The sequence below is a fragment of the Meriones unguiculatus genome, chromosome 14, assembly GCF_030254825.1.
Source record: "Meriones unguiculatus strain TT.TT164.6M chromosome 14, Bangor_MerUng_6.1, whole genome shotgun sequence".
In the NCBI taxonomy this organism is placed as follows: Eukaryota; Metazoa; Chordata; class Mammalia; order Rodentia; family Muridae; genus Meriones; species Meriones unguiculatus.
The window spans coordinates 9,943,055-10,013,458 of NC_083361.1; the positions used below are offsets into that span (position 1 = coordinate 9,943,055).

The 70,404-nt window shown below is 47.3% G+C and overlaps 2 protein-coding genes and 1 long non-coding RNA gene across 8 annotated transcripts; 1 reads left to right on the forward strand and 2 right to left on the reverse strand.

Annotated features, from left to right (window-relative positions):
- The first annotated feature begins 4,147 nt into the window (after positions 1-4,147).
- On the forward strand, positions 4,148-15,240 carry C14H19orf12 (chromosome 14 C19orf12 homolog). Of its 3 annotated transcripts, none has more exons than XM_021632013.2 (3): positions 4,148-4,300; positions 7,916-8,085; positions 13,453-15,240. In XM_021632013.2, the coding sequence occupies exons 2-3, from the start codon at positions 7,926-7,928 to the stop codon at positions 13,716-13,718; spliced, it is 426 nt and encodes a 141-aa protein (XP_021487688.1). In that variant the 5' UTR covers positions 4,148-4,300; positions 7,916-7,925; the 3' UTR covers positions 13,719-15,240. The 3 variants fall into 3 exon arrangements, with proteins under 3 accessions (XP_021487688.1, XP_060222717.1, XP_021487687.1); XM_021632012.2 differs by lacking the exon at positions 4,148-4,300 and adding an exon at positions 6,582-7,434; XM_060366734.1 differs by lacking the exon at positions 7,916-8,085 and having other exon boundaries at positions 4,195-4,300.
- An 854-nt stretch (positions 15,241-16,094) lies between these two features.
- LOC132647139 (uncharacterized) lies at positions 16,095-24,871 on the reverse strand. Its single transcript, XR_009585425.1, has 2 exons — positions 23,170-24,871; positions 16,095-19,031 (listed from the first exon to the last, which is right to left on the reverse strand). It is a non-coding gene; the product is annotated as an uncharacterized LOC132647139 (long non-coding RNA).
- Positions 24,872-26,272: 1,401 nt separating this feature from the next.
- Plekhf1 (pleckstrin homology and FYVE domain containing 1) lies at positions 26,273-34,379 on the reverse strand. 4 transcript variants are annotated; one of them, XM_021632007.2, is made up of 2 exons: positions 34,244-34,379; positions 26,273-28,336 (listed from the first exon to the last, which is right to left on the reverse strand). In XM_021632007.2, the coding sequence occupies exon 2, from the start codon at positions 28,318-28,320 to the stop codon at positions 27,481-27,483; it is 840 nt and encodes a 279-aa protein (XP_021487682.1). In that variant the 5' UTR covers positions 28,321-28,336; positions 34,244-34,379; the 3' UTR covers positions 26,273-27,480. The 4 variants fall into 4 exon arrangements, with proteins under 4 accessions (XP_021487682.1, XP_060222720.1, XP_060222721.1 ...); XM_060366737.1 differs by lacking the exon at positions 34,244-34,379 and adding an exon at positions 34,067-34,169; XM_060366738.1 differs by lacking the exon at positions 34,244-34,379 and adding an exon at positions 33,669-33,689.
- Between the last annotated feature and the right edge of the window lie 36,025 nt (positions 34,380-70,404).

A 70,404-nucleotide genomic window follows, 5' to 3' on the forward strand; every position in this document is an offset into this window, starting at 1 on the left:
GTTTCTGTGCCTGATAACCACAGAGGCTAGAAGAGGGCATCAGATTCCCCCAGAAACAGAATTACAGCGAGCTGCCATGTGGGTGCTGGAGATCTAACCCAGGTCCTCTGGAAGAGCAGGCAGTGCTCTTAACTGCCTGCGTGTTCCATCTTTGTGAGATAGCATCTTGGTGTGTAGCTCAGGCTGACCACTGAGCTCTAATGATCCTCCTGCCTCAGCCCCTTAAACACTGAGACAACAGGTGAATGTGTCTACTGCCTGTCACTGTATATTCAACACTTCATCAGGTGGATTTAGGGGGCAACAGAGCTCTGTCCAGTTCATTTGTTAACTTCTCCCTTAGAACGCTCAGAATGCCTTGTAGACACCAGTCACTGCCAGAATGCTGGTTCAGCCAGCATCCTGTTCTTAATGGACACAGCACTTTTTGTCTTTTTCTTTTTTACTCTTCATAATAAGCCTGGGTTGTTCAGAGCTTGGGTTCTTGCCTTCATTTTGAACCCGAGGACAGTAAAAATGGGTTGGAAGCCATCCGAGGGCTTTGTCTGGAAGCTGTACTTGCACTTGTGTTTCCACTGAGCTTTGCCGTTCCTTTTTAAATGCGACTTTTGGGGAAAGTGATATGAACTAGAGAGGAATAAGGGTTTAGAGAGCCTGCACGACATCTCCTGTCTCCACTAATGATTTTTAACGTCCCACCTGGATACGCTGACACTTGAAAGGCTGGGGCCTGGAGGGGATTCAGATATGATGAGGGCTGAGGGAGTCATGGCTGTGCAGGGAGGGAATGACAGTAACCCTGGCAGTGATGACAGTGCACGAAATGCCACAGCAAACCCACAGACTGATGCAAAGTGGTGACAAAAGGGATGTGATAACTGTCGACGGAAACCTGAAGGATGAATTAACCTTTAGGAGAAGAGTGATGGAGTCCAGGATGGGACTGCCGTCAGTCTCCAAACATCTCCGCTGTGGCAGCACTTTTGGAGTTGAGATCTCCCCAGACTAAAGTGATGGTGGTCCTCCTGCACACATTGAGCTTGACTTAGGCCTGGCCTGAGAATTCTGTTTGTGTCGAGTGGACACACACCTGTCAGGAATGTGCTCAGAGCTAATACTCACAGCAGGCATTTGTGGAGTGCGTGGTGCTGTGGGCTTGTCTTTAAATAAAAAAAGACAACCTGCTTAGTTACTCTTCTGTGGCTTTGATAAAACATCGTGGCCAAGGCAACTTACAAAAGAAAGGGTGTAATTGGGATTACAGACCCAGAGGGCTAGAGTTTATGATGGTAGAGTAAAGGCAAAATGGCAGATGACTAGAGCAGCGGCTGAAAGCTCACACTTAAACAAAATTTTGTTATTTATTTTTATTAATTTTTATGTGTGTGTGTGAATGCAGTTGTCAGTGGAGGCCAGAGGCATCAGATCCTCCTAGAGCTGGAGTTAAAGACGGTGGTGAAGTAAACATGGATGTGGGAACTGAACTCAGGTCCTCTGGAAAAGAAGGAAGTGCTCTTAACCACTGAGCCGTTTCTCCAGCCTCAGAGAGCTCGTGTTTTGATCCACAAATAGGAAGCAGAGAGCACGCTGTGTGGGTGACCAGTCTATTGAAATCTCAGAACCCACACCCAGTGACACACCTTCATCAACAAGAACACTTCTCAAAGCAGTTCTATCAACTGGAGACGGGGTATTCAAACATATGCGCCTGCGTGGGCTATTCTCATTCAACTACCGGGTTCAATAGTTATGTTCCTGCAAAGACATGGAGTCCCAGATACATACACAGATCTGTCACTGTGTATGTAACCTTATTTAAAAGTAGGGTCTTTATAGATGTAATCAATCATGTAAAAATGAGGTCATGAAGGTGGGCTCTTAGCTACTATGACCTGTGTCCTTATAAGAGCAAGGGAATGGAAAACTCAGATGGCCTCATAGCTAGGTGTTTTCTGTGCAAGCATCGGGACCCGAGTTTGAGTCCTTAACAGCCACGTCTTTAACACATGGCTTGGGCTTCAACAGTGCGTGCCTACCTAGCTGAAACAGCAAGATTCTGATTCAGTAAGCGGCCTCAACTCAAGGCAATCAGGTAGCGAGCAACAGAGGAAGAAACCCCCATGTCTTACATGCATGCACCAGACACATATAGACCAGACACACACACACACACACACACACACACACACACACACACACACACGGGTGTATTAACCTACCCACTCACACCAGTGCACCAGACACACACGTAACACACACACACACACACACATGAAAATGCCATGCAGCAACAGAGAAGATTGACACTGCCAGCCAAAGGTCATTAAAGAAAGACTGTGACTTTACCAGAAGCAAAAGACAGGAAGCAATCTTTCCTACAGGCTCAGGCAAGTATCTTAGTCCCTTCCCCTGCTGTAACAAAACAGCCAGGGTAGGGATTTATGAACAACTGAACTGATTTCTTTGGAGACCGGGAAGTCCAAGATTAAGGTACCAGCTGGTTCCATGTCTAGTGAGGCCAAGCACCTCATAGATGGAGGAGTAACAAGCTCCCTTAGGCCTCTTATATGAGGTCATTAGTCACCTTCCAATGTCCCACTACCAGTAGCTTTCAGTGTGTGAATTTGGGGTTAGGAGGGGAGAAGGTTGAGGCAAGGTCTCCATATACAGCCTAGGCTGGCTTCAAACTCTTGCTGGTTTTGTTTGTTTGAGACAGGGTCTCACTATGAAGCCCTGGCCATCTAGAATTCTCCATGTAGATTAGGCTGGCCCCAAACTCAAGAGTTCTGCTTACCTCTGCCTCCCAAGGGCTAGGATTAAAAGTGTGTACCATTAATTCTTCTGCCTCAGACCTCCAAGTGATGGACCTCTTTCCTAGACGACCTTAGCCGCCAGTGGGCTGTCTATGACGCGTCGAGCCCTCAGCGTGATCATTTTGTGATTTCATTCATCGTCTGTGTGAATATCTATAGCCTTGCCTCTCGTTCTCCACTGAACTTTGCCGCTTGCTTCCAGCATCTCTCCTCCCTGCTTCTCGTACTTGATATTCTTAGGCAAAGGAGACAACAGGAGAGTCCCGTTTTCTAAAGTGCCGCCAGGGGGTGCTGCCCGCGGGGAACACTCGGCGTAGGCAGGCTATGAGGAGCGAGCTCATCTATTCTTAGCCTCAGTTAACTTTGGCTCTTGAAAGTCACCCAAACTCAGGCAAAAACTCCTCTTCGAAAACGGACAGGATTTTCCACTCCAGCCAGGAGGATCTTGGTATTAAGAGGATTTCAAAGCTTTCTCACAAGAGGACAGGAAAGACCACAAATAATAAAACATTGCGTGGGAAGTCATCTGTGGGCCCGCAGCAGCCACCCAACCCTCCCAACCCCATCGCCTTCCTGGCAGAGCGCGCCAGGGGCCACAGGGACCCAGACTAGAGTCCACTCGCCACACTTTCTAATTGGGTGGCGTTGGCTAGCCCAGCCCCTCTCAATCTAGTTTATCTAGACAACCATGCCTGCTCAGCAAGACTTTGCTCAGGGTTAAAGTTTCCAGTATTGGGAAAGCTACAAGAAGCCTCTTTTCGGATTTGGGATGGTTCCAGGCCAGCCCGAGAGTCCCTGGGGTCAGAAGTGGGGGACTGCTCCTCGGGAGCCTCTCGGGTTTTTCTGCTGTTCTTTGCTCTCCTTCGGAGCAGCTCCAAGTGGCGCGGCCTCCTTTCTGACCCTAGGAGGTCCGACAGCCTGGCTAGCCCCTGCGCGTCCTACACAGGCCCCAGCGTTAATTAACCACTAGCTCTTTACAGCTCAGCCCCCTTCGGCACCTCTCACGCCCGGGACCCTGGGGGAAAGGGCCCTGCAGGTCACAGACCCAGGGCAAAGGGTGCTCGGGGCTAACCTTCCAGGGGCGATTCCGGATTCTAGACCCGAGGTTGGGTATAGATCTGGCTGGGCGGGCGGGGTGAGGGGGGACCGATGGAGGCAGCGGGCCCTCGGGACACAAAGTCCCTTCCAGATGCTCCCCATTCCCACAGGGTCATCGCTTCCTAGACACGGTCTTGGTGTGAGTCAACCAGATGTTGGGGCGCGGGAGGGAGCAAGGGAAGTCTCGCCACGCCCTCAGGATCCTTCCCCAGGCCTGGCCAAGCTAGAGGACCCAGACCCGCTAGGATCCGGAGCACCACGACCCGGAAGGCCCGCAGAGCCGGAAGGTGGGAGGGCGGGGCCAGGGCGGCGGTGGCCGGTGAAAGCCTCTCCGGAACGAGCAGAGAGGAGCAGGCCTCAGTGTCCCTGTTGTCCCAGACTCCAGCACGGTAAAGGCGCGCGCGGGGAAGCCGGGGTCTGCGGAGCCGATCGGGGACTCCACGGTGTCAGGCACTGAAACACTGATAAACCTAGGCTGCAGCGCCGAGGTTGGAGTTGGGGCTAGCTCAGCGCGTAACCTGCCGCAACCCAGCTGCACGGGAGTGCGCGTGCGCGGTGCGTTTGCTCCCACAGCGGACGCCTAGCGCCTAGCGGGCTGCGGTGCCTGACCCCTACCCGGAGGGAACCCGAGCACTGGCTTAGAGATGGTCAGGAAGGGATGCCAGGGGCGTAGGAGGCCAGATTAGTTGGAGCTGTGGTTGAGAAGCGTTGTAAGTAGATAAGGTGCATGGAGGGCCTGCAGAGAGCGTTGGCGCTACTGAGTACACGAATGCGGGGTGTCAGCCCCTGGCCAGCCCAGTCTGCGAACTGTGTAGTGAACCTACCCCTGAGGCCTTCTGATCTTTCAAGAGGAATCAGGAAAATCTGAGATATATGTAAAATTTTTATCATCGCCATTATTTTGAGACAGGGTCTCACTGTGTAACCCAGTGCTATTCTTGACCTGACAGGCCTCCTCCCGTAGCCTTCCCAGTGCTGGGGTTACAGGGTGTGCCAGCACGCTCTCGATATGTCCTTATTTTTAAATACCAACAGTCGATTAATTTGAAAAACTACTTTGTGGGGTGGAAGAACGGCATGATGAACTTCAGAGAGGACAGAGTGCAGCTTGGGGGTCTATAATTTCTGGAATAGGGGAGCAGGATAGTGACTTCTGGCCAAAGATCTGTTCTCTTTCTGCTTCGATCCCCGCTACACACACACACACACACACACACACACCCCTTCCTCCCTCCCTCCACACTGGGGACTGGAATCCTGGCCTTGTCGAAGATTGCTATAAAGAATATAGAGGTGCCTGTTAGCTCTGAGGCCTTGACCCTCATCATTTGACTGAACTCAGGCTTTCCTGGGCTAGGTGGAGATTGGGAATGGCATGGCTGGTACCGTTTCCCGCTCCGTGGGTTTTGACTTGAAGTAATTCGGAGCAGCTTTGGAGGTGCCTCTGAGTAGATAATCGGAGGTGATGTGGGTGGGTTCAGTAGCCCGGTCCCCCTAGTCCACGGTTCCACCTTCTGCAGTTTCAGCTACCCACAGCCAAATATTAAGTGAAAGATTTCAGAAATAAACAGTTCATGAGTTTTCAGTTTCATTCTAAGTAGTGAGGTGAGCTCACGTAACCTCCTTTTACTCAATAATGGCTCCATAAGCTCAAACCAGGGCTGGAAGGGCAGTTGTGTTTTCAGGCATCTGCTGGAGTCTCAGAATGTATTCCTTAGGGGTGAGGGGAGTTACCGTATGCATCTCTGTCCTACCTCTTTCACATGTGTTGTCTTGTTATGGAAAAAATAAAAAAGCTTTGAGAGTGCAGGTCTGGCAGAGAATTTCCCTGTGGAGTGGTACTGTGTGCTTCAGAACCAGAATGGCACAAGCCTTGGGCTTCTGAGCATGGCTGCACCTGACTTTTTCTAGTGTAAATGACAAAAGGCTGGATCTGCACCAAAGCTCAACTGAGAAGCCGTGAGCTACCTTACAGGATTGGGGGTGGGTGGCTAGTCTCTTGAAAGGAAGGCATTCATCTGAAGCTTCTCACAGTGGAGAAGTAAGTCAGAGATGACGGTGCAGACTTACAAAACCAGGACTCAGGAGGCTGATACGGAAGGGCCGGGAGTTCCAGGCTAGCCTATGTTATGGAGCAAGTGAAGAAGCCTCAAAAAGGGGTGGGGCCGAGAAAAAGGGACCTTTCAAGGAGCGAAAGCACAGCATACTTCTTCTTTCTCCTGGGAGTGTTCTTAAACACAGCCTTTGTGACAATATGGTGGCTTCATGGGCTCCTTGTAAGAGCTCAGACCTCCCTCAGAGCTATGAGGACAATTTTGCCCTAAGAGATTCTGATTCTGCATGATTCTTGGGCATAAAGAGAAACCAACCAACAAAAGCCCAGTTAACCTAAGGCTGTTGATAGTAGCCGGGGATTCCCTCAGCCAGTTCCTTTAGCTGACCAATGTTGGCCTTATGAGAACAGGAAGTGTGAGAGAGATCCGAGTCTTCTAGCCTGTCGACAAGTGGGCTCTTGTTGCCCACCAGTCTCTCTTTGGGACATAGTGAACTTTACCCATGGCTATACCGCTGCCTGCCACTTCCCAGCCAGCAAGACAACTCATCCTGATCCTAGCAAATTGCTCTTTAGATCATTGTTCTTAAGAGCTGTCTGTCGTTTCAGGTATCTTGCAAGCCTCTGGAAGTCTGTTGTTTAGAGACAGCTCTGTAGTGCAGGCAAGCCCAGATTTCACTATGTAGCCTCAGGCTGGCCTCAGACTCATCTGACTTTCCTTCTACTTTTCTAGTGCCAACATTTTGTCCATGAGCCACCATACCAAGCTTGTGCCACGCCTCTGGAGAGCTTCAGTTTATTTGTTTTGTGATTATTTTATCTTGCTAATTCATATTGTTCCCGGTTTTCTTTATTATTACTTAACTAAGTAATCGTTAGTATCTTCATTTTGACAGAAAGTCTAGCTATCTAATCCAGGCTGGCCATGGGTTCATAGTCCTCTTGCTTTAGCTTCCCACACACCAAGAGTGCAGCCCTGTGCTACCATACCTAGCTTTGCCTCTGCTTGTAATGTCCCAGCAGAGTCTGCGGTGCTGCAGGCTCTTAGTTGGCCACTCTGCAGTCTCCTACTTACCCCTAGCTTTGCGTTACCCAGAAGGCAAATGCCAGTGTGGCCTCAGAGTCTTGTCCTTTCCCCCCTTTCTGGCTGTTCTCAGATACCTGTCACATGCAAGAGGTTACGCGGTTTTGAGTTTCCTGTTCTTGCCACACTTTATAAGTTGAAGGTTTCGTGAGCCACTTGGAGGGATGTTGGTGTGAGAGAGGTCAGGCTTAGTTTTCGAGGGGCCTGGCAAAGCCTGTGGCTGAGGCTGCTTCCTCATGTGTCAGAAGTCTGAAGCTAACCAGAGGGCAAGAAAGACCTTTCATCCACTCGGCTGCTTCCATTTGCTTGTCAGCTCATGCCCAGCCTCTTGGTATCAGCGGGGTTGCGTGCCTCTCTGGCATGCATACAGCCAAGCAACCCAGAAGGTAGGAACTTTTCCTAAAATACTAGAAAGTGTTACATTTGGGTCAAAAAACTCATAAGCTCACGGAAACTCTCCCTTTCAGCCACAAGGTACGATGATGCTCTTCTTTTATCCCAGCACTCAAAAGCCTGAGGCAAAAGGATTATGAGTCTAGACTGGTCTGGAGTATGTAGCAAGACTTTATCTCAACAAACAAACAAACAATCCAAAACGAACAAATATAAACAAAAACAGGGGCTGGAGCTATGACTCATAGGTGAAGAGCACTGGCTGGCCTCCCAGTGGACAGCCTTCCAGATGTATGATTCCCAGCAGCCACGTGGTATCTCAAAACTGTAACTCCATTTCCATAGCCTCTGAGGGCACTGCACACATCCAGTGCATAGACGTACAGTCAGCAGAACATCTGTATACACAATTTCAAAAGTACACAAAATGAGTAAACACAAAAACCCACCTATCTCTTGGGATCATCTTTTTAGGTCTTCCAAGATGCCCATCGTGGTAGATGACATCATGAAGCTTCTATGCTCCATTTCCCAGGAGAGGAAAATGAAGGCGGCCTTCAAGCACTCTGGAAGGGGTGCCATGGTTGTGGGGGCAATGGCCTTCGTCGGTGGTTTGGTTGGTGGCCCTCCAGGATTAGCTGTTGGTGAGTGAGGGTGTGTTCACGGGTACAGCCAGCCTGGGGGTTATCATAAAAGGTCACCATTCAGGCATGTTCCTTGGGAGGCAGGAACATGGAGAGTTCAAGGACAGACTGGCCTACATAGTACATTTTAGGCCTCCAGCATGCCTGCAGTGTTGGGGACCACATGGAAGAATGACCTGGTAAGTAAGAATGGTATCTACCACATGCCCTATGGAGGGAGTTTAGAATGCCCAGTTGCTTCTGTATGGTATGAACCTGTGAGAACCACAGCATCTGTGTGATGCAGGATTCTCTTTGCCTTGGTGTTTTTGTCTCTCAGACCCAGAAGGCACCTATCCTCCAATGCCAGGAACCCACCGGCCCTGCCCTTTCCCTAGAGATATATCCTTGAGTCTAAAGGCACTGGATATCCTCTCCGTTACCTGAGAAGGGAGCCAGACAAGAAACTACGTTTGCCAAGTTCCTTCCATGAGCTCACAACATGGCTGCGTCTTAGTTTGCTTTCTCCTGCCGTGAGAAAACACCATGACCAAAGCTGCTTGGAGAAGGGTTTATTTCAGCTTTCAGCTTACAGCTTACAATCAGTCACAAAGGAAAGTCAGGGCAGGAGCTCGAGGCAGGAACCTGGAGGCAGGACCTGAAACAGAAGCCATGGAGGGTTGCTTACTGCCCTGATCCTCTTGGCTCACTCTGCTTGCCTTCTCCTGAGATGGACCATTCAATACAGTTTAGCTGGCATCCCCACCACAGGCTTGGCACCTGCCATGTGAAGCTGGGTGCTTCTTTACTGACTACTGTTGTTTGGCTGACAGCCTAGCCTAGGGGCGTGGGCCTTTCTTGACCCCAAGTCTTCTAGAACCTCTTGCTATGTGGTTTCCAGTCCCCATATCCTGGAAGGCTGGGCAGGAAGCTCTTATGTGCCGAGGCTGGTTTCTGTTTTCCAGCTTGCTGACTACCCCTCCCCTCCCCGACCTCACCCCTGTTCTTCCCTTCAGTGACGGAACTGACATTCAAGAACACTGCATTAAATGAAAGCTTCATTTCATAGAAACAGAAGTACACGGGTGGCCCAACCCTTCGCCTTTTGTGTTTTTAAATTCTGTGAATTCAGGACTCCTGACATCAGCTTCTTCCCAGGACAGGAGAAGGCAAGCCCATTTCTTGTTTCACTAGTGATTCTCTCACCTTCTGCTCCTATCTCAGTGCCCCGGGGAAGGTCATGGGAGCCCATATTGAGTAAAACTGGCAGAGACTAGAGTCTATAGGGATGCGCTGCTTCTGGCCCCTGCTCATGGTGGATGCTTCATTTTCCCTGGAAACCACAGGAATTCTCCTTTCTCCAAAGACCTACTAATAATCTGTGCATCGATGTCCTGATAACCCTTTGCAGTAAGTACCCTTGCCAATCAGATATTAACGTCCCGTAAAGAGTTAGTACAGATGCGCGTATCACAGTCAGTCCAAGAGGTTCACTGGTGTCAGGAGGACTAGTTCAGTAAAACTTGTGAATGAACTGCTTTTCTGTCCCTGGAATGCCTCTCTCCTTTAGGGACTAAATCTGGCTGCCCCTGTGTTGAGAGCCAGGATGCTGTCTGCTTCCAGGGTCACGCTGCTTGGGTTCAGCAAACATGGGTGTTGCTCTCTGTCTTCTGAGTCCAGCCTGAAAGTGGGTTCTCCCAGGCATAAGCCAGGTTGTCTGTTTACTTAATTGAAAACTTATAAAGTGACTTATTTATCTTTATGTGTATGGATGTTTTATCTGCATGTATGTCCATGAACTATATGCATGCAATACTCACAGAAGCCAGGAGAGGACATGATGTTCTTTGGCACTGGAATTAAGGATGGTTGTGAGCCACCCTGTGGGTGATGGAATCAAATGTTAGCCCTCAGCAAGAGCAGACAGTTCCATAGTTCCTCGATCTTAACTACCTTCCCTACTCTCCAGTCCCACACTTTTTATTTTATTTTTTTTTTTTGAGCTATATGTGTCCTGCTGTGTACCTCCCTTGGAGACACTGTTCTCCAGGCACTGTGTTTTACAGGTCCCTTCTCTGCTGTTCCTGACTTCCCCATGAAAGGTCCCGGAAACATTCCCTGGCCTTAAGGGGCCCCAGCCCCATCTCATTCTGGCAAGCCCCATCGGCTGACCTGGCAGGAGAAGGTGTGGTCACTGCAATGGATGCTTATATCCCAGCATGCCCCCTGCCCTGTCACCAGATGGGTTTTTCAGTCACTTCCTCCCCACTGCACCTGGATCCTGCGCTAGGTTGGCTAAGGGAAGTAGGACAGATGCTGGTCTCACCCACCTTGTGTTCACCTGGTGACAGACAGGAGTTGCTGCCTGCCTCCAGAATGAGGTCCTAAGACCTCATCTTCCACCTAAGGCAGATGGGCGCCAGTTTGCCTCCCCTACTTCTCTAGGCTGTTTCCCTTCCTCCATAGGGCACCGAGGAGCTAGCCTCGCTCCCCTCCTTTTACTTTTCCCTCTGCCCACCCCCACCTCCAAGGTTATGGTTCCATCTTTTCTTCTGTTCACAAACTACCTCTGGAGAGTTGTGTTTTGCTTTTGGTTTAGGTTTCTGTTTTGTTTTGTTTTTTTTTTTTGTTCAATGTTGATTCGTAGAACCACTGTTGCTGCTGCTACCAGCATAAATGTTTGTCCTTCTGTTTTGCCTGCACTCTCTTCCCCAAGACACTTTAGGGGAAGGGGGCCTAGGGGAGCAGCAGTCTGGTTACCTGACCACCTCAAACCAGGGGAGATGAGGCCCCTCCCCTTGGATGCTGCTGCGGAGTGAGGAGGGGTCCTCACTTTGATGGGAAAAAGGTGTAGAGCCATGTGATCCCCCTGTTCTGTGGGGGGAGGGAAGGCCAGTATTTGTCCCATCCTGGGGCTCCTCCTCTGGTTTCCTATTTGCATTTACTTGAAAAAAAATTAGCCTTTTCTGAAAGGAAAACAAAATTATTTTGGAGTAATATTGGATAAATAGTTGTGGGGTCTGGAGAGATGGCTCAGAGGTTAAGAGCACTGGCTGTTCTTCCAAAGGTCCTGAGTTTAATTCCCAGCAACCACGTTGTGGTTCATACCATCTACAATGAGATATGGTGCCCTCATCTGTCATGTAGGTAAACATACAAGCAGAATACTGTGTGAATAATAAATTTTTTAAAAGTTGCAGTGATGGTACAGAAAACCCCCCTGTGTCCCTCACCCAGTTCCACTGGGAATGTGTTTCACAGTAGGCTATGGAGACGAAGCAGCCAGCCCTCATGCAGTACTGTGAACATCCCTGTCTGATCAGACTTTGCACAGTGGCCCTGTTTTTCTTTGAGTTGCCACTTTGGGTTTTTTGTTTGTTTGTTTTTAATTTTGAGACAAGGTCTCATTATGTAGCCCTGGTTGTCCTGGAACTCACTAGGTATACCAGGCTGTCCTCCAAACTCACAAAGAACCCCTGCATCCCAAGGACTGGGATTAAAGGTGTGGGCCACTATGCCCAGCTGATACTTTTTTGGAGACAGTGTTTCTCTGTGTAGCCTTGGCTGTCCTGGAACTTGCTCTGTAGACCAGGCTGGCCTCGAACTCAGAGATTCTCCTGCCTCTGCCTCCCGACTGCTGGGATCAAAGGTGTGCGCTACCACTGCCCTTCGCCGCCACTTTAATGAGCCCATTTTCCTTAGTCTCTTTTGGCCTGTGACAGTTTCTTAGGCTTTCCTTGTTTTTCATGACCTTGATGATGGATAGGTGGAAGTGGCTGGCAGGTGTTTTATAAACTTCTCAGTTGTATCATGTGCTTCGCATGAGTCTTGGGAGGGAACGCCTGAGAGGTGAAGTGTCTTCTGCACAGCCCAGGAGGACATGGCATCCTGTGGCATCTCCAGTGAGGCTGACTTCAGTAATTTGGTCAAGGTCATGTGTGCTAGGCTTTTCCACTCTAAATTTTCTGTTTCTCACTCCATACTCTGTTCTTTAGGAATGACTCACTAAGTCTAGACAGGCTGCATCTGTGACTATCTGATTGCTGATATTTACAATTTGTGGGAGGCTTTAAAGATACAGATATAATGTTCCCAGGAACAGCAGTTGTCTGGCATACAGACAAAACAGAAACCCTGTCTTGAAAAACAAACCAAAAAATTTAAAAATACAAATAAAACAATGTTTCTACATGAGGATGTATCTCAGTGGTAAGAGAGCTTAGCTGTCACTCTTAGGTCACCCTCCTACCCTGTACCCCACAGTACCGAACTCCTGGGAAAAAAATGAAAACAGAAATCTAAAAATAACATTCTCTAGCAGGGCTAGGTGGCTGGCGTGTACATGGTTCTCAGCTGAGACGCTGAAGCAGGAAGATCAAGAGTTCCAGGCTATGCTGGGCTACGTAGTAAGACTTTGTCTCCAAAACACAAAAGCAAGAGAAAGTAAAACATAGCCCCTTTCAGAAAGAGAAATAGTAAATTACATTAGGTTTGTTTGGAGGAATGGGATGAAAGACTCTCCAAGAGAAAAACTCGACTTGCCCCAGGGTCATTTTCCGTGTGAGTTCTCTGGGAATATCCTAAGCTCAGGGGCGTGTTTCATACAGCCACTGATTGTATGGCTTGGCACAAGCTTGAGTTATCTTGGAAGGAGGAATCCTCAGTTGAGAAAATGTCCCCACTGGACTGGCCTGTGGGAAAGCCTGTACTGGGTTTTCTTGATCGATGTGGAAGAGCTTGGCTCGTTGTGGGCGGTGCCATTCCCTAGCTGGTGGTTCTGATGCTGTAAGGAAGGAGGCTGAGCAAGCCAGTGAGCAGCCCCCCTCCATGGCCTCTGGATCTGCTCCCGACGCGAGTTGGTTCCTACTCTGACTTCCCTGAGTTTCAGAGAGTGACCTGAGAATTGTGAGGCGAAATAAACCCTTTCCTCCCCAAGTTGCTTATTGTCCTGTGTTATCACAGCAGCAGAAACCCCAAGACAGCCACACTGTGGAAACAGTTCACCCTCCCAGCCTCTCCAGGCAAATGATTTTCAGAAGATTTCCCTCTCAGCCTCTCCTTTGTGAAGGCAAATTGCTCTGGGCATCGAGGAGTGGGGTGTTCTTCGGCCATGAAGGAGATCTTAGTTGGCACAGGTCTGAGGCAGGGAGGGCGTAAGTGGGAGGAGGCGTTGGGAGAAACATGCTTGGGTGTCATTTATCTGGGCCAAATGGACTAGCGGCCACATAAACCTTTGCCCTGCTGACTGCGAGGCAGAAGCTAAGCTTGCTGTGACCTGCTCAGGAATGTGCCCACTTGTCATCACAGTGGTTACATTCTCGGCAAGAAACCAAGGCCGTTGTTGGAGAATGAGCCTGACTAATGGAGCCTTCCTTCCTTGTTTTCCAGGGGGGACTGTTGGGGGCCTGTTAGGTGCCTGGATGACGAGTGGACAGTTCAAGGCGGTTCCTCAAATCTTAATGGAACTGCCCCCCGCTGAACAGCAGAAACTCGCTAAAGAAGCCGCTGCCATCATCGGGAACTTGGACTGGACAGACGCCGTGCAGCTGACTGCTCTGGTCATGAGCAACCAGGCCATGCAGCAGAAGCTCTTGGCCATGTTAACAACATATGTCACCAAGGAGCTGCAGGCCGAGATTTGCTATGATGACTAGGCCACTCCCCCTGGAGTATGGGGCTTTTGTTTTAGATGATTCTAGGCTCTCAGAGGGCCACCAGGGGAAAGCCTGACAGGTACCTGCATATTACCACCAGCGTTGACTGAAAGCTGGAGCGTTGTCACACCCTGTTGGACTGTCCCTCCAGAGGGGCCTTGGCCATGCTGTGTGTGTGTGCTGTGGAAAGGTACAGGCACAGCAACTGTTGGCATTCACAGACAGCTTGGGAGTCCTGCTGATCGTGTGGCTCTAGAAGTTCTCATGCTGGCTGGCTGGCTGTACCGGATGCTCCTTTTCCTGTGAAGAAGACCCCTCTTACCTGTCACAGGAGTGGGTCCCCTTAGGCTCTGGAGTCTGGGGGTTCAAAGCCAGTTCTTGTCCGGATTGTGCTTGCCTGCTGAGTGTCTCCCTCCTTTGCCCAGGGACTTCCCAGTGGTTTCACGGTGATAGTGGTTCCTCTGAGTGAAGCCACAGATGCCAGGCAGTCTCTATACTCTGCCACTGGCTATACCCCCAGGCTCTCTTGAGTAACCCTAGTTAAGCTTCGAGGATCTTCTGCCTCCTTATGGAAAAATCATGGTACTTCTTTATTTTTGCTGTCAATTCAGAACCCTTTTTGTTCTCTATGCTTTTGATTTTTTTTCTTATTATTCTTACTTTGTTGCCTGGGCTAGCCTTGAACTCCTCGGCTCAAGTGGTCTTGCTACACAGCTGGCTGGGACCGTAGGCTTGTGCCACCACACCTAGCTTTACCTCAAAGACCATCTTTCCACTCCCCTTTATCTAAGTAAGTTCTATGTTCTCCTCTCTGCACTGGCTGCAATCTTCAATTAATTGTGTGAAAAGACAAAATCAACAATGAACCGAGTTCAGAGATCCTAACTGAGCTAGGTGCTGTGATGCCCACCCACGGTCCCAGATAATTGAAAGGCCAAAGCAGGCACATTCCTGAGCCCAGGAATTCAAGGCCAACCTCGGCAACCTCTCAGAAGCTGGGAGATAGGAGGGGGCACGACACACCATCTTAGTTGGCTGTGAATGTTCCGATGAGCTAGAAAGAGAAAATAGATAGAGGAGACCAAGGGAAAGCAGAAACAACAAAAGCGCTAGGTTAACCTCCCGTGAAACTGGCTCACATCTGACAAGTAGCGTGTGTGTGTGTGTGTGTTGTGGATGTAACCCAGGGCCTTGCATGAGCTAGGTAAGTACCACCACTGAGCCTTGCTTCCAGCCCTCTCCTGGTAGATCCAAGGCAAATGCTCTACCACTAAGCCTAGTCCCAGCCCTTGAGAGGCTCAATTTTGGCTTGGCTAGTTGTTTCTAGTGCTGGAGCTTACCCAAATAACATCGTATACAATTGATTAAACATTTGACACTTCCTTTTTATCCTCTGTTGGAGATGCTCACTCAGGGAGGGCAAGAGCTGTGTGTCTTGGTCACCCCTATCTCCAGCTTGGTCTTGCTTGGCACCATGGCTTTTATGTGGTAGATGCTAAATAAATATTTATTTTTAAAGCTATGTATTTTATACCTTTCTGCTTGTTTTATTTATTTTATTTATTTTTACATGTTTTGTCTGCATTTTTGTAAGTGTGTGTGTGTGATTCCCACAGAGGCCAGAGATGACCACTGGACCTCCTGAAGTCAGAGTTACTGACAGTTGAGCCAGAATGTGGGTGCTGGGAACTAAACCCAGGCCCTCTGCAAGAACATCAGTAGCTAAACCATCTCCCCACCACTAGGTTTGGTTTTCCAAAAAGGGTTACTCTATGAGGCCTGGTTAGCTTCAAACTCATCATTCTCCTGCTCAAGCAGGAGCCCTAGGATTACAGGCAGGAATCACAAAGCCAAGATCAATAAATTTTTTTTTTTTTGTTAGAAGTCTTTAAATTCTTATTGTTTCTGTTTTGTTTTGTTTTTGAGATAGGCTCTCATGTAGCCCAGGCTAGCGTACAACTCTCTGTGTAGCCAAAGATGACCTTGAACTCTTGATCCTCATGCCTCCATCACCCACTAAGTGTTGAAATTACAGAGGTATACCACAATGCCAGGCTTCATGAAATATTTTTGGGAGGATCATGGTGTCATGGTACAACCTGTAATCCCAGCACTTGAGAGGCAGAGGCAGGCAGATCTCTGTAAGCTCGAGGCCAGCCTGGTCTACAAAGTGAGTCCAGGCCAGCCAAGGTTATACAGAGAAGCCCTGTCTTGAAAAACTGAATAAAAACTCATATATATATATATATATATATATATATATATATATAAAATGAGTCATTGTTTTGAAATTACTTCCTATGGAACTCCTCCAGGAAGGAAACATTTGACAACAGAAAGTTAGAATAAGATTTCAAGCTTTTTGAAGCCATGGAGCTACTAACCACAGAAGCCAGAGCCCTCAAACAGGTTGAGTCATGTTTTGCACATGAAATATTTTTAGTAAAATGTATGCTCTTTCTGATGTGGGGGATCCCAACCATGGACAAGCAATATTTTTATCCCAAGATCTCTCCTGATGTGGTATTCTCTTTCAAAACTACAACCTGGCTGTCATTAAATTACTAATAAATTACTTTGCCCTGAAAAGTCATTTTCCATGTATTTTGTGGAAACCGCTTCTGAGGTGAAGCCTTACCATAAAAAGGAAGAGTCCTTGACTGGTGGCTTTGAAGGCTGGGTAAAAGTTTCCTGGCCCAGCTCTGGATGGCTGCCTCAGGCCAGCATAGGCTCTGTTGACTCCTCAAGCCCTCAATGCCCAAGTCTCGGTAGGTAGTGCTGGGACCTGGGTTCTGTGCATGGCTGCAGCCCAGACTTTCTGCAGTCAGAGGGAGGGGGCTGGACTGAGGGCAAGCATCTTGGCAGGACTGATATCTCCATGTGTAAAGGAAGCCTCCTTGTGGACTTTACCCCCATGGGATGGGGATGGAGGGGGTGGAGCCTTTGACTCAGAGTACTCCTAGGTGGGCCTCAGCTGGGTAGCCTAGGTGAAGCCCGGAAGGTGTCAGTGGGTGTCAGTGGGTGGCGATAGGGCAGGGCTGGAACCGAGCGATGTCTTTAGAGACTGTCTTTCCTGGTTCCATTGACACTTTCTGTTCTTCGTGCTAAACACTAAGTGACCCCCATGGGCCCTTGAGCTAAAAGTCTAAAGTCAAGACCTACCCCAGTTGCTATAGTTTAAAAAAAAGATGAAGATACTGATTGATGCATACATGGCAATAAGACTGCAACTAAGAGTTTTAGTTCAGGGCTTCACATTAGGGGATGCTTGTATTGTATTGTTTTGTTAGTTTGAGTCAGGGTCTCACTGTAATACTATGTGATCCAGGCTGTCGAACTTAACGCCATCCTCCTGCCTCGGTCTCCCACCTGCTTTGAGTAGAAGTGTGTCCCCCGTTTTGAACAGTATGTCAAATTCTGCAGTCGCTTATACTCAGCATTTAGAAAAGTCAGGGTTGTAACAGGATTCCTTTGTTAAGCAGTCGAACTCACCCTCCACGCCCCTGCATGTGGTCACACTCTGTGCCAGGTTCAGGGGACCAGGAGGTTTTCATTAAACTTAATTTTTGATAGATAGTAGCTGCCCAGTACAAAACCTAAAGGAAGCCGGAGGATGCAAACTGGAGAAGACAGCTGCCCGGACTGACTCTGATGAACCACCGTTACCAGTTTCACCTGCGCTGAGCTCTGGTGGGTTTGCCTTGGATTGGTTGGTTTGATTTCGTCCAGGTTGAGGTTATTTTTGAGACAGGGCTCTCATTGTGTTGTTAGAGGCTCACCTCAAACTCGTGATCCTCCTGCCTCAGGCACCTAAAATCTCAGATCACAGGCATGTGCCACCATGCCCACCTTTAACTCTGTTTTTTTTTTTTTTAAACAGTCCTTAAAAAAACACTCATTTCCTTTTATTTATCAGTGGCTTTTGCTGAAAACTTCGAAAAATCCAGAAGAGTGTAGCCCCTCTGACTCATCAGCATGTGCCACCAATTTCATATTCCTTTTAAAATGTACATATTGATTTGCACGTGTATGGGTGTTTTGCCTGCACGGCAGGCATGCCTGACATATACCAGAGGAGGGGTCAGATTCCCTGGAACTGGAGTTACAGACAGTTGTGAACCACCATGTGGGGGCTGGAAATCAAATCTGGAATCGAACCTGGGTCTGCTAGAAGAACAGCCAATGCTCTTAATCATTGAGCCTTGGAAACACTGGCAATGGTTACACAGTATCCTAAAATTTATATCATGGCATTTGGGGTGCACCCTCATGGGCTTGGGGATGAGGTGAGGTGGCCTTTCAGGCAAGGCAAAGTGCTGCGGTGAACACGCTTTGAGTTACCGTCTCTGTAATTTGGAATTTGATATATCTTTGGATTACGACTCCTCCAGAGCGAAAAGATGAATTTAAAAGTATGAGTCATCCAATCAACATCTCTCATTAATTTACCCTCCAAGGTTTGGCATGCAGCATGCGTGTTGCGTCTTCTCTGGTAAACTGACTATCTGTTTAATCTGGGTCCAGGCCTCCCTGGGGAGAAGGAGCCTTCTGCAGGTCTGTGTCACCACCAGTAGCTGGTGGCAGCAGGTGGTAAGGCACGCGCGGTGGTGTGACACCCACCTGCTCCTGCTGGGGAGGAAGCAGAGGGGAGCAAGCCTAGGCAGGGACCCGGTAATTATAAAAAGCAGCCATCTGCTCTGAGGCCGGTTATTAACCTGCGTCGGATGCTGACGTGACAGCGCCAGCGAGATTTTTCACAAGCAGATGGTGTATTTTCAGCTAGACTTGACTTTGACTCGGTGTTTGGAGATGAAGCCGGAGCCTGGAAGGAAGAGCGCGGGGAGGGCTTCAGGGATAAGGGACTGTGGCTAAGGATGCAGATCAGAGGTCCCAGTGGCCAACGATGCAGAATCAAGACCCTGTGGCCAAGGAAGGATGCAGTGAGGCTAAGACTGGCAGCGACCATACAGGGCGGTTACAAGGCGCCATCTAGCGGCGAATCGCGCCCTCGCTGCTCTGCTCCGCAGCTCAGGACGCAGCGCCACCTACTGATCATCGTGCAAAGCCCAGGATGCTGCAACAGTCTGATCTGGTTTATGAGCTGAGCAGAGGGCTTGAGGACTTCCTGAGGTTTTAACAGGCCAAGAGCAGAACATCGACTGTTGTCTCCTGCCGCCTTTTTTGCATACAAAACTGGATGTTTTCTCCTTTCTGAGCGACCAACATATGGTGATTAAGAAATGCCAGGATTCCTCTCCTGTGTCTGTCTGGTGTCTCCAGTTTGTTGGGATGAGATAAATTCCATCTACAGCACTGCCAAGAGAACAGAAGTAGAAAAAAAACAAAAAACAAAAAACAAAAAAACACAACTCTGGTGATACAAACACATCATTTCAGCCACTGAGGACACTGAGTCAGGAAGATGACTGACAGGAGGGAGGGCTCCGGCTGCTGTGACACAGTGGACGACTGGCTCAGAGGCCAGGTTAAGCTCCCTGGCAGGTTAGGAGCCACTTTGTGCAGGAAGAGGCACTCCGAAAGGCCTGCTCTTTAGAATCAGACATTTTCCAGACTCTCCAGTGATTGAAATTTCCCCTTGTTATTGCCCAGAACTGCCTGGCTCCGTTTGTGGTCTGCCCCAGCCACCTCCCACCTCCACCCTAAGCCAAGTGCTGCCGCTCTGTCGTGAGCTCGGAACACTTGGCTTAGGTTGGCCTGGGAGGCTGAAGTGGGAGACAGCAGGAGACCAGAGGGGCTTGGGAAGGCAGCCCTGGTCTCAGCTTATCCTATTTTGATCCTAAGTGTCAGATCAGGGATTGAGTGTCTACTCCCTAGACCTTGGTTTCATAACCCTAAAGATGAAGGGTGAAGGGAAGCCTGGAGGTCACTGGGGTTTTCATTCTTTTTCTCAGCATGAGGTCCCTGTGAAGGTGGGAGGGGGGCTCAGATGAAGAGGTCTGTGTGTGGATAGGTGGGTGAGGGACTCTGACCTGCCTAGAATCCACCAATGAGTGAGTGAGGGTGTCACTCGGTGGGAGAACCTCCTTGGAGTTTAGCAGTCAGAGGTTTGGGGGCATCGCTCAGCAGTTCAGCTTGCATTCAGTCTGCCATCAAGGAAACTGGTGACATGACAGGGTAAAGGAACTTGAATCTAGCAGTGAGGCACTGTGGGCATGGCTTAGCAGCATACCACTTGCCTAGAGTCCACCAATGAAGGGTAGGGCCCATGGGTCAGCGGTAGAATGTTTGCCTAGAATCCCCAGTGAGGGGCTGGGGTGTGGCTCAGTGGTAGAGCCCCTGCCTAGAATCCCCCAGTGAGGGGCTGGGGTGTGGCTCAGTGGTAGAGCCCCTGCCTAGAATCCCCCAGTGAGGGGCTGCGGTGTGGCTCAGTGGTAGAGCCCCTGCCTAGAATCCCCCAGTGAATGTCCAGAGGTTAGCTAGGTGAGAGAGCACTTGGCTAGCATACATGAGGCCTTAAGTTCAGTCCCCACAACTGAAGATCTCCTTGCTCCCACTTAGTTTTTCCCTTAATGATGAATGAAGGCCAGGTGTTGTGAGACAGTTTGGGAGCAGGCAGGCAGACAGACAGGTGAAGTCCAGAGGGCAGGGCTGGAGTTAATAGGGAGTATATGGATTGTGTGATTAAAGTTTCTTTCCATTAGGACAGGGGCTCCACCTAACAGGGTGCCACACAGCCTGGTCTATGTTCACCCCTTTGGCCTTGCTGGAAGATCTTCCTCGCAGCCTGAAGTAAGCTCCTTGAGTGTCATGATGTACAGGCTCCATTCCTGTGCAAGTTTCCCTGTGTACTGGTGTGTCACAGGGTCCTGGACCCCCGGGGCATCCACAGATAGGGTGTTGCTGGAAGAATGAGAGAAGAGGCAAAAAGAAAGGTGGAGCTGGGAGACGCAGGTGTGTATGGCTAGCTTGCCTCTAGCGCCAATGGGTGCACAGCCCTTGAGACCTGTCTTCACTACTGTTGTGTTGCTGTGAAGACACCATGACCAAGGCAACTTACGAGAGAAAAGCATTTAATGGGGCTTGCTCACAGTTTCAGAGCATTGCTGCAGTCATGGTGTAGAAGCAGTGGCTTCCTGACCAGAAAGCAGCAGGCAGCGAGAGAGCGAGAGCGAGAGCGAGAGCGAGACAGAGACAGAGACAGAGACAGAGACAGAGACTGGGCCTGATCAATGGGCTTTCGAAACCGTAAAGCCCACTCCCAGTGACACACCTCCTCTAGCAAGGCCACGCCCCCTCAAAAAAGCCACACCTTCTAGTCTTTTCCCAACAAGTTCCATCCCCTGGTGACTAAACCTTCAAATATATGAGCCTAGGGGGGCCATTCTCATTCAAAGCGCCACACTCTCCTACGACGCCCAGAAGCTAGGGGAGGAACTGATGCCACCTTCAAAGGGATCATCTACAACTGCCCCGTGCTTCACAGGGGACCAAACGGTACGGTTTGTGGGAGGGTGGGGAAGCCAGATTAAGCAAGCCTGAAATCCGAGAAGGCTGAGGTGGAGGTGGTGTCTGAGCTAGAGACATCCTGCGCTGAGCAGGGGAGCGGTAGGCAGCCAGAAAGCAACCCAGGCGGAGGCAGACCCCTCTTGACTGTCCCCTTCTTTTGCCCTCTGGTACCACTCCTGCACACAGTTCCAGTGAGCCTGCTTGGACTGAGGAAGAGCACATACAAGGAGGATGTGGGTTTTCACAAGTGGGGACCTCTGCAGACAGTGGCAAGGGCTGAGGCTTCAGTTTGAGGGGTGGGGTGGCCAGAACCTGATGATTTACCCCGTGAAAAGTTCCGAGACAGCCCTGCCCCTTCCCACCCTTCCTAGAGGCCCCAGTCACAAGCAGGCCAAGGGGAAGTGGCTGCCCTTGTTTTGTACATGTCCCAAGACTTCAGATTCTGACTGAGAACTGGGTCAGCCTTTGAGTCACTCTTACAGGGTCCCAGTCCCAGTGATCCGACTTCCTCCAGCAGTCTTTCTGCAGCTGTGTTTAAAGGAAAGGCAGAGAGGCAAGCGAGAAGCCAAGCCAGCCCTCTGGCCTCAGTCTGGAGGTGAAGAACAGATGCAGTCTCTCCAGAAACTTCTGTCTGGTGTGGTGTGGTGGGGCAAAAACTTCTGCCCCACCTTGTGAGGGCAACTTACAGCGCATGTCGGGGAGGAAGAGCCTGACCCACTTCTGGCGAGAGACCAGGAACCAGTTCTGGGTCCTGGGACCCCTTGTATGACTTAGCTATTGTGACCTTGCTGTCAAGCCCACCCATGGTGTGCGGGTACCTTTCTGGTATCATTTTCTTTGAATGAGACCCTAAGGTGGCAGGGCTGGCTCAAGTGTCAGATCTCTCATTTAGCAGAGGACCTCCTCAGTATAGGGCACTTTCCATGCTAACAGTACAGGTGGGTCCTTTTACCCCCAGCCTTACACCAGGGTTTTAACTTTTTTAAGTAGACATTCTCAAATTCTTTTTTTATGAGGGTGTCAGATCCCTTAGAAATGCAGTTGTGAGCTGCCCTATGTGATCTGGGAATTGAACCTGGGTCCCTTGGGAGAGCAGACAGTGTTCTTAACCACTGAGCCATCTCTCCAGCCCATAACAGTAGACATTCTGAGGTGAAATGACAGGTCAATAAAGTCCTGATTAAATTTTCCTGATGGCCAATCATATATACCGTATAAATGTGATTAAATATATATATTTCATTTATTCTTTTGCAAAGTGTCTATTTGCACAATTTAAAAACTAGCTTGAGTGTTCGTTTGTTGTTTGGTCTGTTTATTTGAGGTAGGATTACACTGGGTGGCCCAGACGGGCCTGAAACTCACAAACTCTTGCTTCAGGCTGGCCTCGAACTCAGAGATTAGCTTGCCTCTACCTCCTAAGTGCTGGGATTATGGCTGTGTGCCACTATGCCTGGCCACTTTTCTTTTATTAAAACTTTTTTTTAAGGGAAAAATTCACAAGAGAAATAAGAACCAGCGTTCCAGTCCTCACGGATACCAAGATAAAGCCTGCTAAGGTACCATGTGCTATGGTGCCGACAAACGGCACCTTTCCAAGAAGCTCTCCTAAGGCCATTTTCTTTGAGCCTCAAGAAGGCTTTGTGTGACCTGCCTGTCTCTGCATTGAGCACAGAGAGACCCTAGTAAGTGGGCACCAGCATTCCCCCTCATCATCAGAGACAGCATTCCTGGGGTCCCGGGCTTCCCTGCCTTCCTCCTCACCTTGGCAGACCACAGGTTCTGTGTAAGTGGCTCTCTCCTTTAAGAAAAAGTGACACCTGGAAGTCCTATGGCCAAATGCACAGGCTAGGAACACTGACTATGCCCCTTGCAAGGCCTCTCCTGGTACCTACATCTGTGTGACTTAAATTCTGAACGGCAAGAGCAATCTGTCATCTGTCTCTGACGCATGGGAGCAATCTGTCATCTGTCTCTTACTTACCTCCTGCTCCAACACTGCATCAGGCTGGACCCTGCGCAGCTGGTTCAGGCAATGCTGAGGTACAAGTTTCCGATGGTGTCAATGCAGGGTCCTGGCCTCAGACTCTCCCTTGTCTCTCTTCATTTCCAGGAGGGGCAAGGCAGACCCCTCCCAAGGACTCAGTGCTGCCAGAGGATCACATGCTCCTGGCAGCGACAGTGTCCGCACAGCTGGGAGGACACATTCCAGGGAGACTCAGCTGGCAGGACAATGGGTTCCTGTGTCCTCGCCAGGCCTTGTGAGCAGAGCCCTGGACAAGAGCGTGAAGCCTGGCCCCAGCCCATCAGAGTGCTCTTGGATCGCATTGTCCTTTAGCTCAGTACCGGGTAAATAAGAGATCTGCGATTCACTGAGGTGCTGAAGTCCATCCCGAGAACTCCTGAGCCGCCAGGTGGGGTGGCAGCCAGGGGCAAAGGTCAGTAGGAAAGCCTTGACTCGGCCCTTGGCACTTTGGCTGGGGTCCCAAATTGAGAATGGCTCACGCTGGAGTTGCTCCCCAGGCAGGCTCTTCTCTGAGAACAGCCTGAGTAGCATGTCTGCAACCCTTGCTCCTTCACTGCTCCCCTTCCTTTTCCTAAATAGTGCCCCTCTACTTGCACATCTTTAAAAAAAAAAAAAAGAAATTAGAATCTGCCTATGAGAGAAAACATGTGATCTTTGAGTCTGGCTTATTCGGCTTAACATGGTACTCTCTAGTCCCATCCATTTCTCTACTAGTGACAAAATTTCCTTCTGACTAAATCTCCAGTGTATATATATATATACACTACATTTTCTTTATCCATTCACATGCTGATGGACACCTAGGCTGGTTCCATATTGGCCATTGTAGACGTTGCCAGGATAACCATGGTACCCAAGTGTGTGCTGACTACCTAGACTGAACAGCGCCCTCTGTTTTGTTTGCTGGGAAGTCTGCACAGTGGCTTCTGTAGTGAACACCAGGATATAGGTTGCCTCCTCCACACATCCTCACCACTTTGTTTTCTTACGTGTACTATTTCAAGGCCTTCATCCGTACAGTCTGTTCCCCTCTACATTCCAGCAGTCGGGGGGGGGTGGGGATACTGGACCCCACTTGGTCTCACACAGAGATGGTCGTCTGGCTCTTGAGAGTTCCCTCAGTATCTCAGAAAAAAAAAGTCAGGAGCAGAAAGGAGGCCACCGAAGCTCCCCGCCCACCACCGTAGGCAGAAAGAGAGAAAGATGAGTTTTTGATAGATTTCCCCCTTGGGACTCCCAGGCTAGGTCTGGTCATACAGTCCCCATGCCCACCTACCTCTCTACTCCCCAGCCATCTGCCCACAAGTCAGAACAAAGTCTTGAGAGCAGAGGGCAGACCGGAGCTCGTAGAAGGCTCTGTGGTCCTGGCGGTATACTGTCTTTTAGTCTTGACCCCAGAATGCTTCTCCAGGACACACGGACCCTCTTCCAAGCCTTCACACTAGACCCTCCCAGGGCCTGGAGTGCTGTTTCTCTACTGGCATGGCTCCCTCTCTCCCCAGAGTGTGCGTCTCTGCATCTGGTACCAACCTCAGCCCACCTGCTGTAGTATACTAGTCTCTGCTCTCAACCTCAAGTCAGGACCCTGCCCATCTTAATCACAGTGGTGTCCCCATCACCTGACACAAGTCTCAGGAGCTTAACATAAATGGACTCCTTCCCAAGGTTGTTGACCACCCAGAGCCCTTCCATCCTTGTGGTCTCCAACATCTTGGAGCCTAGGGAAGTAACATCCTTGTCCTAGATCTGTGGGAGAGGGAACCTGTCTGAGTCCTGGGCTGAGGGATGAGTCACTTCCTATTTCTAATTCCCACAATGCCACACGGCCCTCCACAAGTCTGCTCCAACCACTCAGACGCCTGCCACCCTGCTCATTTTGTCGGGTGGCTAAGGATGGTGTCTATGCCCAGGCTCAGCCTCAGGCAACTCTCCCTTCTATCCACAGAAAACTGCCTTTTGTACCCTGAGGGTTTCCAGGAAAGAGTTCCAGGGGAGTGAAGTTTGTGGGCCACCAGCCCTGGGAGGATGGGATGGGGCTGCCTGGCTGAAGCTTCTGAGAAGGCACCAGCTCTAGCTTCAGGAAGTTGCTCCTCACCTGGGAGCCTGCCTGGCCCTGTGCCCAAACAGGAGAAGCAGTCCGAACCAGTCTGTGCAGCTGAAAGGCCACAGAGGAAAAGGGCTGCAAACAAACACATCCCCAACCCGTCCCTGCTACTTCAGGAAGGCAGCAAGGCCGCCCCTGGGCACTTCATGCTGAGATGCTACAGCATTCTTTAAAGGGTGACCACATGTCTGTCAACTGCAGACTTTGGGATCTGGAGAACCCTAATAATAGGGTTCACTATGCCAGGAGTCAGAGGGGAGCTCTTCTAGCACTGAAGTCTCACATATAGCTGACTGTGAGCCCACTCTATGCACAGGGACTCCAGCCAAGGACAGCCAGGTACTGGGCAAAGACTGATTCATAATACTTGCAGAAAGCTTGGTTTCTCGAGATGGGGATTTTATGTAGCCTGGTCTCTGATTATCCCAGGTCTCTGGGATCATAGGCAGGAACCAACATGCACAGTTTACAGGCTTCTGAAGGGCTCGGAACTCTAGTCAATATATAAGGCTAGCAGCTTTCTCCCCCACTCACAGGCACCATCTGCAGGGGCTGAACATCCTAGAAGGATCAGGCTGAGCCAGATAGTCTGTCTCCTTTAACACACCCATTTAGACAGCCAACACCAATAAGCAAGGTATACATGCCTATAATCCCAGCATGGGGGGAGGCTGAGGACAGAGGATCTCAAGTTTGTATCAGTCCTACGTATCAAGTCATTGTCTCAAAAGAAAACACAGAAGGCAGGCAGGCTGGGACCCGAGAATGGACCTCTGCTCTTGGGGAACCAGCCATGTAGTGGCATCAGTGTCTCACTGGGTGGGAGGAATTTCCAGGAATGCCCAGTGTGGCAGTATCAGTGATGGTTGTTCCCGGCCATGGGGACCCAGCAAGCCATGGTGGGTTTAATTTTGAGTGTTTGAGGCCAAAGCAACCAACTCTTAGCAACCAAAACAGTTGGTACTTTATTTTTGTTTATTGGTCAGTCAGTCCAGGTAGGGTTTTTGTCCCTGAACCTAGAGTGCTAAGAGAAAACACCACATCTATAGACTGCAGATAGAGATGGGGATAGGAGAACTAGGCAACAGATACTTGGAGGGTGGTGACAGGGTAGGGGCCTTGATGGGTTGTGATGTGCTGGGGGAGCTCAGGCCACAGCTCACATGGGCCTGGAGGACACATGCAGTACATCCGGGACCTGCTTGGTAGGTCTCAGTGTCCAAGTGGTGGTATCTGGATAGTGGTGCTCTGCCATAGCCAGTTAAGGGGTGGAGATGTGTTGGTATAATGTTTATATGGAATGTATACAATTTACTGTTGTTCATCCACAAGCTGATTTCTCTACCCCACTATCTGGTTTCAATCCGGACATTGCATTAAAAAGCATCACCTGCGTAAAGTTTGTGTAAACACGCTACCATTTGCTCTCTGTATTGCCAATAAAAACAACCAACCAATGCTGAGCAATGGAGAGAATAGGGTGGGACATCCTGGTCTGGAGGGCAGGAGAGAGAAGGGAGTAGGAGGAGAGATCCAAGAAGAGAGGACCTGGAAATACCAGGAGAGATGAACCGGGCCTAAGATATGACTCAAAAGCAAGTATAATGTGGGAAATCTGAATGGGAGGAAGCTATGCAGGCTTGGGGGTTTAGGATGGAGTAATTATTGCCCAGCATTGTGCTCTAGGTTAATTAAATAAAGCCCAGTCTCTGTGTGGTGATTTGGGTATGTAGCTGGTTTAGGAGTAACCACTGTTTAACTAAAAGATAAATCAATATTAAATATTAATAATCATCAACGGAGATGGAAATGGGGTCTGAAGCCCAAGCTTCAAAGTGGAGTGGACCCCCGTTCTGGTCTGGTCTTCCCTTTGCTCTGTTCATCCCTAGTCTCTTAATGCTTGGGACACCTGGCCTGGTCTAATCCCAAGGGCTGCAGCTGTCGCCTGGTCAGCAAGAACAGCAAGTTCTGGGCCATGTGAGATGGAGAGGCAATTATCTGAACAGAATCACAGGAGGGTCTAGGAGGTTTCTGTTTAGCAGAAAGGCACGAGTAATGGCTCTGGAACAGCCACCTGTCACACGCCTACTACCATGGGCAGGGGACCCACCAAAACCAGGCAGCTCAAGACACTGGGCTTGATGCAGACACTCTGCAGGTGAAGGTCAGCTGTGGAACGCTGACCAGGAGACGCCAGAAGCATAGAACTCCATTTGGTTGGGCCAGTCGCCATCTCCATTGCCCTCTCTGTCCTCATCGGAGTCCTCATCGTCGCCACTGGATGCACCGCAGACAGCGCCGCCTAGGTGGGTCAGCTGCCCTGGAGAGCCCCGGCAACTCTCCTGGGCCTCCTCGCTCCGCTTCTGGGCGGCCAGCTCTCGGTAGCAGAGGCTGCAGACACGGAGGGGCTTGGGAGAGATGCGTGGCAGCAGGAAGCGCTCCCTGGAGCACTCAGCACAGACCACAAACCCGCATTTGCGGCAGTGGTGACGCCGGGTGAGCGCCGAGAAGCGTGTCTGCGTGCAGCGCATGCAGATGTCCGTGGCCTTGTCCGGGATCCAGGGTGCCGCGTGCTCCGTGGTGGGCTGGCGGCCCGTGGCCAGCAGCTGCCTCCGCACACACTCTTCGATATGGCTGATCCACTCCTGGCGCTCGGTGGTGGAGGCTGCAGACACCACAAAGGACTTCTTGGCTGTCTTGATCATCCAGCGGTTCTTGGCCTGCAGGGTCTCCGGCAGTGGCTCCAGCGTTACCTCCTCCAGGGGAATAATATGCTGGCTGCGGTACTTGCGCTTGCTAAGCACGATGCTGCCATACACCAGGATGTCGTTGAAGAGGAAGAAGATACGTGGCTTGGCCTTCTTGCGGCACTCCTTGGTCAGCACCCCTTCGCCCAGGAGCACACGGCCGGGTAGGGCCAGCGGCTGCCCTGATGCCCCAAAACAGCTCTCCACCGCTGCGATCCGCTGGCTGTTGATCTCCGTGTTTGCCAAGTGGTCCACCATCTTCTCAGTAGCTAGGCTGTAGGAGGCGGACAGGGAGGTCATCAGCTTGCCCAGGAAGTCAGAGCTATACTGCTCACCGCACCGGGACCCCCCACTTCCAAACCCCCACCCCAGCTCCCTCACCCACCAAACCAGACAAACCTATTATCCCACTGTGCTTTAGCAAGCCCACCCAGCCTCCCAGGCACAGAAACTGAGTGCTTCAGAGGCCGGCCTGACACAGGAGTGGAAGAAATTATTGGGGGTGGGTGAAGGGACTCTCTGGCAGGGGTCTGTGGAAGGCAGATGGCAGTGGGAAGACAGCCATGAGGCGTTAACTGCAAGAAGAGGTGCCGTGGCCCTAAGAGCCGTGGACGAAGAACGCACCTCAGGTATGCCCCAGGAGCAAGGAAGCTGGAATAGTGTGAGCCTCCAACTCCCATCAGCTGTTCTGGAACAAGTCTGTGACAGGAAGGACGGCGGTATACACATACTGAACAGTGTGTGTTGGGCAATACGAGCGTCTGGGCCCCAGACTGATCACAGACTCTGCAGCCCCTCCTTTGCCTAAGGTACCCATCTGTTCTTGGTGGCGGAAGCTCACCATTGCCATCTGAGTGCTACCTGCAAGCCTTCATTTCATTACATTTCACACAGGTTAGAGAACCCTCTGCTCCTTCTTACAGGAGCAAAACAGACTCTAGTCTAGTTGGAGGGAGCACCGCTCGCACCACTTGCCTCTGTTGGGTTCTCTGCTGATGTACAAGGTAGTAAACACCAGCGCAGCACACCCTAGCTACCTCATGCTGTCCATACTCAAAACTAAAGAGTTCACACATGTGGCCCCTTCCTGGTTCAAGCCCCAGGGCCTGGCATCTCCACTAAACTCTAGGTATGGACAGCCACTGGCCCACCTAGTCATCTAATGAACGTCTTATACTCAACACCAAACCCAATGTTTCCCCTTCCCTCTCCTTTTAGCTCCCCGCCCCCATCATCAGAAACACTATTCATCCAGTTGCTCAAACTCCAAATCTAGTCTTCACCCTTGAACTTCCTTTTTCTTCTTTTCTTTTCTTTTCTTTTCTTTTCTTTTCTTTTCTTTTCTTTTCTTTTCTTTTCTTTTCTTTTCTTTCTTTCCTTCTTTGTTTTTTTTTCAAGACAGGGTTTCTCTGTGTAGCCTTGGCTGTCCTGGACTCAATTTGTAGACCAGGCTGGCCTTGAACTCACAGAGAGCCACCTGCCTCTGCCTTCTTAAGTGCTGGAATTACAGGTGTGTGCCATCACACCCTGATGTACTCCTCTTCCTTGCGCAACAAATTTCTTAGCATGCCATCTTGCCTCACCTGGAACAGGGCATCCTGTGTTGGCCCTGGTCTATCACCAGCTTAGCTCTCAGTTGTCTTTCAGACAGACTGTCTATTAACCTCATCTCAGGCAGCTTCTTCCAGTGATGGCAAACTGGTCAAAGGTCAAGTGTGGCTTAGAGCCCATTTTTATAAATAAAATTTATTGTAACATGGCCGTGCATATTCATACATATGGTATGACCAAACTAAGTGGCGACAGAAATTCATATGGCCATAAAACCCGAGATACTGACAATCTGGACTGTTGTAGAAAAATTCACTGAGCCCTTCTGTAAGAGGACACCCTGTTTTTGTCTCCCCTTTATGACACTTATCAAGACCTAGTCATGGGGCTGGGGAGATTGCTCATCTGGTAAAGAGGTTGCCAACCGGCATAAGCACCAGAGCAGATCTTGAGACTCCATGTGAAAAGACAGGTGTGGTGGTCTGTATCTGTATTTTACTACCGGGGAGGTAGAGATTAGAGGAGCCTGGAGGCCAGTTAATCTAGCTGAACCTGTGAGTGCCAGGTTCAATGAGGGACCATTTCAAAAAAAAAAAAAAAAAAAAGAAAGAAAGAAAGAAAAGAAAGAAAGAAAGAAAGAAAGAAAGACAAAAGAAAAAAGTAGAGGGACCTATACTGCTTTTCCAGAGGACCTAGGTCCAGTTCCCAGATCCCAACCTTCTTAACTCCAGCTTCAGAAAATCCACGTGTGCTGGCTAGGCTTATGTCAACTTGATATAAGAGGGAACCTCAATTTCCAAAATTCCTCTATAAGATCCAGCTGTAAGGCATTTTCTTGACTAGTGATTGATGGGGAGGGCCCAGCCCATTTGTGAGTTGTGCCACCCCTGGGCTGGTGGTCCTGGATCCCCTAAGAAAGCAGACTGAGCAAGCCAGGGGAAGCAAGCCAGTAAGCAGCACCCTTCCGTGGCCTCTGCATCAGCTCCTGCCTCCAGGATCCTGCCCTGTTTGAGTTCTTATCCTGACTTCCTTCAGTGATGAACAACAAAGTCGAAGTGCGAGCCGAATAAACCCTTTCCTTGCCAACTTGCTTTTTGGTCATGCTGTTTCATTGCAGCAACAAAAACCCTAAGACACCACCCATACGTGTGTACCAATAATTAAAAAGTAAAGTAAATCTTTAAAAAAAGACAAAGTGGGCAGCAAATGAGGAAGACACCAGATATCAGTCTTTGGCCTTAATATATGCACACACACACACACACACACACACACACACACACACACACGCACATGCACCCCAAAACAACAGCAAAAAAGCTGGTATTTTCCTGTCCAGTCACTGCATGGGTGTCTTGTGTTGCTCCACTCCGTCCTTCACTCCAGCAGAACAGAAGTCTTTATCAACAACTCTTAAAACTGCACCATGCGCACAGTAGGTGCCATGGGCATGAACCTCTCTTTGAGACTCAGCTCTTAATTGTCGGGAGGAAGCAGGAGTGACCTGCCCTCTTACCACGGGCAAGCACTTGCTGAGACACACACAGCTCGTTCCTGGTCTGTACGTGTGTCACACACCCACACACTCACACACACATTCACGCACGCACAGGTTTCTAGGTCACCATATTGTGGTTCTGTCTATGAGGCCGCCTGTGGGAATCTGGGGGTGGGGGATGGGAAGGGTGGGGACAAAAGGTCAGCCAGGAGGAGATACCGAACCTCTTCAGTCCTGTTTCACTTGCCCCTTCAAGGCCTAAGAGGTGCTACCCACACCACCTGATGTAATAACTGTTTTTAGTTTGCTGATCTTGGCTTCAAACTTTGCAACCCCAAGCCATGCTTCCACCTGAGTACCAGTTCTTGGCTGAGGGACAATCTGACAAACTCAATTGTGTTCCTTAATGTGCTAGCATGATACCTCCATGGACACCAGGCATTGTACTGGAGGCCAGTGTGGATAACATCTCACTGTGAGGAGGCCAGAATGCCCCAGGCGCAGGAGACCCACAGGTGCAGTGGCTTATGGGTAGCAGAGACAACTGGAACACTCAAGAGCAGAGCAAATAATAATAATAATAACAATAACAATAACCAGGGTTTTAGGTTGGAGCAATGGCTCAGCGGTTAAGAGCACTTGCTGTTCTTCTGGTGGACCGGAATTTAGATTTCAGTATCCACACTGGGTGGCTCACAACTGCCTGTAACTCCAGCTCCAGGGGATCTGACACACTCTTCTGGCCTCCAAGGTCTTCACACACACGCGGATGGATAAATGGACCAACGGGAGTAATGAACACTTGATGGACTGATGTGGGCGGCCCTAGGATGGTGCAAACCCGGAATGTCACTCATGCAGAAACCACACATTTCAGAGCACTAAAGGAGCCCACCTACAAGGAAAAACAGGAGGTCTCAGACGCACTGGAAAGCCTCTGTCAAAGAAATCACAGCAAGTGCCAGAGTGGGAAAAGTGGAAAATGTGGGCTCGGCTGCTGGGAATGTGAAAATGCTACAGCTACGGGCTGGAGAGGTGGCTCTGTGGTTCTTGATGTTCTTGCAGGAACCTGGGTTCGATTTTCAGCGCCCACATCAGGTGGCCCACAGCCATCAGTACCACCAATTCCAAGGGATCTGTCTGTATGCATGTGGTGTAGTATGTAGAAACGCTCATAAAATTAACAAATATACCCTGACAAAAATAATGACATGGTTGCTATGGAAAACAACCTGAAGACTCCTCAAAAAAAAAAAAAAAAATAAAGCTATATCGGACACATTTTCCTTTCCCACTCTGGGTCTACCTCCACAGGGGTTAGAAGGAATGTCTATACGACTGTGTGTGCTTACTAAAGCCAAGAGGCAGAAGCAACCCAAACGCCCAGCTCTGAGGAACACATGGTAGCCAAGGAGGAAATGGGATCTACAAGCGGGAACTAAAAATCCAGACCCGATCCAATCCATGGCCAGTCTTCTGAAATGCAGCCTTAGTGAAATACAATCGCATTCAGGCTGACACACCTAAACTATTTTTACCCTCTAGCCCCGTCCCCATGTAAAATGCACAAGGCACCTTGCACCTGCATATATATGGCTGACAACCATACAGGCTCTGTCCTGATGCTATCTCCTGTTGCCCACTGCGGTACAGCCCTTCAGAGAGGTCTGGGGCCCTGAACTCAGGAAGAAGGAGAGAGGCGCTTGGAGAAGAGGTCGGATTATAGGGGCACGCAGGATCGCCTTTCAGACCCACAGGCCAGTGTGAGCATTCCAGAGTTAGTACAAGGGTAGTAAGGGGGTGGCGCCACCCGATGCGGTCACTGCGACGTTCCTTAATCCTCCAGGAGAACAGGATAAGGGAAATGAACCCTTAGGCACCACTTTCTCAGCACCTACTTTGCTAGACGCAATGTTAAACACAGAGCGTGGTTGACCTAACTCAGTTCCCACAAACGCTCAAAAGCCCCTTCACAGCCACGGCCTAGAACCTCAGCTAGCGGCTCAGCTTTCAAACAAACTCTAAACCAAAACGTCGGCCCAGGGCGCCTGCCTGTAATCCAACACCTGGGAAGATGAGGCGGGAGGGGCTGAGTTCTCGGTCAATCTGGGCTACACAGTGAGACTTTACCTCAAAAAACAAAGCCTAGTAGGGAGGGCAACATGGCTCAGACGGGTAAGGGTGTTTGTGGCCAAGACTGTGAGTTCCATCCCGGAAACTCACATGATGAAAAGGAGAGAATGACTCCTGATAGGCATGCCCTCTTCCATATTAAACAACCCCACCTCCCCACCCCCACCCCCAACACACACATACACACTCAGAACCAGAAAAGTCCGGTCTGTAGTCTTTTCTACTCCTTCCTGACTTTCTTTTCCCACCGCACAACACACAGGGAGGCCTGTCCCACCCCGCAGGCCACAATGCCAAACCCCTCCTTCCTTGGCCAGAGGATGCTGGCCAGGTCCCAGTGCTCAGGCAACTGGCCGAGCCACTCAAGGCAGCTCTGAGGGCTGACGTGGGCAGGACGCGCAGCAAATGAGACACTTCAGCTTACACAAACCACAGGGGGTCTTGACCCCGGCACCGATCGCCCCTCCTCCGCGGCCTCTAGCCCTGTGGAATCTGATATTAGCCGTGGACAAATACCAACGCAGGCACCCTCTGGGCGAGTGCACAGGCTGCGGAGTGACTCAGGGCTGTCGTTTCTCCCTCCTGCTGAGGGCTGGCGACACCTCTCTTCAGGTGTTTCCCTAGGAGTCCAGGCCCTGTCCCAACCCCAGTGCAAACGCAAACTCTTCAGGATCCCACATCAGAGGCCAGCAGAGCCGTCCCTCCCAACTCAAGGCCAAGTAATGACTCCCTGAACGTCGTAGGGACAAGGTGCGGGCACACACCCTGCGGGAGGCCCTTCCCCCCGACTCCTCTTCCCCCCCCCCCCCCCCCCGGGCTCACAGCTCGCGCCCAGCCCTTGCACTCAGTGCTCCAGAGTCTCTGCTGTCAACAGCTTGCAAAGGAGCCCGCGCCAGCAGCCAGCACCCTCTGCTCCAGTGGAGCCCCAGATGCAGATTCCTCCGGCCACCTCGTCCTGGCCGGGTAGAGGGCGGGAGGGGAGAGCCGTAGCCCGCTTACCTCCCGGGGGGACCCGCGCGACCGAACAGTGGGTCCGCTCAATGTCACCGCTCGCACCCGCCAATCCCCGGGCCGCCCACGCCTCCGGGTTCCAACTCCCTGGTCACGCCCCTTCGAGGGCCGCTGGGCCAGTCGGAGCCATGTCACGCCGGCGGAGGCGGAGCCGGCCCGAGTTCTTCAGAAATGTGCGCGGGCGTAGTTGAACCGCTGGATGGTAAACGGGTCCGCGCGTGTTCTGCGTGGGGTCACGGGGCCGATCCCCGGTTGGAGTCCTGTTCCCAGCTTTCCTGGCCGCTGCGCGGAAGGCTGAGTCAGCGTGGGTCCGGGGAACAGCCCATGACGGAGGCAAGGTCCCTCAAGATGCCCCTGCTATCATGATGGCTATCTCTTCTCGGCAAGAGCGACACGGATCTTATTAAAGACCAACAGAACTTCATAACTTTTTCCTAGGTGGAAAAATGTCAAAAACGCACGGGAGGAAATAGTTGACTTGAGTAGACCCCATGTACTCAAGCAGCAGTTCTGTACCTCATCCATTTTCCAATCTCTCTCTCTCTCTCTCTCTCTCTCTCTCTCTCTCTCTCTCTCTCTCTGTCTCTGTCTCCCCACCCCCACCCCTTTCTTTTTGTTGTTATCCCTGACTGGCCAGAAACTCTCTAAGTAGACCAGGCTGTCCTTGAACTCATAGAGGCCTTGCCTCTCCTCTCTCTCTCTCTCTCTCTCTCTCTCTCATTCTCTCTCTCTCGTGCTAGGCTAATGTCTATAGTGTTAGTTTGTGTTGCCAGCCTGGTTACATTAACAGGGCCTACCTCTGGTTAACCTGGTGCCTGCTGGGCCAAGATCAAGGCAAAGAGGGTACAAGAGGGTTTGGAAAGGGCTGATGTGGGCCCTCTGGTGTTGGTGTTAGGGGCACACTCTTACCTCAGCTGGGTCTCTAGCTAGCCTTCTATCCCTTAATCCCTGCCATCACCCACACCCTAACATCAGCATCTATTGAACATTTCTTTTAGGCTTGAGATTTGTTTAAACATTTACAAAATGCACCGCTGTGAACATTTCAGATGTGCAGAAGTCACATAAAAATAGAGACTTTCAATCCACCCCACCTTGTCTCATCAGTAGTGGGATTTGAACTCTGGGTCTCACAATGCTGCCTCAACGAGATATATCCCCAGCCCTGATTTTAGCTGTAACCAGAAGATTTGGGGGCTTGGGTGGCACATGTCTGTGCTGTCAGCACTCAGGAGGCTGAGGCAGGAGGATTGAGTTTGAGGACAGCCTGGACGACACAATGAGACCTTGTCCAAATCAGTCAATCAAGGATTTGGAAACATTGGTCTATTTCTCTACAGCAGACTGTCCCTTTTAGATGGGGTTCATATTCTTTCATCCACCACAGACCCCACCCCTCTCTAAGGTTTTACTCTAGGGTTTTTGGTTGGTGTAGCCAAACTTTCCACTGTCTGGAGGAGAAAGAAGGGGGCTGAAGCCACACAGGCTAGGTTATTATGATTACTGGAGTTTTAGAACAAAGCCTAGCTCTGAGTTTCCACAGCATAGTGAAACCAGTGAAAGAGATGAGTGATGGTCAAAGGCAGAGAAAGGAGATGAGAAGGACAGAGTAGGCCTCAAACCCCACCAGTGGTTAACTGACATGCCATTTAACATATCAAAGCAGATGATGGTTCTCCCAGTATTTCTCAAGGCCTGTTACAGAGTCCTGTTGGCTTACATCCCACCCCCTACCTGAAAGTCTCCAGCCAGGGACTGGCCTGGGCTTCCCTGCTGCCTCTTGGCCTGCTGCTCTTGGTTCTAGCTCTCCTGCCCTTTTGGCTTCTGGCTCTTCCTTCTCACTTCAGCCATTTTCACTCTGGACTCTTTCAGATGACTCTCTGTTTATGATCTCCCTCAAATCTACCATAGCTACATATCAACAATTAACCTTCTCCTTCACCATACCTAGAAGCATCATGTCCTCGTTTTAATTTCCAGATAAAGGCTTTCAGTGACCTTCCGAGTTTATCTTCGAAGTACTAAAACAAGCTTTAGGTTTAAATAGATGAAGAAATGGGGCAAGGGTGAGAGGACCTCATGATTTTAAAGCAGGCCTGTCAGAGACTATTGTCTGAAGAAAGCTAGGATCAGGGTGTTGTGTCGATAGGAAGAGAGGCTTTGCTACTCCAGGAATCTGTAAACCTGGGACAATGCTTACAGACCTCCTGGTGTCTTTTAAGAGGTTGGAACAGGACATTGTAAAAGCTGAAGGTGAGATGCTTCCTGTGTGAATGCCATGAAAGAGGTTAGATCCCTCTTGTTTTCAGACACGAGGGCCTTTGGTGGGTAACATGCCCTACCTGTGTGATAAGCAGGTGGACTGACCTCAGATAAAGAAATGCAGGCGGTGCCAGGTGGTGGTGGAACACGTCTTTAATCTCAGGACTCAGGAGGTAAAGGCAGGCGGATCTCTGTGAGTTCAAGGCCAGCCTGGTCTACAGAGTGAGTTCCAGGATGGCCAGGGCTACACGTAGAAACCCTGTCTCTAAAAAAACCAAAAATAAACTAATAAAATAAAAACAAAATGAAAGAAAAACCAAAGAGATGCAGGCAGACTTGCTGGGCACTCATCCTTCTTTTACTCCCCCTCTGGGCACAAGTAAGGGGTCTGTGCTTTTCAGCAGAGGCAGTATTGCAGACCCAACAAGAAGCTCAGGTAGGGTACTGAAAACACCATTCCAAGTGTACTCACTGCTTACGTGGAGGGGTCTTTAAGGCCGTGTTTCATGGCTGCCTCAATCCCCTGGTCTCACTTCCTTACCTCCTTGGTAAGGAGGAACTTCTCAGGGAGAAATGGAAGTGGCCAGGATGAGGATGGTCCCCTGAGAGGGCAGAGCAGTTTTGACTATTTGTGACGGCATCTTGGTATCCAACACAGTACCTGGCAGAGGGTGGCTGCCCTGAGGAGTCCTGAGGAAGGACTATCTGTTGATCCCGGAGTCAGGAAACTTTCCCAGCTTTGTTCCACTGGTGACTGAGGGCCCACCCAGAACTCAGTCTCCACTGTCTCCTAGCCCCAGCATCCCTGCAGCTGCGTGAATGGGTGGGAAACCCCCTGGAGCAGCCGGCAGAAGCAGATCCTGCAGCTACCCACCCCTTCCCAGCGGGGCTGGCTGTGGGTGGGGAGTCCGAGTGCAGGGCTCCCTCCCACCTCCAAGAAAGAGAACAAACTTGTGACTCAGGAAAAGGCAGAAGTTGAGTCAGCCAAGCCACAGCTATGGAAAAAATGAAGTTTCCTGGAGGCCTTTTCTGCTTCCTTGGCTAAAAAAGTCCTTTCTGGGAAAAACTGGTTTCCAGACTACAGGTGAAAGACCAAAAGATAGCAGCGATCGTTAACACTATGTAGAGTAGGCGTGGTATAGCAAGAGCTACCTCGCTGCATTCTTTCCCGCCTTCCAGTTCCGGGGGGGTACGTGACTTGGCTCACAATCTGCCTTCCCGCCTTCCCTGTTCTGGGTACGTGACTTAACTACGGCTTTGTTCAAACCACCCAATCAGAACCCTGTAACTGCTTCTCGCTTCTGTAACCGCGCCTCCTGCTCCCGAGCCCTATAAAAACCCGTCACCCTAACCGAGAGGCGCGCAAGTCCTCCGATAGGCTTGGTCGCCCCGGGTACCCGTGTATCAAAATAAACCTCTTGTGGCTTGCATCCGAAGGCTGGTCTCGCTGTTCCTTGGGAAGCGGGGTCTCCCCGTCTAGATAGGCTCCTGGCAGTCTTTCATTTGGAGGTTCCACCGAGATCTGAGACCCCCGCCCAGGGACCACCGACCCAGCATCGGGAGGTAAGATCTGCCGGCTTTTTGTTCTGTGAGTCTTGTGTATCGTTGTGTTAAACGGTCTGTCTTTGTGTGAGTTCGTTTCCAGGGGGTTCGAGTCCCCCTGTGGTCTGGACTTGGCCAGGTCATCTGTATCAGACGGAAACTAGAAGGAGCCGACGGGCTCGTACTTCTATTCCGTGCCTCCTGGGAGACGTCTCAGGAGTGCCTGGTAAGGGTAACCCTTCTTGGGTTCCCTTCTGTCTGGAAACACGAGCCGAGTGGGACTCTTTGGGGCGACGCCCCTGAGAGAAGGCTACGTGCTTCATCTGGGAGACGGAGGAACCGGACCTCCGACAAGGTCTCCATCTGAATGTTTGTGTTCGCTTTGGCGCTGATCTCGTACCGCGCGGTTTGTGTTGTCTGCTGTCTGCTTGATTTTTGTCATAAGTGTAGTGAGTGTTGTTTGTCTGTCTACCTTTTGTTTTCTGTTCTGAAAGGCCTTACGAAATTTGTTTAAAATGTGTGCCTATGCGCCTTATTAGATCCATAAGCGCATATTGTATAGGCTGCCACGTGGTCTAAAGTGTCTCAGTGTCTCGCCGCCATCTTGACTTCACCATGTGATTTTATAATGTAACTGCCATCTTGGTATGGATAAAAAAAAGAAAAAGAAAAACCTTGGTCAAATAATTCTCATTTCCTTCTAGGTTAAAAGGATAGCTTATTTTAAATTGGTATTGGTTTTAAAAATTAAATTGCTTGCACTGGTAAATTCTGGTTTTAAAATCTGGTTTTAATTTTAAAGATTATGTTTATGCCTTGTGACTTCTACAAAAGAGGTACTTTGTTTTAATATTGCAAAAACGGGTTTTAAAAAATTGTTTAAAGTTTATCAGACATTTGGGTATGACAATGACTGAGAAAATTGCAGTTTTTGAAATGTATCTTATGGAGAGCTGTTTGTTTGATAAGCTGCTTTGTTTATAAAAAACATGTTTACACCCTGTTCTTTATCTTGAGACAAAGAAAAGGGGAAGTTTCACCGAGTTCCTTAAAGCTTGTTCTAAGTTCCTTAGAGTTTGGTTGTTACCTTTATGTTATCAGATGCAGGAAAATTATCTTAAAAAAAAAATTTGGCAGTTTCAGAACTCCTCTTTATAGTAATGTAACTTGCTTTTGCTTTGCCTATAAAAAGCAAATCGTACGTAGACTCTGGGCTTCAGCAGGATCATGTCAGAATGGGAAGGATTTTAGTGAGAGTTTTTATGTCGTCTGAAAAGCAAGAAAGAGAGCGAGAGCAAAAAAGTAAGCATGTCTGGTTAAGCCAGAAAAGAAAAGCTAGAAATCTGAATGTATATAGCATGTCGCAGAAGGTTAGTGGATGTGTTATAAAAAGCCAGAGAGTTAATATGATTTAAAGAAAAACTGTATTTTAAAATGTTATACTTCATTTAAAAGGCTGGTGATTCCTCATTACAAAATGTTTTTTTTATGCTCTTTTAAGGAAAAAAATTCTAGCTGATAGATTTGGTATGGCTAAAATAATTACAGTTTAAAATTGTTCTGTTATGCAGTTGGTTCTAAAGCTTGTTCGATTACTGGGAACTTTTGGTTGATGGGGGATTATGGAAGCTCCGAAGTGTTTGCTGTATCATCAGCACCTAATGGCCATGTATGGTATTGTCAGTCACAGCCTGTGCTAATGCTAGCACATGGCCAGCCGCCATGATGGTTCAGCAATAGAGAACGCGTGAAGCTGTAGTTTGGCTGCCATGTTTGTTTAGGGATTCCAGCTCAGTTCGGTTACACGTGGCCAGCCGCCATGCTGGTCCGGAGATATGTTTAGTCATTAGTGCTAAATGCAAAGCTTTTTAATGTTCAATTTTAATGCAAGTGGTAGGAGCAGCAAGATTAGCTAGCCTCTCTATAAACTTTATCCGATTAAAAGGTTTGCTTTGAATTTAGTTCAGAAAGAACAGATTTAAAGTCATGCTAAATACTGCAGTTGAGCCTTACCTAGTCTCTTGTCTATTTGTCTTAAAATATATACTTCTAGGACATGCATCTCGAAAATATGCTAGAATCAGAGATCATAGCATTCTGTTTTATAGGACACAGTTTAGAGCAGATGATGAAAACAGAGTAACTCGGATATGCTGGCCCTCAAGCTTGTCAGAAATCTGAATTAGGCATTTTAACATGTGTAAGCTTATTGTGACAGGAAGTCCGGCAATCCTGGCAGTAGGTCCCCCAAGGTCTCCGAGAAGATTTGGGCACAACGACAGATGAATGCTACTCTGGATTGTGGTATGCTAACCACTGGGCAATATTGCCTCAACTGGCCCACTGCTAAGGCCCAGCCAAAACTGTGGACACCTGGAGTCAATGTTTCACGTTGCTAAGGGCGAGGTGAGGCCATTCTCTCGTTTCTTTCTCCACAGAAACAGTCTCTCATCTTATGTGCCTGGCAGAACTGCGTCTGTTCAGGATGCTGAAACACAGGAGCCAGGGACACTGCCTAGGTAATGGGCTAACTAGTCATCCCTGTCATTTTGATTGGCACATGGATTGGTATTTATTTAGCTTATAATTTATCCTTCTCAGGTCTCTGAACACCTTGACGGCTATGCTAAGCTTACGGTAGCTTTGCAGCTAGAGAAAAGACAATTAGATCGACTGTTAGCTCATTGATCAGCTCATTGGCTAGAACCACAGAGTACTAGATACCTTATTTAGAAAAAAAGACAGGTTTGCCTTGCTCACAGGACTCATGTCTTAAGATAAATAAGTGGAGCTTATATAGGGTCTGAGAATATAGGAGTTTAGGTTGTAAAAATCTAGAGTGTTATTATTTAGTTTAAAAAAAATGTTTCAGGGTTGATAAATACAAAAGATTGGAGAGTCTAAGTAGTTTTTTTTTAGGAATATTTTAAATTTCTCCCCCCTCTTTGCTACTATTGTGCTTATGTTATAAAATTTTAAAAGTTCAGAGTGTTGACATTGATCAATAGAGTTCTGATAAGTTGATGGAGCAATAACTGCTTATTATTCAGTCACCAGGTTAAGATTTTAATTTCCTTTGTTGGCTTCTGAAGATAGACTAAGGTGCTTCTCGTTATTTTAAAAACATCTGTTTAATGTGTGTATCTGACCCAAAAGTCATAGCTTTTAGTATGGTATTCTTAATATCTGCCATTTCTGGGGTAGATTTTGACACAGAAATATCCTAAACCTATTCCTTCTAGTTGCTTTGTTAAGGAAAGTCCAAACATCCAGGGTTTAGCACTAAAAGCCAGTAATGTATTTCTGCCTAACTTTCCAGTGTAAACATAAAGTAAAAGTGAAAACTAAAAGTATATGCTGAGTGTATAAAAATGGCCAAGCTTCATTCGTGACTAATTACAAACAGCTATGCCCACAAAAAATGTTACTGTGGACACACTTAGGTTGTGTATAAAGGTTATAAAACAAACAGCTAACTGATACTCATTCAGTGGGATGCAGTTTTACCTGTTCCTCTCAAAATGTTTGATTTGCTGATATGTTACTTTTCTGAGTATTTAAAATTATGTCTATTTCGTTTTGTGTACTAAAATTTCACATGAGTTTCAGGGATGTGACCTGGATCTGGCATAGCTCAAAAGGATCGCAGATGAGATTTTCCCTGATCTTTCCCATTTAATAGACAAATTTTAACTCCTGTCTCCAGTCTGAATTTGTCTCAGCAGATCTTCACCCTAACTCTGTCCGGGATCAGCTGTGGACTGCAAGCTGAGATCTGGACTTCCTGGAAACTGACATGATTGCTCCCTGCCTCTTCGGGTGGATCAACGAACCAGATGCTTGGGACTTCCCCATTGCCCAGCCTTTGACTGGCATTTCAGCCTTCCTAGCCCCTGATGCCTACGGTCCAATGGTCAGCTCGAAGAAGCTCCAGAAGACGGATCTACGCCCAAATCCCCCCTAGCAGGCTGAAATGCTAAGTCAAAAGGGGCTCCCTGGCATTAGCTATTGTCTTGGACATCTGCTTAGCTGAAATGGACACTAATATTGCAGCAACTGGGCTAAAAGCCTCGAGAGATCCTGTAATCTCCTTGGCTTACTACCCCTATATCCACCCTGAAGGGACCCCAGATCCCATTATAAAAAATAATCTATAAGATACAAGGGGTCATATCTGGAAGACCCAAGATTGGGTCTTCAAATGATCATAGGAAAGGGGGAAATGAAAGACCAAAAGATAGCAGCGATCGTTAACACTATGTAGAGTAGGCGTGGTATAGCAAGAGCTACCTCGCTGCATTCTTTCCCGCCTTCCAGTTCCGGGGGGGTACGTGACTTGGCTCACAATCTGCCTTCCCGCCTTCCCTGTTCTGGGTACGTGACTTAACTACGGCTTTGTTCAAACCACCCAATCAGAACCCTGTAACTGCTTCTCGCTTCTGTAACCGCGCCTCCTGCTCCCGAGCCCTATAAAAACCCGTCACCCTAACCGAGAGGCGCGCAAGTCCTCCGATAGGCTTGGTCGCCCCGGGTACCCGTGTATCAAAATAAACCTCTTGTGGCTTGCATCCGAAGGCTGGTCTCGCTGTTCCTTGGGAAGCGGGGTCTCCCCGTCTAGATAGGCTCCTGGCAGTCTTTCACAGGAACCAGGGAGTCAGGGAAACCCCAGGATCAGGAGGCCCAAGCTAGGTTTTTCTGTTTGTTTTTAAATCTCTGTGTGAAAAAAAAAAAAATAACAACACACGGAATCAACTTTGCCATGTTTATCAGGTTCTGTGTGCAAACCAAACACTGTGCACCTCACAGCTGATTTGGAGGTCCTGGTTTCCAACCCAGAAAAAAAAAATGTAAAAGAACCACTAAGATACCTAGGGATAAAAACAACAAAATCTTAATCCTAGGAGAGCTGGAGAAAGGTCTTGGCGGTGGAGCGCTTCTGTGCAAAGGCCCTAGGTTCCATCCCAGAGCCGCACAGAAACCATTTAATGATTATTAAATCTAAGTCAGGGTCTGGCAAACTTTCTGCATAAAGGGCCAGGCAGTAAGTCCTTGGGGCTTAGCAAAGGGTGGCTGGGACCTGCACTGCAGAGTGAAACCAGCCGTGGGAAATGTGGGAACAAGTGTGAGCGTGGACACTGATACCCGAATTTACTACAATTTTACTGTGTCATGAAACGTTCTTCTGCTGTATTTTTTTTTTGTTCTAACCCCTTAAAAAGGTGGAAACTACTCTCAGCCCCTGGCTCTGGAGGAAAACAAAGACTCAGACTCAATTCAAATTTGGATTAGGTGAATTTATTCTTATTGGTAGCAGGACAGCTGCCTTGGAGCCAATGCAGTGTGCTGTGTGGGAGTGGGGGTGTTAAAATGAGGTTTTAAGGCAGACATTACAAAGATGCGTATTACAACTATTCATGGAACCCACAGCTGGGCAGGAAAACTGTTTTGCTTTCCTCAGGTGTTTCTTACTTTCCTGCTATATAATAATAAAAGGCTATTGTGTTCCTTTCCCATAGCGATAAGCAGGTTTTACAAACGCAAAGGCAGCTGTTAATGCCTCACAGCCCAGATCACATTCTATCTCACCTGCAGGCCACTAGGCTCTCCCAGGCATTCTAGAGCAAAAAGGTCAGTGCCCTTGAGAAGTGGCCTGGCTCCATATTAACTTTCTTTAGTTATCACGAAGACCTGTGTAAATTATTACTCAGGCCTGAGCACTGACGGGGTAATGGCTGGGATAGAGCAGTTCATTTCCGGGCAGCCAAAAGCACAGTGCCATCAGGTTAGGGCTGGCTGTCATGTCCCCACATTATGAAGCAGCCCTCCATTGCTTGTAACTTTACAACTCTGGGTCAGAATAACAACTACAGAACAAAATGCTGGGACAACTATTTTTAAGTGAGCATGGTGACTCATAGCTATAATCTCAACACTTGGAAGGCTGAGGCAGGAGGATTGTAACTTCTAGGTCAGTTTGACAACTTAGTAAAACTGAAACAATACAAAACCAAAGACTAGAGCATAGTTCAGTGCACTTGCCTAGCACGTACAGGGAATAAGCCCAGTATTTTGTCCCTAGCACATGGATACGATGAAGGGAAGAGGAAAAACAAAGGATGGAAGGTAAAAACAGAGGCCCTACTGTCAAAACTGACAGATCATAAAGGTGTTTACAGGTATGCACAACACCCAACCCCCTCCCCCACCCCCACCCACTGTTTTTGGAGACAGGATCTCAACTCTGTAGCCCTGGCTGGCTTTGTACTCACTATGTAGACCAGGCGGTCTTGAACTCATAGAGCTCTAACTGCCTCTGCCTCTGGAATGCTAGGATTAAAGATACGTGCACCAGCCCCATATATAAGCATAAAAAATAAAATAAAATAAAATAAAATAAAATAAAATAAAATAAAGAGAATGAGTTTCAGAAGACGACCTCAAGAAAAGCGGTACAAACCCAGGCTGCCCTGACTGGCTGCATCTGTACCCACCAGCTATGAATCTGCATGGTAACCCACCCTTGCTTTTGTGAGACAGCCGTATTTTCCCTCTCTTTGTGTGTTCTCCCTGTATGTATCTGGCCACTGTGCCCAACCTCCCAGCCTGTCTCACATCAAGAATTTCCCCTTGAAGCCTCAGGGAAGACAGAGGAGGAAAAAGAGAAATGAAAACAAAGAATGCTTTTCAAAAAAAAAAGCTTCAGGTGAATGAAGGCAATGTCACATGTAAATATAATCTTCAGAGCATCAGACACACTTAATTGCTCAGAATAAAGCCATGAGCTTTATTCTTTGATAGCATGCTTTACAAAGGTCCACCTGGGTCATTCATTTAACAGTTTAACACGGGGCAGCCCTTTGTATCCCTGCCTGGCTTCATAGGGAGATGAATGAGGCTGTCTTTGGCTTTGGGGAAGTATGGAGAATAAAAATGGCCACCATAGGCTCATATTTAAATGCTTCATCTGTATTTGGCGGAACTGCTCGGTAAGGTGTGTGAGTGGAGGTAAGCTCTGAGGCTTCAATAGCCCACTCCATTTCCTGTTAGTCTCTCTTGCTCTGTGTCTTGTGGTTGTTTCAACCTGAAAGCTCTCAGCTACTGCTCCAGTGCCCTGCCTGCAGCCATGCTCCCCACCAGGACGGTCATGGACTCTAACCCTCCAGGATTGTGAGCCCCCAAATTAAATGCTTTCTTTTACAAGTCGCCTTGATCATGGTGTCTCTTTACAGAGCTAGAAAAGTAACTAAGGCGGGGAGTTCACAGTCAAAACGTCTAAACCTATGAATACACGTTTATCCGTGAGCTAAAGGAACAGGAGGGCTGGGGTGGTGGTGATGGTGGTGGGGAAGCAGGTACCCTGGAATGTCCATCTGTTTTGGAGAACTGTGTTAGTTATCTTTATAATTCCTGAGGCAAGATATGTGAGAGTAGCAACTTAGTAGAGGAAGCATTTGCTTCAGTGCATATTTTCAGACACCTAGTCTGTCGTGGCAGAACATCATGGCAGCAGAAGGGGCCGTCAGTCCATGGGAAGCTCATAGCTGTGGCTTGCTCATATCATAGCCAACTAGGAAGCAAACTAGAAAGAGCAGGACAGGAAGAAGCCAGATAATGCCCCCGACAATGTGCTCCAAGTGACCCACTTCCTCTCCCTAGGTTCCATCTTCCAAAGTTGCCCTCATCTCCCCACACAGTACACTACCAAGTGTACAATACACTAGTATAAGATGCTATTTTGGACCCAAACCATAAGAATAACCATCTTGGCACTGGAGAGTCAGCCTTGGCGTTCGGCTGTTAAAAGAACTCACCTGCTGTGTTTACGGCAAAAACAGGAATTTTAGAGGCCATGGACAAGCATGAGAGAGAAACACTAGCACATAGTATAGAACAGTGGTTCTAAACCTGTGGGTCGTGACCCCCACACCCCTTTCAAAGGCGTTGCCTAAGGCCATAGGAAAACAAAGCTATGTTCATCACAACTCATAACAGTAGCAAAATTGCAGTTATGAAGTAGCATCAAAAAAAATTTATGGTGGTGGGGTCACCAGAGCATGAGGAACTGTTTTAAACAGTCACAGCATTAGGAAGGTTGAGAACCACCGGTAGAGAAGAAAGAGGGCTGAGGGAAGAATGTTACAAAAGGACTGGGGAGATGGCTCAGGGGTTGGGAGTACTTACTGTTCTTCCTTGAGACCAGAGTTCAGTTCTCAGGCCGTTATCAGGCAGCTCATGTCCACATGTAACTGAAGCTCCAGAATATCCTGCATCTTCTTGGGCACTTGCACCCCCCTCTACACACACACACACACACACACACACACAAATAAAACTAAATTTGAAAAAAAAAAAAAGGTGTCTGAAATAGCCTACAAAACCAACCAAACAACAGAGGTAAATGATACTGTATTTTCAGTTAGCTGCTCAGCATCCCAGAGCACCTAGCACATTACCCATTCTTTCCGGGGGGGGGGGGGAGACTGAGGGAGGGGCACGCCAGTTGCTACGCGCAACCTCTGTGAAGGGCAACATGGCAACATGGATCACAGGAAAACCCAAGCAAGCCCTCTTGCTAGCTGGTCCACTTCTTGGTATTTATCTTCAATATTCTTACGCCTGTGCAAACAATCAGCTGTTAATTCAGGGCAACATTGCTTAGATTAGACAGCCAGAAGCAATCTACCCACCATATGGGGAGGGTAAACTGATTTAGGGCATGTATGCACAATAGAAACTGCCCACTGCAGCAAAAGAAGGGCCGGCTATTGTGTCTGACATGGGGGGGGAGGGACTTCCTTCTAAAGCATGGACTGAAAAGAAACACTGATGGGTGAATACAATTGAGTGTGTGTGTGTGTGTGTTTATAAAACACGACTGGAAACTGTTTAGGTGGCTCAGTGGGTAAAGATGCTTGTTTCCAAGCCTGCAACATGGAGGAAGTTGAAAATCAACTCTCACAAATTGTCTTCTGACCTCTACATGCATGCTGTGGCATGCACAGAACCCTAAAAAACAAAAAAAATAAAAAAAAAAAAAGTTTAAAAAAAGATGACTGCTGTTTTGAGTGGTTGCCTCGGAAAGGGCGAATGGGTGGTGTGAACCTGGGTGCCCAATGGCAATCATTATGTTGGCTAGTCCCTTTTCACCCTGAATGAGAGTAGCTCTGTAACCTTGGGGATAATGTGGAAATGGCAGGATGTGGCTTTCCAAAATGACTTCATTATTTTATGTGTATGGGTGTTTTGCTTGCAGGAATGTATGTCTATGCATCATGTGTGTTCCTGGTGCCCTCAGAGGACAGAAAAGAGTATTGGAGTCCCTGAAACTGCCATGTATCCTGGGAGCCAATCCTGAGTCCTCTGAAGAGCAGCAGGTGCTCATCTCAGTTTTCAACACAATCGGGTGTGGCTCTTAAGGTGAGGTCACAAAAGTCCCCTGGGCTCTTGCCCTGCTGTCTTGGCTCTGGGGAAAGATAGCTTCTTAGTCATGACAATCCCAAGGAGTTTTATAGAGAGGCCCATTTGGGAGAAAAGGGCTTCCTATCAATAGCCAGCATTCCTTAGCAGCTATGTGAACTGGCCACTGTTGTGATAGTTCTTGTTATCTGTTAGTTTTTGTTATACTATAACCTAGTCACCTGGGAAAGGGGAACCTCGGTTGAAGAATTGCCTTATCAGATTGGCCCGTGACCACATCTGTGACAAGCTGTCACGACTGATATGGGAGGGTTCAGCCCACTATGAGCACCATTGTTAGGCACTCGGTCCGGGATTGTATAAGAACCCCTGCACAGATGTAGCCTATGGCAGCTCATTGTCCAAGTGGGTTCCATAGTAATGGGAAGAGGGACTGCCTCTGACATAATCTGATTGGCCTGCTCTTTGATCACCTCCCCCTGAGGGGGGAGCAGCCTTACCAGGCCACAGATGACAATGCAGGCACTCCTGATGAGATCTGATAGACTAAGATCAGAAGGAAGGAGAGGAGAACCTCCCCTATCAGTGGATTTGGGGAGGGAGATGCGTGAAGAAGGGGGAGGGAAAGTGGGACTAGGAGGGGAGGAGGGAGGGGCTTATGGGGGGATACAAAGTAAATAAAGTGTAATTAATAAACGTTAAAAAAAAAAAAGAAACCAATGAGCACTATATGGGAAGGCATAGAAGGAGAAAAGAGAAGGGGGAAATTGATATAATTATGTGAAAAAAATTCAAAGAAGACATGTTTAAAAAAAAAAAGAAAGAAAGAAAGCTAGCTGAGTAATGAGCCAGTGGGTAAGCCAAAAAGCAGCATTCCCTGGTGGGCTTATGTCTCTGCCCTGACTTTCCTCAGTGATGGACTGTGACCTGGAACTGTGAGCTGAAATAAACCCTTTACTCACCTGAGTTGCTTTTGGTTAATGTGTTTGTCACAGCAACAGAAAAGCAAACTAGAACAGGCACGTTGCAGAAAGTCTGTCCAGTCCCTGAAAATTTTGGGTGACTGCAATCCAGATTGGCTTCTTAGCAGGGATCTTGTGAGGGAGACATTGTAACAGAACTAAGGCACAAAGTCCAGCTGAGCCAATCCCCCTTTCCTCACACCTAGAAACCATGTGCTGTCATAAACACTCATTGGTTCCTGCCGCTATGGCTCATGGCTGAGTTCCTAAGGAGGAACTCCACTCAAGGACCAGGGGCTGTGGAAGAGGATGCTGACTTACACACACACTCACACACACACACACACACATACACGATGACAATGAGATTTGGAGGTTCACAGCTTTAATTCCAGTACTCAGGAGGCAAAGACAGGAAAATATCTGTGAGTTCAACCCAGCCCAGTCTGCACAGAATTCTGGGATGTCCAGGACTGCATAGAAAGATGGTGTTAAAAGCAAAAATGATGGCTGCCTTGTTATGTGTGTGTGCACGTGTGCACGCGTGTGTGTGTGTGTGTGTGCTAGGTGAACCTGTGCAGTTAATAGATCCAAGCCTAAAGATTTTAACGAGCTGCCAGCAGACCTCACAGACTTTTTTTCTTTTTTTGCACTCACTGGAATCATCGTAACTACAAGGATGACATTTCTGAGTAACAAACGCACTTAGAGGAATTGTGTTCCCAGACATTGCTACATCACAGGCACAAGCACATGGAAAGAGCCACCACTTCCACTGCAGCTTAAGTCACATTCAGAAATCCTGCTGCTTAGAGAAAAAGTCAAAAGATGTGAGAATGGGACCAGAGAGATGACTCTCAGTGGTAAAGAGTACTGGCTGCTCTTCCAGAGGACCAGGGTTTGGTTCCCATCACCCACAAGGTGACTCACAACTGTCTGTAACTACAGCTCCAGAGGATCTTATGCCTCTTCTGGCTTCCATAGGCACCAGGTGCATACAAAACACACACATATATAAAATAAAAATGAGTAATATTGTATATGTCAGAACAAATCTTGGCAATCAAAATTTTAAAATAGTGCCATTTACAATACTATCATATGAAATTTTTAATAATAAATCTAAACAATAAAAGGTACTTTAGGTTTACATCTCAAAAATCAGGAAACAGTGATAAAAGAAATCCAAGAGGAACCAAGGAAATTGAAGAGCTGTCATATGGTATAGTCTGGAAGACCTTGCACTATTAAAACTTCTGTTCTTCTCAACTTGAACAGTGAATCCATCAAAAATCAACTTTACCCAAATCCTCAGCCAAAATGTATTTAATGGGAACATCAGTTGATTCCAAAATATGTGAGAAGTAGAATCGCCAAAACACTTCAAAAAAGAAGAAAGAAGGGCCAGAGAGATGGCTGAGCTATTAAGAACACTTTCTGCTTTTGCAGTAGAACTGGGTTCGATTCCCAGTGTTGTAGCCCAAGAATAGCCATACAAACCACTCAGACACCAGTCTCAGTCAGATACTGATGGTTTATTGAACACCTTTTCCAAGCTGATTGATCAGGACCACAGAAAGAACTTGGGAGCCTAACAGTGCCCTGTTCTTAGGATAGTCATTTATAGGAAAACGAAGTGCAGAAGACAAGGGGGGAAGTAACACATTTAGGCTAACCATACAAAACAATATTACGGGGTTTTGTTTTGTTTTGTCTTTTGGCTAACTATACAAAGTATTATCAGCTAACCTTAAGCTGATTAGTCCTAAGTGAGGTAAGTGAGGTGATGGTTAGGGTCTTCCAGAGTACAGCCAAGTGCAGAGATAACGTAGAGTGCGACCAGAGTGTAGCCAAATATGGAAATAACAAGAGTATGAATTATGACATCATTCAGTCATAGCATAGGTTAACTTGACCCTCTGGCAGGGTCTGTTAGGGTCAGCTACAAATAACTATTTCTAGGAAGCAAAGTTAAAAAAGTTTAAAAATTTTGAACTTAATTTCACCTTACAAGCAAAATGGAAGCAGGGTACAAAGATGGCTGCAGTTATGTTACAAAGTGCAGGCCTCAACACCAACACTCACATGAAAGCTAACTGGGGATCCAACCCCTTCTCCCCATCCCCATCCATCCCCCCTTTCTACATAAAATTAAAAACAAACCTTTTTTGGTTTTGTTTCTTTCAAAACAGCGTTTTTTTCTGTGTAGCCTTGGATGCCCAGGACTCACTTTGTAGACCAGGTTGGCCTCAAATTCACAGAGATCCATCTGCCCCTGCCTCTGGGAGTGCTGAGATTAAAGGCATGCACCACCAGGCTTGGCTAAAACAAAAAACAAACAAGCAACCCCTCCCCCCCTTTTTTTTAAGAAAGAAAAAGATTGAGTGGGAGATTCACATTGACCTTTTTTTAAAACTATAGTTACTAAGATGTTGTGATTATTTTTGTCGTTTTCTTTCTTTCTTTCTTTCTTTCTTTCTTTCTTTCTTTCTTTCTTTCTTTCTTTCTTTCTTTCTTTCCTCTCCTCCTCTTCCCATTCCTCCTTGTTTTTTGAGACAGTTTCCCACTGGCTATCCTGGAAATCTTTATGTAGAACAGGCTGGTTTCAGACTTACAGAGATACACCTCCCTCTGCCTCCTGAGTGCTGAGATTAAAGACTTGAGCCACCATGCCCAGCCTTTATTGTGATGTTTTGAGAAGATTCATTGCCAACAGAAAAGACTCTAGCCTAAAGATAGCTCTTCATGAACATGAATCAATTATCTTCAGCAAAATCATGACGTCTGTGTCATACTTCATATGAAATCTGACTCTAAATGGATCATTGAGCCCTCTTTTGTAATTTGGTTTTAAAAATGTATTTCATTGCTAGCTGAGCTGAGTAGATGGCTGGGTTTCTTAAAGGACATTGGTTGCAGATTTATGACCTGGACAAAGATGGAAGTCATGGCGGGACCAGAAACAGATAGTCAGCTCCAGGTCACTGGTATTTAATATATTTCAGCCCTCATAGGCAGAATGATTGGTTACTGGCAGCCTATGGAGACATTGCTACATTGGTCTTATGCTTCAAGTTAAAGGACGACAATTCTCCAACTCTGAAAGCAACATAAATGAATTCTGAAATACCTGACCACATCTGTTAAGTCTAATGCCTGGAGAAGCTGTCATTCTCCAGGCATATGATGACGTATGGCATCATCATACGTGATGTCAAATCATCACGTAATACTCAATTTGTACAATAAATTGTGAACCTGGGAAAATATTTTATTTATCTGTGTGTATACGTAGATGAATGAATGTATGCATTCATTTTTGTGGCTATGCTGAAAGCCAGCAAGCCCTAGCTCTTTTTCTATCTCTTTCCCCAACTCCCCTGTTGTAGACAAGAGAGGGGTTCCAGATGTGGGTTTGAGTAGACTGGTCCTATAGGCTCATATATTTGAATACTTGGTCACAGTTGGTGTAGAAACTGTTAGGAAAGGATTAGGAGGTATGGAGTTGTTGGAGGAGGTGTGACACTGGGGATGGGCTCTGAGGTTTCAAAAGCCCAAGTCACTTCCATTTGCTTCTCTCTGCCTCATGCTTATGAACCAAGATGGAAGCTCTCAGTTATCAGTTACTGCTCCAACACCAGGACTGCCATGCTCCCTGCTGTGACAATAATGGATCCTCATCTCCGAAACTGTGAAGCCCAAATTAAACACCTTATTTTATAAATTGCTCGGGTCCTGGTGTTTTAACCTATTGATGGAAAAGTAATTAAGGCACCTGGGTTGTTACTAAACTTTGGAGCTCATGATTGTAAGGCAGGGGCTCTTAACTACTGAGCTGTCTCCCCAGCCTCTTCTTGCCATCTGTAATGTCTTAAATAGTGGTGGATGTAAAACAAAGCTCTTGCTTCAAAAGGAAAGTGTGGCACTTTGTTCTGAGCCAAATACTAGTGACCTCGGCCCCAAAGCATGGATTCAAGTTAGCCTGAATGGCATGTTCCCTTACGGAAGTATCCGTCCAACCCATTTAACCCTGATTCAAGGCTGAAGACTCACCCTAAACCTCAAGTCTCCCTGAATTCTAGGAGCAACAGACCTGAACAAACCTAGACAATTATCTGCAACAGGGAGGCTGCAGCCTTGGCCAGAAGTAATCATCTCTCAGAGCCAGAACAATGCCCTGAAGGCTTGACAAGATAGTGGTGATTAGCAGATAAGGATGTCTTTGAATCTGTGTTCCCCACCAGGCAGTTGCACTTGGCAGGCAGTTGGTTCAGTTGCTCCATAAAAGGACCTTTGTCGCTTTCTTGCCTTCTTGTTCTTGCCCTCTTGCTCTCTTGCTCTTCCCCCCTCTCTGTAGGGGTGCTTCTCCCCCACCATGTCTTTCTCTCCCTCTTCTCTCATTCTCTCCTACCCTGCCCAGAGATGGTCTCTGTGACCCCCTTCCCCTTCTCTTAATAAAACCTCCCACATGGAACCAGTCACATGGCCTCATGGCATGATTTATGAACCCGCCATATAACTCCACTGCAGGAGCCTAACTTTGGTGCATTGGCTGAATAGGCACTTTCAGCGACCGTGCTGTGGGGTGGCTGCTCCACTGCCACCTGAGATGCTGGAAACCTGTTTCAAATCTGCCCATGACCCGCTTTCTGGCAACCAGATTGCTACCTCCTACACGCAACACCGGCTGGATTGGTGAATTCCCCTCATTGGTCAGCATAAACATCTCTCTTGGTTGGGGAAGATTGACCATTGAGCATCTGGCAACCTCCTGGTGCCTTTTGAGACAGAGGAACCCCTAACCATGGCTTTCATTGGCCACAGTTGACCCTTTTTGCTGACCTCCATTTAGGGCTTCTTTTTCCCTTGGGTGAGATTTTATTTCCCTCTACCAGCACGGTTTCACCACCTCCTCTCCTCCTTCTCGCTGCTCAGCTATGAAAAATCCTAGTGCTGGGTAAACCGTGTCTGCAACAGGGAGCAGGGGACCTGCTACAGGTCTCTGGTCAACGCTGATGAGCTGTTGGAACAGATAGTATCATACTAGTCTACGGAGCCAGACCTTGCCTTTGGGATGCCTCTGGCAGGTCACTGACTCCTATCTGCCCAATGGGAACTGCCCATTCTTCCGTTCCTCCAGCATCCCTGTGCTGAATTTTAAAATTCTTCCGTTCCTCCAGCATCCCTGTGCAGAATTTTAAAATTCTGGAGAATTTTAAAACCCTGTGCATGGATCCTGAGTTAAAGGCCTCTAAGTTTATGTACCTCTGTAATAGAACTTGGTCTACAGATTCCTTAGATAATGGTTCATAATGGCTGATTAACAGTACATTAAATCCCAATATTTTACCAGATCTTTGTAATTACTGTCAGCGATCTGGTAAATGGAAGGCGGTATCTTATGTTCAAGCTTTCGCCCTCCTAAACCTCTCTCTAAACCTTCTCTCTGTTCTTCCTGTTCTCCCAACCAACTTCTTCTATCTATAAAGTCTCAACCTCAAGAGTTTTCTACCTTTGACCTCGTTTCTGCCATGTCACTTTGGCTGCACACCACTAGCCCCCATGTTGATTTTGGGATAAGGAGGGTGGAGCTATGGCTTCACTGCTGTCTCCACTAAGGGCAAGCACATGGTATCACCACCATCTTAACTTATGGCAATCAAGGGCAGTCACATGATCAGCAGCCATCTTGGTTATTAAAAACAAACAAACAAACAAACAAACAAACAAAAGCAACGCTGTGGTTTCCCCCACTGCCAGCTGCTTTTACTACTTTGTTTCTGTCACACTGTTTTCGGAGCTACAAAACTTCAGTCTCTATAGGCCCTAGAAGGCCACTGCGCCCCTTCCTACCTCCATTCTAAAGCTGCCCATCTTCCCCTATCCTTTCCTGCGGATGAGAATCCCTCTACAAGAACTTGGCCTTACTGCTGATAAATCCCTGGTGCTAGGCACCGAGGTTCTTGGGCTTAGCCAGGCTAAGCCCCTCACCTGCTGTGCTATTTGGCTGACAAACCACTAGCCACATGGTCCATTTCCATTTCCCCTTTCTCATTCACAGGAATGGCTTCCTCATAGTCTTTCCTCTTTGGGAAACCTCTGGCTTCTACATTTGTCCTATGCAAATGTCTAATATCCAGTAATATCCAGGAACACTAAGAGCGATCCATGAAGTAAAAAGCATTTCCTAATTCTCTTTTCTTAAAGTCCTATCTGTTTCTCTCTGCCTGCTATTGCACTAAATAAAAATACTCTGTGGTTTCTTTTTGTACTCTCAAAAAAAAAATCTTAAGATTAAACTGTAAACCTTGAGGCGAGCACATGGTATGAACAATTTTAATCATAATTAATTTTCATCTCCTTTTAGACTAAGACAGCAATGAGTCTCATTCTAAATTAGTATAGATTTTTATAAAAATTCAAAGTTATATTTTACAATATACATGATTCAACCCTGGTTGAAAATAATTTTTATATATTACTAAACTTTCAAGGTTATAAAGGTCTATTCAAATTAAGCTAGTTTAAAATGTACGTCTAACTGCCTATGTCTCTATCAATCTCTAAATTAATAAATGCTGTTTCTCCCACCATGAGCTGACTATGATCCAGATTCACCACTAGGCTTTCTGGCTAATAGGTTTGATATAATAAATTCGAATGTAATTTTAAAATTGATTTATACTGTTCTACTATATTGTTGGTTTTAAAACTCATAACCCAGGGGTTACTAGGTACAGGTTTTTACTAATACTCTAAAGTAAGATCTATTAAATTTAGAGGCACTTGTTTATGTTAAAACTTGGTCATTGTGCTATATCTTCACTATCAAAAGGTTAAAATATGCTTGGTCTGGTTTTCTAAAAATGGTAATATTATTAATCTATGGTATAGCCTTAGACTTTTATAAGCTATGGACTTTTTATATACTAAATCATATAGGAAACTGTTATGTTCCCTCTTTTTACGGACTATGTTTATGACTTAAGGTTCCAACTTAACAGGGATAAAACCTAAAGTCCTAATATTTACTGATTAACAAGTTAAAAGTCATCTTATTCATAATCAAGTCCTTTAACATGTTCAAAAATATATTTATAGTCCTACAGATGCAATCATGGTCTCACTGCTATCTTAATTAAACAGCTGAGGATGGTCCCTGAGTCACCATGCAGGAGCTGCTAAAAATAATAAGAGAAGAGTCTTCCCAATAGGCTAATCTACAGCAACAACTATGCTCCAGACCTTGGCTGCTGCTAACAGCTCTGAGGCTGTTAGCATTCTGGCAGAAAAAAACAAGAGGTCTACAACTTGCCATCCCACCGGGGTGTAGCCAAAAGTCAACTCCACCAGGTAACTGTTTCAAATGTAGCCCATAAGGACACAGGTCCTGTAGCCGCCTCAATAAGCCACACCCTGCCTGCTGGCAGAGTTGTCTCTGGAAGTCAAAATGCTTCCATGCAGGCTCACCTTCTGTATCCAGCCATGGAGGCTCAACCAGCACAAGAGTCACAAACACTTCCAGCCTTCAAGTTTCTTGACCTGCCAGAGGACAAATGGCTCCTAGATTCAGCAACCTCCACCAGCCTTGCCAAGCTCAGATAATGCTGCAGGTCTGTTTTAACCCCACACTTGGGTCCCACAGTCGTATTGCCAACTTCTGTCTTGGGAGGCTTCAGATGCTTTCTCAGTCCTCTTCATATGCAGAAGACCAGGCCTCCTTAAGCCTTCTTGGGCTGTTTCTGTCACGTATAGACGCAATATGCTTTGTTACCAGACTCAAAAAAAAACAGGCCTCAGATATAACCTTTGACCATCCCTTTAGCTAAAGGACAGTAAATGTTCATAGCAGTCTCACCTATGTCTAATAGTAAATAATTAGATACAAAGGCCTAAGGAAAATGTTGTTTGAGGGTCTAAAAGTGTTTTAAGGTCAGTAAATTAAAGTTATAAAGGTTGCAAGGTCTAAGGTGATTTAAGGTATCCTAAATAGGTAAAAATGCTTAATATTGCTATGCTACTGTTACATTGACTGTCTAGAGCTTTGGCCTTTATCAATAGAGCTCTGATTTATTAATCTTACTCTAATTAAAAAGCATTCCACTGCACCGCACACTATCAGAGTTCCAAGTTCAAGACTTTAAGTCTCCTTTGGTTTGTTTTTTAAGTATAGACTTAAAAATTGTTTCCCCACTTTTTCTTCTAACCGATTTAATGTGTCTGGTTTTATGTTGAGGTCTTTGATCCACTTGGACTTTAGTTTTGTGCAGGGTGATAAGTATGGACCTATTTGCATATTTCTACATGTAGACATCCAGTTGGACCAGCACCATTTGTTGAAGATGCTATCTTTTTTCCATTGTATGGTTTTGGCATCTTTGTCAAAGATCAGGTGTCCATAAGTGTGTGGGTTTATTTCTGGGTCTTCTGTTCGGTTCCATTGATCCACCATTCTGTTTCTATGCCAGTACCATGCAGTTTTTATAACTGTTGCTCTATAGTACAGCTTAAGATCAGGGATGAAGATACCTCCAGAAGATCTTTTATTGTAGAAGATTGTTTTAGCAATTCTGGGTTTCTTGTTATTCCATATGAAGTTGAGAATTAGACTAAGATCAGAAGGAAGGAGAGGAGGACCTCCCTTATCAGTGGACTTAGGGAGGGGCATGCATGAAGAAGGGGGAGGGAGGGTGGGACCAGGAGGGGAGAAGGGAGGGGCTTATGGAGAGATACAAAGTGAATAAAATGTAATTAATAAAGTAAAATTAAATTAAAAAAATTGTTTCCCATTGTGCTAGGCTTATGTACATACAGTTTCTTCTGGATAGAGAGGAAAAAGGCTCTCTTTCAAAATGTGTAATCATACTAAAAATTAAGATCAAGTGAGCTTTTGCCCCTTCTATTTTATGAAAAGCTTCTGCCTTTTCATAAAATAGACATAAATAAATAATTTTTTAACACTGATGAGCTGTTGGAACAGATTGTACCATACTACTCTGCTGAGTCAAACCTTGCTCTTGGGATGCCTTGACAGGTCACTGACCCCCACCTTCCCAATGGGAATAGTCCATTGGTCCATTCCTCCAGATTCTCCTCTGGGATGTCTTCTGGAGAATTTCAGATTTCTACCCCTAGTGCCCGCTTTTAAGGGCCTCTAAGCTTACACACTTCTCAGCTTCAAAGCTGCCTCTCAGGGCCATTTCATGTGGTTGAGCGAGTGGTCAGCTGAGAAGGACTAAAAGCCAGCCTTCTCTGCACCTGTCAGACAGACCAGTTCGAAACACTTTTGATCTGTTTGCATATGATCCAGGAGCATCCAGGGAGCACCTATGACCCTGTGGCCTCTTCATTGCTTAGCTTCATGATTTTTTTTCTCGTTCAGCTTCTGTGGGGACTGCAAGGCCAGAACACACATATTCGGGTTTGCTCCTCATCGTGCGTGCCCATAGTATCGTAGTAGTTGCTGAAAATTGTTTTGTAAAATTTTTAATTGAGTTTTTCTTTGGGAAAACAGGAGAGCTATTAAGTGAATGATATCCAGACACCAATAAGGATAACTCTGCCTGAAGTGTTATCTGCATTTGCTCCATTCACAAGCTGCTTGTGTTCTTCGGTGTCTCCCTTGATGGCACACACACGTTAAAGAGGGACTCAAACGTGCCTACTGTTTATGGAATCTTCTAGTGGAAAATGAAACTTAACCTTAGGCTGCTCTTGAGTCTCTGTTCACTTATTGATGCTCACAGGACTTTGACTACTAGGTCAAGGGAGCTGTCAAGATGGGAACACAGTTGGGGAAAAGAAGAGGCACCCGTGGTTTAGGCTGGTAATCCCAGCACTGGGGAGGCTGAGGCAGGAGCATAGTCTGGGATACATGTGAAGTTTCAGGCCCCGCCTGGACCGCAGAGAGAGACTCTGATGTGCGGGAGGGGGAGGGGCAGGGGGTGAAGGTGTGGCAAGGACATGTGCTTTAATCTTCTAAATCTAAACAAAGTTACAATAGTTTATTTTAACAATGTATTTGAAAGTATCCAAAACTCTTAGGACCCTCAGAAATTAAATCACACCACTACAAAAAAAAAAAAAAAAATTAAGTTTTCTGAGAAAATGTGTGATTGATAAGTCATCCTTCTACTGGCATTTGGTTCTTGCTGCATGCAGATAAGAACCAGGTTTGCAAAAACACACATTTGATCAGTTTTCCTGAATCAGTTTGGTATAAATTATTCTCTTTGGAAGCACAGATCTGCCTGATTTTGTAACCCTTGGCCTATGGTATTTCTACAGGGGCCTGGAAAAGGTTTACCATAGACTGTTACAGTTTAGCTCTTTTAGCATGAGATCATTGGCAGCAGTGGAAGCTTGGGCATTCCTACGGCAGATACAAAAGTGTTACAGCACTTGATTGAGCTGCTGTGCTAAGCACAGTAGAGGTCCGGCCAAGGCCCGTATCTGGTAGGCTTGCAGCCAAGACACAGGCCTGGGCAGGCCCAGGTCCAGGGGATGATCAATGATGAATCTCAGACATTTTGAAGTGAGAAAGTATGAAACTTTATTCTTGTGAAATCAAGGGCAATATAAACCTTGGGCAGAGGGAGGAATTTTGAGGGTGAATGTGCTTGATTTTCTGGACTCAGAGTCAGGGATACTTAAATGGTCCTATTACAAGCAGGAAAATACAATGCTTAATTTTTCTATGGGAGGAGAGCTGGGATCTACAAGTTCAATTGAAGGTCACTGGTAGACGAAGATCCTTAGCAGGGTGGGTTGTTTCTAGGAATTTCTAGATGCTTGCTACCGCAGTTTCCTTATCAGGGAAGGATCTGGTTTGTAATCTGCTATGTGGCTACCTTCTTACAATACCTGGAATCACCCAGATCAGGGGAGACTTAAAACTTTGCTGAGAAAAGGGAGTCTATCATAATAGACTGATCACAAATAATTGGCTATCCGGAGACGATCAGTTTCAACCTTATCCAGCAGAGCCTCACAACTGTTCATTTGGTTAAGATAAAATACTTTTTACATACATGCTTTGCTTGAACTCTATTTTGTTGTTGCTGTTGTTTATTTTTATTATTTTATTTATTTATTTGAGACAGGGTTTCTCTGTGTAGCTTTGGTTGTCCTGGACTTGCTTTGTAGACCAGGCTGGCCTTGAACTCACAGATATCTGCCTGCCTCTGCATCCCTGAGTGCTGGTATTAAAGGCGTGTGTCACCAAGCCCTGCTGAACTCTATTTTCATTTAATTTAAAGTCTTTAGATTGAGCTTTGCTTTGTAGCTGAGGCAGGCTTGGAATTTATGGTCCTCCGGCCATGACCTCTAGAATGTTGGGGTTACAAGCATGGAGCACCACCGGCCCCAGCTCTCTCTCTGCCTCTTTCTCTCTCTGTGTTTGTGTGTATGTGTGGTGTGCATTTTGGGTCTCTGTATTTGCATATGTTTGGGTACATGCAGGACATGTGTGGGTATAAGTGCACATGTGTATAGAGGCTTGTAGAGGCTGGAGCTGACTTCAGGTGACCTCTTAGATGGCTATCCAATTTATTTGTTGAGGTGGGACCCCTTGCTGGCCCTTGAACCTGATGATTCTAACTAGTGTAGCTGGCCTGCTAACCCAGGGGTCCCTCTGTCTCTTGCTTCCTGAGTGCTGGGATTATAAGTGGCTGCCAAGGTCTGAGGATCCAAACTCAGGTCCTTCTACTTACATGGGAAGCATTTTATGCAGTGAGCCATGTTCTCAGCCTGTTGAACTCTATTTTTAAATATTAAGACCATTCATTTTCCACTCCTATAACTGATGCTTTTTGAGTAATCTTTAGACACATACAGATTACTTTTCCAATTTTTTCTATTACTTTTTTCTATTTTGAGTGATTATTATTATTATTATTATTATTTTTACTCCACAGATAACTTTGATTTTCTCACTTGAAAGCCTTCACATTTAATTGTCTTGGTATCACAAAACATGGAATCACCCATCTTCAGAAAGACCAAAATAGATCTGTGTTTTTGTGGGGACATATACTTGATGGCAGATCTGCAGATCAGTGTTTGGGCCTCTTCAGAAACAGTGTTTGGGTGGGCATGGTAGTTCAGGCCCGAAATCCTACCATTTGAGAGGATGAAGCAGGGAGATTTTAAATTCTGTCTGAAAAAAAAAAAAAAAAAAAAAGCGAGATAGCTCATGAGAGCTTGCAACATACTCATTATTTCAGCTTGGTGATTTGTTTCCTTTCACCCAAGACAAGAGAGATGTGGGCTGGATGCCTACCTCCCCCTTATCCAGCTGTAGTAGCTGTGTGGGATACTCACACAGCCTTTGCTTCACCCTGCTGTCTTTGCTGTCTGGTGCCCCTGGGGGTCCAGCCTCTCCTAGGCTCACCTCTGCTTCTCGGTGCCACTAAGTTCTGCTTGGAGTGAAGCCAATCCAGCCCTCCCTGACTTTCCTCTGGACCTGCTATCTTCCTAAACCTGCTGCCACCCTTGTTAGTTAACCCAAATACAACTTGGGGCTCAAAAAGCTGTCTTGCTGTGTGGAGGTGCCGTAGAAAAGAAGTACTGGATCACAAAGGCTTCTCTCCTTCCTTCTTTCTTTCTCTCTCTCTCTCTCTTTCTCTCTCTTTCCTTCCTTCCCTCCCTCCCTCCTTCCTTTCTTCCTTTCCTTCCTTCCTTTCTTTCTTTCTATTTTTTTTTTCTAGACAGGGTTTCTCTGTGTAGCCTTGGCTGTCCTAGACTGGCTTTGTAGACCATGCTGGCCTTGAACTCACAGAGGTCTGCCTGCCTCTGCCTCCATGAGTTCTGGGATGACAAGCATGCACCACTGTGCCTGGCTCACAAAGGCTTTTAAACTACTGTATTTATAAATCTGTGCTTAGTCTCTCAAAACGTCAGCAGGTAAATACATGCTTAAGGCTCAGCAACTGCTTAATCACCCTCTTCTCCACAGCTGCTATTCCTTGTTCCTGACAGCAGCAGCTCTTCTTTCTCCTCACATTCCTTTTGGTTTTGTTTTAAAACAGGGTGTAGCCTGATGTAGCCCTGTCTGTTCTGGGATTCCCTGAGTAGACCATAGCCTGAACTTAAAGAGATCTGCTGGTCTGCCTCATGAATGCTGGGAGTTAATGTGAGCTGTTTGGCCAGGCTCCTCCCTAATCTTGTCTTCTAGTGTCAGGCCTGTCCAGTCCCACCCCCCACCCCACCCTACCCTTGCTCAGCTAGGGCTGCTCTAATTTACTCCCCATCTTTCCCGATCTCAGCTACTTTTCTTTTGATCTCCTGTTCCTTTATTTATTTATTTGGAGACAGTGTCTCACTGTGGAGCGCAGGCTGGCCTTGAAGTCATGATCCTCAGCCTCTCAAGTGCTGGGACTGACAGGCCTGCAACCGCAACCAGCTCCATCTCAGATGAGGACGAACTCAGCTGAGGTAGATACAGTATCATTTTATTTTTATTTTCATCTATTATCCAGGCATAGGATGGTCAAGGACAGGACAGCACCAGACCCAGACATTAATGCTCTTTCCCCTGGAAAACTAGACGGGGAGGATTCTTCTGAGAGACTACGACGAAGGCCTGTCATCCCAACTAACTGGGAGGTTGAGGCAGGAGGATTAAAGGTTCAAGTCCTAAGCAACAGAGTGGCTTAAGGATAGCTGGAGCAACTTGACAAGATCTTGTCACAAAAATGAAGCGTGGTTTGAGTTTCGTTCTCAACACCGCAAACAATGCTCAGAGTGGGAAACCTCCAATCTCTACAGCTCTCTCAGCTGCCCAGGGAGCAGGGATGGTTTCTGGGCAGGAGAGTAGAAAGCTTGTTTAAGTGAGATTCCTATAACAGCCTCCTTAGCTCTCTGCTGTAACATCTCATTTCCGTGTCCATGTCCCCTTTTGTTCAATGATGTTAACCCCTGGTCCATAAGGGGTTAACATTCTATAAGCCCATCTGTGGACAGGTGGATAGAAGGCAGGTCGGGCCTGGCAGCCCCCATTAGCATTTGCCACTTCTCTAGGCAATGAGCAGCAGCCCCGCTGGTGCCTGAGGACTTTCACTCCTGCAGTAAGATGGCGCTGGAAATGCTCGTCTTACGTTAACTCCAGGGAGTAATCATCTAATCACATTCTGGGCTGATTTGAGGTACTCATGTGCACACCCCAGGAGTGGCTTTATGAGGCAGCAGCCAGGCCCCATCAAGTCTTATTGCTTAATTAAAAATAAATTCCCAAGTAATTTATTTTTCTGTTGTTTTCATTTATTTATTTATTTTTACTTTGCAGTAAAACCTTCAGTCAGTTTCATATGCAGAGTCTATAAAAGATAGCCACAATAAGAAACGGATGTAGAGGAGGGACTATTTATAAAGAGGATAGGGACCAGTGGGGTGGTTGGGAGGGGGCAAGTAAGTATAACAGGATGAATATAATCAAAGGGCATGATACATAGTTATGAAAATATTGTAATGAGACCCATTATTTTACACAATTAACAAGTGCCAACAAAAAGTTTAAAAAAATGAAGCAAGCCAATGTTAGGAGCAGACAAACAGAGAACAACTATTCAAACACATGAAGGGCAGTGATGGGGAGGAAGTCTCAGCTGGCCACTATGCTGGCATCGTTTGAGCCTTGGCCATTTTAGGTTAGGTTGACCTCACACGAGCCATTGGTGGGGACAGACACTGTGAGTGATACAGTGGGAGCTACGATCAGAGCAATATCATCCCTCAGTCCTGATCTCAGGTTCACTGTCACTGCTCTGGGCTGTGATGCCCCATCAAAATGTCCCTACCTTAACTGTGTTCTTAAGGCCAATGGGGATGTCCTCGGTGTCCTCCTGCAGGCACAGAGGGCAGCAGGAGTGCCTCTCGAGCTGTGCCAGCACCTGCTTGTGCTGATCACAGGTGTAGTCGGACACGTGGGAGGCTACAGCTTGAGACCCTGGGCCTGCTTCTACCCACCAGGTGATGAAGGGCTCAGAGTGGATGATGGAGCAGAATGCCAGAAGGGTGTCATGGTAGAGGCTGGCCACAAATAGTGTCTGGGAGTGGATGGCACCACTGAGGAGCACAGGCTCTGAGACTGTGATGTCATATGCATGTTTTGGGTTGTAATTATCCACAGCTTCTGACAGACTCATCAACTCCTTTGCCAAGGCAGACCACAAAAAGTGGAATCTCTTTCTCACAAGCAGGTCATAGACATTCTGTGTTGGGAGATTACCTTCATGAAATCTCCCAACCTACCTTTGTCCCACAGTAGGTCATAAAGCCCTCTCATTCCACAGCATCCTGCCCCACCTCCAAGGGGTTTTTGCTTTAATTAATTAATATATATTTAAGATTTATTTATTTTATGTGCATTGGTATTTTGCCTGTATATATGTCTATGTGAGGGTGCCAGACCCCCTGGAACTGGAGTTGTGAGCTGCCTGCTGGAATTGAACCCAGGTCCTCTGGAAGAGCAGCCAGTGGCCCTAACCACTGAGTCGTCTCTCCAGCCCCTAATTAATACATTTAAATGATTTATTTGTTTTATGTGTGTGTGTTTTGCCTGCATGTATGCACCACATGTGTACCTGGTGCCTGCAGAGGCCACAAAGGCTATGGCGACTCCTAGGCCTGGAGTCACAGATGGTTGTGACTCCTGTGCATACTGAGACCTGAATTTGGGTCCTCTGAAAGAGCAGCAAGTGCTGTTAACTGCTGAGCCACCTCTCCAGTCCTATGCCTTACTTTTCTAAGAGGCAAGAGGCTGATTAAGTAACCCAGGCTGACTTTGATCCTGTGAACCTCCTGCCACAGCCTTCCAAATAGAGTGACAGACCTGTACCAGTGAGCCTAGCAAAGAAGTTTTTGTTGTTATCTATTTATCTTCTATTCAGGATGTAGCTCACCATTGAGCTCAGGCTGGCTTTGAACTCACAGTCCTCCCGCTCCAGGCTCCTGAGTGCTGGATTATAGTTGTGTATCACTATACTGGGACAATACAGCACTGGATGAATAAAAGTTCTTAGTTTTAATGTTGGGTTATGCTTTTTTTTTTTTGTTTTTGTTTTTCTGAAGTCAAACTAAAAATGCACACAAAGACAATTGGCTGCAACATGTGTTTTTTATTGCCGTGTTGTCTCATTTCCTGCAGGCTCCTTAAAAATGACGCATAAGGGGCTGCAGAGATGTCTCAGTGGTGAAGAGCACTGGCTGCTCTTGCAGAGGATCCAGGTTCAGTTCAAAACATCCACATCACAGTGGGTTACAGTCGTGGTTAACCCTGGTCCCAGGGGATCTGATGCTCTCTTCTGGCCTCTGCAGGCACCAGACTGTGTGTTGTGCAAGGAAGTACACGCAGACTGAATGGAAACATGAAATAAGAGGAAGAGTCCATGACTATTACTAAAGCATGGAGTAGATTTTTATTGTAGATTTAAAGGAGAAAGAAGGCAGAGGGAAGAGTCCAGGCTGAACATGGCCAGCAGACTAAACTGGACCATGGAGGAGAGAAGGGGAGGGAGGAGCTGCCAATCAAAAGAGGTTTGCCTGGGCCAAGAGACCAAGAAACTGGCATAGCCTGTGGTCCTTGTAGTTGGAGGAGGGAGGGTAGTTTCAAGACCAGGGGGGAATAAAAATTAATCTTTTTTTTTTAATCACACATAATATAACTCTTCATACTCAAGTCACATTTTCCCATTTTTAAGAACTGGGGATGAGGCTTCTGAAAATTATTTCATTCCAACGATGAACTAAAGCCATGAAGGAAAAGTGGCATATCTTTATATGACAAGACCCTGTTGCACAGCAAGGAGGGTGACTTATGTGGGGGTAACTAGGAATAACTTTATTTTTTTAAGATTTATTATATATGCAGTGTTCTACCTGCATGTACACCTGCACGCCAGAAAAGGAAACTGATGGGTGTGAGCCATAATGTGGTTGCTCAGAACCTTTGGAAGAGCGGCCAGTGTTCTCAACCTCTGAGCCATCTCTCCAGCCCCAGGATAACTTGTTTATAGCACTGATAGAGTTTATAGAGTTTATAGAGTTCTCTGCTCTCTTGTTTCAGTTCTGTCTCAAGACTTGTCGCTTAGGACTGTGGTTTCTGTGGCAGGGCTGAGCCCAAATGCTTTCTTCTCTGGGTTCCCTTCCCATTCCTAAGAACACAGCAGGAATGAGAGCCAAGTGGCCAAAATCAGCTCTTAAAGGAGTGCAATCAAGAAGGAGATCCGAAGCCACTCCAGAAAAGAGGCTGAGCCAGGCCCCAGGAAGTTAGAGGGTCATTCATTAGCAACTGTAAGAACACCCCAGGAAGAAACTGCAGACCACTGTCATTACTCAAGGGGATGCCTTGTCTGCTGGCTACTTTGAACACCTGTGCAGTGGAAGGACACAGGTCTCAGAGTTGTGGCCACGAGCATTGATGGCAGCTGATACAATGTGGCTACTTGGCTTTTTAATTTTTAATTTTTATTATTTATTTATTGGCCCCAAACTCCCCTGCTAATGTGTGCCTTGTGTGGTTGTGGGGAAAGCAATGATCAGTAGATACCTGGGTTCAAATCCCTGTGGCAAGTCCCTGAGACTCCTGTGCATACTTGGACGCTGGCGATTGTTAAGGTATGAAGGGGTCCCTGGAGAGCACCCAGTGCCAGCCCACTTCCAACAAATTGAAGTGTAACAATCACCTGCTTACCTGCGGCCATCTGCCTGGACTCCAGGATGTCTGTGTCCACTTGTGTGGTGATCCAGGTAGCCAACACCCTCTGGGTCAACCACCAGCGCCTGGCTTTGGTGGTTACATTGCCTCCTCCCTTCTTTACCCACCGAGCAGTCTCCTCTGATTCTCTTTCTTTTCTTTAAAACAGCACTGTGTTATTTTCTTAAAGTAGAACTCTCTTTCCTAACGATGAAGCCAGAGTAGGCCAAAACAATTATAATGGTGTACCAAGTGGCCACAGGTTAAAGTCAGTGTGTCCTGGAGGGGCAACAAGAAGAACCACCCATACTAGTCATAGTGGACAAGACATAGTAGACAACATCATAAGTTTTTTGAGGGGCGGCGAAATCTAGGGGTGGGAGTCATATTCTACACTGACATATTCTGTGGCATGTTAGGCACACAGTACCATTTCTTTGTCACCTGCCATTGCCCCTAGTGGTGCTGCTCCTGGAGCCTGCCTGACACAGGGCTCCTTCTGTCTGAAGATCTCTAGCTCTGTCTATGATGGTGGAGAAGATATGGTCTGGCATATCCACAATCCACGCTGATATTTTATCACATAGTCTATCTCATTTCTTTAAAAAAGTGTTGTTGTCATGCTAGGTTTTTTTTTTTTTAGTGATTTAGTGATATGTTTGCATGTATGCATATATGAACTTATGTGTGCCAAGATGCATGCAAGGTTAGAAAAGATCAGGGGTCAGAAAAGGGTGTTGGATTCCATGGAACTGGCATTACATCTAGTTGTAACCCACCCAGTGGGGTGCTGGAAACTGAACTTGGATCCTCTGGAAGAATATCAAGTGCTCTTAACTGTGGAGCCGTCTCTCCAGACCTCATCCCTGTTATCTTAATGACAAGACAGTGAAGTCATAATGCCTAGTTTGGAGGCATTACTCCATGGCACTCTTACTTCAAGGCATGCTGAGACATAGACCCTGGTCGGGGGGTCAGTGTAAGTTCTTTGAAGGCCAGTTTGTGTATGAAAAGAAATAGAAAGGAAAGGAAAGGACATGACTGTCCCTAGGTATGGTAAAGGAGAATGTTTATTGTAGATAAGTGGGAGAGCATAGTCAGAGGTAGATACATCTGGGAGAGTCCAGAGTGGTTGTGACTCCAAATCATGTGAGGAGAGGGGAAGAAGAAAGGAGAGAGGAGAGCCAAGTTCAGTAGCCAGGAGGTACAAAAGGATAAAAAAAAAAAAAAAAAAAAAAAAAGACCCAGTAACTAAGGAAGAGCCTCTCTGGGTAGGCATCCCAGGCCCTGGGCTGGAGAGCTCAGGGTTGAGGGTGGGGTTTGTCAGGCATACCCTGTAACAGGTAAGGACCGAGGGATGCTGGGAAAACATGGAGGCCAGGACTATTTTGATATGTTAAGTAGGCACCTCAGCTGCTTGTCCCGTGTTTGAAACTTAACAGTTTGGTCAATTGAGGACCCTTGAAGTGACCCTCAAGTGCTCCATCACACTAACTTTGTAGACTTTGAGCAAACACCTGCAGGGAGCTAGCCTTTGTGCTGAGCCCTAAGACTCTGGTAGATTCCTCAGAGTTCAAAGTTTATGACATATCATGGCAGGGCATGACACATCTTGGCTTCTGATATCTGAGCTTTGGTTGGAGGGGCCTCTGGTCTTGTTTATGCCTCAATGTCTGGGAACCTAGGGGACCTATGGAGACATCTTGGAGACCTAGGGGACATACTTAAGATAGTAAGTCGTGACTGTTCTCAAAATACAAATTGTGGAGTCATGAGCATCCATTCAACAGCAAGAAGCAAGACAGAGAAAAATTAATGAGGATCTACTTTGTTCTTCCTTTTCTTCTTTTTCTTCTGTGCTGCAGGTGGAACCCAGAGCCTTGCTATATTCACAGCCCCTGGTTTTCAGAGATAGCAAGTCACTATATATCCCAAGCTGTCCTTGAATGCATCCTCTTCCTCCTTAGTCTGTCAAAGTTTGGAATTACAAGCATGTACGACACCGCAGGCTCACAGCAGCAAGGACTGATAAAGGCTGTATTAATTGAAAGAATATAGGTGTTAGGATTTTTGCTTCAGGAATTCTGGTTTAATTTTGAAGATGCAATGATGCCTGGAATTTGGCATTGTTCTAGACACTCCCGAGTGATTTGAACATACAGGTGTGAGCTGAACATGTTCTTTTTTTTTTTTTTTTCCTGAGAGAGACCAGCCCTACACTTTTCTGTGAGTACCATCTGAGAATAGAGGAGGGGAAGTGGGGCAGTTGCTGCAAGGCCCACCCTTTGCACATAGACCAGAAGAGATTGGCCATAGACTATCAGCTTCCAAGACAAGGGGATAGGCTGAGAGGGGATGGGAAGGACTTTCTGAAAGTCAGCATCAAAACCTCTGAGGCACTGACAGAAGCTAGATAGAGCTAGATAGAACACTGAATATCTGTCACTCAAAATTCACAATCCCAAATATGACCATTTATTAGTTGCATTTATGTGATTATGTCCAGACTATCTGACAGAAACATTTAGGGAGGGATGGTTTGTTTTAGCTCATGGTCTGAGGTATTTCAGAGGAATGTAGTGGGGTAGAAGGGATATGTTGGTCTGTGTGTGGAGAGCTTGTGGCTGTTACTTTACATAGTGTAGACCAGGAGGCAGACAGCACAAGATGGAAACAAAGCCAGGCTATATCGTTCAGACCTCGTGAAATAGCACCTTCACCTGGGAACTGGGTAATCAGTCACGTGAGACGACAGAGGACGTTTCAGACCCAAACTAACAAATGGTGTTGAGACTTGGTTGTACGTGGTGGTTCATACTTGGAATCCCAGCTGAAGCAGAGGGTCTGAAAGAATTTGGAGCCATCTTTGATTGGATAGCAAGTTATAAGTCCAGTCAGAGTTCCTTGTAATACCCTGTCTCAAAAACAAACCAACAACAACAAAAGTGGGGATAGTGCCTTTGAGAGAGAGTCCCCAGAGATCTCACTGACTCTTGGCCATGTGAGGTTATAGCAAGACAGCTATTTTGAAGAATGGGGACCTAATTAACATCAAATCTTGTAAAACATTGACCTTGGACATGCCAGCATCCAAAGCCATGCAAAAGCCTTTTATGAGCTACCTGCTCTGTGGTCCTTTTGTTCTGATCAGGTCCTGAATAGCCTGAGACATAGGCCCCTGGCAGGAAAATATCCCAGGCTCATGCTGGGAACCAAGCTGAAGCCAGTGTGGCTGAAGTACTAGGGCCAGTCACCCCGGTTGTTTCAGGACTCTGGCAAACCTGAATACTTCAGCAGCTTCATCTGAGCCCAGACAAGGAAGCCTGGCATGAGGAAGGGAGAGAATGCAGAGAGCCAGATGCGCAGACCTAGTGGGATTTGGGAGATGAACACATCCTTTGTTTGCCCCGAAGGGAAGCTTAGGAAGGAATATGTCCACATGTGCTTTGAGCGGCAGCTGAGACTCTGCATCAGAAAGGAAAGACACAGCTTAGTGCTGAGGTGTTAAGAGATTTCAGACTCAGCTTGAACAGCCCTGCTCCAGGAGCTCCTGAATCCCTCTGTCTTCATTATTTAAGGCCATGCTTACCTCTTAACTCACCACAGCAAAGGAGGGGCTGCCACCATAAAAAGCTCCTGGAATAGGGCCCAGGTGGCTCTGAGGGCCTCCGCAGAGGAACATCAGCCTCAGCAATCGGACTGTAACTATCTGTTATGTTAATTAGGCTGCCGGATAATAGGGTGTTCGATGGTTATTGCAGTATGTAAATCCTGAAGCAAAGGAGGGTGGGAGTGCAGACCTGGCAGGGTTTCCTGCCTTGCAGAAAATAGTCTTGCTTCTATCCTGCCAATGAGGTTTTACTCAGGGGGTGGAGTTTAAGTTTTGCAGACACAGATGATTTGGGGGAGAGAGGCCCAGCCATGTGACCCACCTGTTCTTGCATGATTCTAGGTTAAGATACATCTGTGTCCTCAGATTTCTAGGGCCACCAATGTGGACTTCTTAGGGTTATTGGGAGGTTCTAGCTAGAGTTTGCTGAGGCGGGGACACCTTTGGGAAATGCCTGATCCAGATCTGGAAGACAAGGCTGTGGGGTGAAGTCTCAGGCAAAAAATTTATCCCTTACACGCTTCACTCATAGTGTTTATTTTAAAAATGACACTGAGGTACCAGGAGACCGTGGTGGCTTGCCTAAGGTCACAAAAACAAGATAGGTAAGGACCTGCTTTTCCAGGAGCACTCAACTGTGCCCACCTTGATTCTGTTCTTTGGG

Bases quoted from the DNA above. Each gene is read 5' to 3' on its own strand.
- C14H19orf12 (XM_021632012.2), top strand. From the start codon at position 7,409: ATGCATACAGCCAAGCAACCCAGAAG. The intron at 7,435-7,915 runs GTAGGAACTTTT...TCATCTTTTTAG, and splicing joins ACAGCCAAGCAACCCAGAAG to GTCTTCCAAGATGCCCATCG. The intron at 8,086-13,452 runs GTGAGTGAGGGT...CTTGTTTTCCAG, and splicing joins CCCTCCAGGATTAGCTGTTG to GGGGGACTGTTGGGGGCCTG.
- Plekhf1 (XM_021632007.2), bottom strand. From the start codon at position 28,320: ATGGTGGACCACTTGGCAAACACGGAGATCAACAGCCAGCGGATCGCA.